Source organism: Pongo pygmaeus, chromosome 19 (genome assembly GCF_028885625.2).
Source record: "Pongo pygmaeus isolate AG05252 chromosome 19, NHGRI_mPonPyg2-v2.0_pri, whole genome shotgun sequence".
In the NCBI taxonomy this organism is placed as follows: Eukaryota; Metazoa; Chordata; class Mammalia; order Primates; family Hominidae; genus Pongo; species Pongo pygmaeus.
Window position 1 is genome coordinate 13321427 of NC_072392.2, and position 72089 is coordinate 13393515.

At 40.0% G+C, this 72089-nt stretch overlaps 1 long non-coding RNA gene across 1 annotated transcript; it reads right to left on the reverse strand.

Moving 5' to 3' along the window:
* Positions 1 to 16919: 16919 nt before the first annotated feature.
* Positions 16920 to 41114, reverse strand: LOC134738664 (uncharacterized). Its single transcript, XR_010124580.1, has 4 exons — positions 40912 to 41114; positions 29790 to 29930; positions 24899 to 25027; positions 16920 to 17021 (listed from the first exon to the last, which is right to left on the reverse strand). It is a non-coding gene; the product is annotated as an uncharacterized LOC134738664 (long non-coding RNA).
* Between the last annotated feature and the right edge of the window lie 30975 nt (positions 41115 to 72089).

Below are 72089 nucleotides of genomic sequence, written 5' to 3' on the forward strand. Positions count from 1 at the left end.
GCAAAAGAAATAGCGCTCAAATATAAAATTTTCCTTCTCAGCAAGGCAATGTACTTCTAAAGAAGGGTGCGCCCTTACAGATGGAGCAATGGTGAGCACACACTTGGACAAGGGAGGGGAAGGGGTTCTTATCCCTGACACACGTGGGCCCCTGCTGCTGTGTCATTCCCCTGTTGGCTAGGATTAGACCACACAGGCTAAACTAATTCCAATGGGCTAATTTAAAGAGAGCGACAGGGTGAGTGGTTTGGAGGGAAAAATGGTTATGGCAGAGCAGGAAATCAGAATGAGTCAGGGTGGAGAATGAGTCAGGGCAGAGCAGGTAATCGGAATGAGTCTGGATGGAGCAGGTAATTGAAAAAGGTTGCTTTACGAGGAAGTTAAGTTTAAAAGTAGAAGGCAAAGAATTGAACACACTGACATATTGATTCTTTGAAGAGAAATTTAGAACTTATAGCTAACATTATTGCTCTGCCATTCTAAATGATTTTATCGGTTTCATGTGCTTTCACTGAGCATCATTTAAGCAAGCAAGAAATACCTTTTCTAGATATTCCATTCAACTCCTAGGTCTGGATCTGGTGATGTAGAGAGTGACTATGAACTGCCTCCAGTCACTTTTTTTTTTTTTTTTTTTTGAGACGGAGTCTCGCTCTGTCACCCAGGCTGGAGTGCAGTGGCGCAATCTAGGCTCACTGGAAGTTCCGCCTCCTGGGTTCATGCCATTCTCCTGCCTCAGCCTCCCGAGTAGCTGGGACTACAGGCGCCCGCCACCATGCCAACCTAATTTTTTGTATTTTTAGTAGAGACAAGGTTTCACTGTGTTAGTCAGGATGGTCTCGATCTCCTGACCTCGTGATCTGCCCACCTCGGACTCCCAAAGTGCTGGGATTACAGGCGTGAGCCACCGTGCCCGGCTACCTCCAGTCATTGAACCATGGCACCAGCAGGGTTCCTTGGGCACATCTCCAATAGCAAGTGCTCAGTCTCACCATGAGAGGTCTGTCTTCTCTCTCTCTCTCTCTTTTTTTTTTTTTTACTTTTGAGACAGGGTTTCGCTTTGTTTCTGTTGCCCAGGCTGGAGTAAGAGGTACAACCATGGCTCACTGCAGCCTCAACCTCCTGGGCTCAAGCAGTCCTCCTGTCTCAGCCTTCTGAGTAGCTAGGACTATAGGAACACACCACCATGCCCAGCTAATTTTAATTATTTTTGTAGAGATGGGATCTCACTATGTTGCCCAGGCTGGTCTTGTACTCCCAGGTTCAAGTGATCCTTCCACTTGGGCCTTCCAAAGTGTTGGGATTGTAGGCACGAGTCTCTGCATCTGGCCTTGTGTTATTTTCCAACTTAGATGTCCCTACATCAGAGCTACCATATTCTCAGAGTCAGTCACTGTGTAGCACTGTTTGTTACATATGGTGCCTACTCAGCCATTACTGCATTTCACTGGATAGAATGTTTCCTAGATGTTTTTCTCAATTCATTGCATCAAAAGATTACCCACTACCTCCTTGTGGTCTGAGTCTTCTTCTTTCTTGAAGTAGTTCATCCTCAACCAGCTAAAGGTCAAAATATCTCCTCCAATTAGTGATCCCCTGACAGAGGGGCCTTTGATGCGCTTTTTATTTTTAGATGGAGTCTCACTTCTTCACCCAGGCTGGAGTGCAATGGCGTGACCTCGGCTCACAGCAACCTCCACCTCCCGGGTTCAAGCAATTCTCCTCCCTCAGCCTCCCAAGTAGCTGGGATTACAGGCATGTGCCAGCACGCCTGTCTCATTTTTGTATTTTCAGTAGAGATGAGGTTTCACCATCTTGGCCAGGCTGGTCTCAAACTCCTGATCTCAAGTGATCTGCCCGCCTTGGCCTCCCAAACTGCTGAGATCACAGGTGTGAGCCACTGCACCCAGCCTATGCACTTCTTTTCCTTTTAAAAATTATTTTTAAAAATTGAGATATAATTCATGGACCATAAAATTCACATTTTTTTTTTTTTTTTTTTGAGATGGAGTCTTGCTCTGTCACCCAGGCTGGAGTGCAATGGCACAATCTCAGCTTACTGCAACCTTCGCCTCCCGGGTTGAAGCAATTCTTCCACCTCAGCCTCCCGAGTAGCTGGGACTACAGGCATGCGCCACCATACCAGGCTAACTTTTTTGTATTTTTAGTAGACACGGGGTTTTACCACATTGGCCAGAGTGCTCTTGAACTCATGACCTCAAGTGATCCACCCGTCTCGGCCTCCCAAAGTGCATTCACGCTTTTAATGTTTGCAGGTTGGTGATCTTTAGTGTACTTACGATGTTGTGCAACTATCACACGCTTTAATTCCAGAACATTTCCATTACCTCAAAAAGAAGCCTCAAACCCTTTAGCAGTTGCACCCCATTTCCCTCTTTCTCAGCTCCAGAAACTGCCAATCTCCTTTCTGTCTCCATGGATTTACCTATTCTGAACATTTCACATAATTGAAATCATGCAACATGTAGGCTTCTGTCTTTGAATCACTTCTGATTTCAATTTAACAGTAATTTAATGACTGATCCAAATAACCCATTAATTCATCTGATAATCAACCTCAGAAAAAAAAGATGAAAATAGTTGATTTCAAAAAGGTTAAAGCCAGCCAAACAAAGACACCTATCGCCAACTTTTAAGTAGGGAACTAAGCCACAATAAAAATGTAGTCTAACCCTCCCTTCACTCGCTTAGTTTATTCTAATTTATTATTGCCTAGAAGGTTCAAGCGAAGGTGCCAACACATACAAGTCTATCATCATAATCCACACACTGCCCAGGGAACATTCCCCTCTGGAAACAAGAGCTCTGGGGTCTAGAGTCCTAGTACTTGGCCTCGAATCTTGCCTCCAGCGCTTCCTATCTGTTTGACTTGGGGCCAAATTAATTTACCTCTCTGTTGTTTCATCTGTAAATTAGTAGTTCCTACTCCATAGGGCTGTTGTGGAGACTAAGTGAGTTAATGGATATTGTGAATATTAAAGAGGGCTGACCTCACATGGCAAGTGCTCAAAAGCTATTCATGTGGTAAGAGGAATAGATTGCTGTGGAAACGCTGTATTTAGTATTTATGTCCCTTCTATTAATTATACTCATGTAGGTGATGGCAGAGATCATTTCTCACACTTCTCAGAACTACACTAGTCTTTAGCAAAGTCTATTGCCATATCCAGGAGCGAGATCCAAAATAGGTAGCAGCTTTACGGGACAGGTTGTGCGCGGTCAGCACTGGCAGATGCTGCTTTGCAGAAGTACCCTGGTGTGAACCTTTTAGCTGGATTGTGGGAAAGCCTGGGCAGGGGCAGCTGCTGACTGTGGGGATGGTTGTGGGGGACTCCCCAGGCACTCTAGGAAACAGCTTTACCCAACTGTAAGGAAGTGTTTTAATATTTTGTCCACCGGCAAACTGAATGTCAGCCTGACTTTACAACTACCGAATGAATCACGTTCTTTCTTATTATCCTAAACCTAAATGAAGCAGAAAATCAATATAATTATAAAATAGTTAATGTCATTTACACTCCACCCACTTCCAGGGGAGTTAGAGCAAATTTTCTTTTAGTGAAAAAAAAAAAGTGTAACGCAGAAATGTGTTTAGATTTTGTGTATCTCTTACACTTCCCGAAAGGATAGATGGACTAGAACCTGGGGAAATGGCCCTGAACTAACCAGTTCCCTCTATTCGCTCATCTGTGTGGTATGAGTATGTTAGACGAGGTAGGAGATGGTTTAGATTCTTTCATCTCTCAATTCTGTTATTTTTTCTTCTTTAGTTACATAGCTCCAGCCAGAGCTATGGCCCAGGGCTTCAGGGCGCAGTCCAAATCCAAGAAAGTAGGAATGCTACGACAAATCCATTGGGTAGAAAAATGCACCCAACACACAGAATGATTCATTTGCCCCTGAAAAGGGTTTTGCTGTTACAAATTTTTGTCCAGAACATTTGAGCCGGTGGTAGTTCAGTCGAGACACAAAGTGGTCAACATTCTTTGAACAAATCTGCTTTTAATGTGTAGAGTGTTCTTGTTTCCAGTTATTATTCTGAGTGATTAAACAAACTGCCAATCTTTCACTGCAGTGGTCATCATTTATTACTGAGATAGTTACTGGGGACTTAATAGCACTCCACTTGAGACAATATCTTGAGCCTTATGAATTCAAAAGAAAAGAGATGTATTTTTGGCACAAATTGATGGGATTTCAAGATTTCTGTAATAGATACATACAGAATCATATTGTTGAGTTGAAAGAAATGTGTTTCCAATAAGTAGTATTTACTAGGGTTTAACAACAATGTAATAGTTACCTGTCTATTACGTGGTAGTCAAAGCTAAAGAAATGTGTTTTTAATAATCAATTGGCATTTCAAATATATAAGATAACTGCCATGTGAAATCGGAACCTAGATACAATCCACACTTGAGACTTGTTTTTGAGAGTCTCATTCATGATTCTGAAGTATTAATGATTGGTTATTGTAAAAGGAATATTATTATCAAAGGGATAATAATTTGTATTCATTTCTCCTATACTTTTTCTGCTTTTCTTCTTTCATTCTCCCTTTTCCTTTTACTTCTCCTTAGCAGTTATTTTATTACACCTTCTATTTTAACTGGTTGGGATTGCATTCGGCCTGTAGAAAGAAAATGATCCTTCGTCCCAACCAGAAAGAATAAAAAGTAACTGAATGAATACCTTTGGCTCTTTTAATCCATGCCAGGAGGAAGAGGTGAGACAAATCGGAGAGCCTCAGTGATGGATACACATGCACTAGCAGATTCCCTTGGGATTAACCCTTCCTGTAACTTTGCAATAAGAATTTGTGCCACTCTGCCAGGTGCGGTGGCTCATGCCAGTAATCTCCGCATTTTGGGAGGCCGAGGCGGGTGGATCACCTGAGGTCAGGAGTTCGAGACCAGCATGACCAACATGATAAAATCCCGTCTCTACTAAAAATACAAAAATTAGCCGGGCCTGGTGGCGCATGCCTGTAATCCCAGCTACTTAGGAGGCTGAGGCAGCAGAATCACTTGAATCCAGGAGGCGGAGGTTGCAGTGAGCCGAGATCGTGCCATTGCGCTCCAGACTGGGCAGCAAGAGCAAAACTCCATCTCAAAAAACAACAACAAAAAAAGAATTTGTGCCACTCTCCCTCCCTGGGCCACCTTGAGGCCATCCCATTCTCCAACATTCCCGCAGATGTTGCCTCTTATATTCATACATTTGGCAAATATTTGCAAGATGCCTTGTCAATGCTAAATTGCTTTACCAGATGCTGGTGCTACAAAAACAGAAGGTAGAGTACCTGCTTTCAAAGAACTCTCAGTCCGAAAGGAAAGTGGGACTAGACAAGCCATAAGGAGAACGCAGCGTGGAAAGAAGTGGGCACCATCCATGGGAGCCCGAAGAAGGCAATGACCCACACAGCTCCAGCCAGCTTCATTCTATAGCACACACAGGTAGAGTGTGGGGTGAGGACCGTTCAAACAGTGATCATGGTGATGACGCAACTTACTCTCCTGTACTTTGTGGCTTAGAAAGCACCTCCTCCCCAATCCTTCCCTGGCAGGACCCTTTCCCTCTCGCTGTCATTCCTCTGCCTGGAATGCTCTTTCCCTGACGGTCTCCGTGGCCGTGCTCTGCTCATGCAGCAGATCTCAGCTCAGATCAAAAGAGTCTACCTGAGCCCCCTCCCAAAAAGGGTCTTCCCAGTGCCCAGACCCCCTCATTTTTTTCACATCAGACACCAAGAGCAAGCTGTAATGATCCCGTGAATGCAATGTTTTGTCAGCTGTCTCTCCCTAGAGTAAGGCAGGCTCCATAAGGGTAGGAGCTGCTTTCAACCCAGTTGACTGCTGCAGTCCTCACAGGCAGGTAAAAGCGTATCTGGTGGTGGCAGGAACTTCATCCTCATTTGTTGAATGAAAGAATTCATGAATTCATGAATCTGCCATGTCATGCCCAGAAGGCTGGATAATATATGCCACTTCATGTCCATCATACGATTGCTTTGCCACCTGCCCAGCCAGCACTGCCTCTACAGAAGAAACTTAGAGTGCTTCGTCTAGGAAGGATCCCTGGACTTTGTACTGAGCATCTTGGACTGGAACCCTGGCAATGAGTGCTGACAGCCAATGTCTCCAGGCAGATGTGGCCTGATGTGGCTTCTCGGCATGGAGCTAACTGCAGCCTCCCCAGCCCCTGCCCTGAGAGTGGAGGTGGATAACTGGAGGAAGAGCAGGGCAGGAGGTATGCTCCTGTGATGCCAAAGCCTCTTAGGAATGAGAGCTCATTCAGAGCATGTGCCTCAGCTCCCCGCCTCTGCCAAGTGTCAAACTTCATTAAAAGGCTTGGGGGAAGATCAGTTGCAGAGCGTGGCTCGTCTGGGCCAAGGCAGGAGTTCTTTCCCCAAGCTCAAGAGGGCTTTGCTTAGCAACTCTGCAGAGATTGGCAACTGTGGTTGAACTTGTCAGACTGTGAGCTTTCTCCAGGATTTATCCACCCCAACACGTGCACATTCTGAAAAGTAGAAATCTGTTGAGAGGTGATTCATTCCTCTGTGGGACCTTCTAATTCTACCTCCCAGCACTCCCAGCCTGTCTTTCCTCTCTTTTGGAATTCTGAGAGCCCCACGTTAGGAAGTGTTCTTTGCTGCTTAAGGTTATTGATTGTTGGAAGAAGTTTATTCCAATAATAAAAATGATACCTTGAATTATTAAAATCCTTTGAAAATGAGGAATAATGTTTCTAAAGGTACTTTTGAAATTATTGCTACACAAATGTTAGCTCACTTTGGGTTCTGAGCCTGATGAAAAATGTTAAGATAGTGTCATTCCAATATCCATGAAAAGAAATTGAGACTCAGAGAGGTTAAAAAGTTTGCCCAAAGTCACACAGCTGAAAAGCAATGGAAAAGGAACCACAAGACTTCTATTCCCTCTACCATTCCATCTCACTGTGATTCTCTTGGTAATTTCCCTCTAGATATGGTTTAGACAGACAGAAAGTGAAAAATGCTTCATAACTTGGGAAATACTCCTTTCTTATTTAAAAAATCTAATAGCATACATATCACAGATAAACTGTGAGATTAAATATATCAGCAAACATTCACATATAAGCATGTGTCGTATGTGTAAAAGCAGCTTACGCAATGAGGTATATGTGGTTTTCATAGGCATTTTTAATATTTCAGAATATGTCCCCAAGGATGAATATTCTGCAAATACACACTTAAGTTTCTCTCTTTACAAAGACCCCCAATTTTGTAACTTAATATTTACGAGAAAGTAATAGCTAGTTTTACACTGTTTATACTGTTTTACACAGTATTAAAATTATTACTTGATATTTTAAGCTTTTATGAATAGTGATCTTTTTTAGTAGTTTCAGTAATACACATAAAAACTACTTAATCTGAACTCTACTAATTTGAAATTTATAACCATTCAAACATAAACTCTTACCTTTGTTTGGCTGATGGGAAAAACAGGTAGGCAAATGTAAAATGTAAACTCTAAGTGTTTGATGCACTTTAAAAAATACATATTTCAATCTCTTTAGAACCAGCTGCTTATATTGTATACACATTTTATTTATTAATTAAGAAAAACCCCCAAGGGTTTCTGTGTGTCAATAATTATTGGTTTAACTATAAATTATGGTATAGTCTTGAGAGTAATGCTAATGATTTTTTTAAACTATATTTTTGAAATGTTACTGATCCAGGCTACTAGTTCAGATTAATAGCATTTAATAGCAGTGGAGTTTGAAGCCAGACAGATTTAATTTGAATTCCAGTGCTGCCACTTTTTAACTGATTGTCCTTGAACAAATGACTTAATCCTGACGAATTTCGTCATCGTCTAAACTGGAACATTTCTGAGGGAGAGTAAAGGAGGTGCCAATTACTCTGGAACAAGCCCAATCAGAGGCTGGCCCGGGCAAGCCAGACACATGGTTACTCTATCAAAATGTGACTCTCCCAGTCTTTGGCTTATCTAGGTTGTTGGTAGATGGTGGATGGTGTTTTGTTTCAATTATTCTGTCACTGCTTTCAACTATAAGGAATCAAATCTCCTTATCCAAGCCCTATGATGTCATCTTGAGTCTGTCACATTGAGTCTTAGGAATTTTTTTTTTTTTTTTTTAGAGACGGAGTCTTGCTCTGTCACCCAGGCTGGAGTGCAGTGGCGTGATCTCGGCTCACTGCAACCTCCGCCTCCTGGGTTCAAGCGATGCTCCTGCCTCAGCCTCCCGAATAGCTGGGATAACAGACCCCGCCATCATGCTCAGCTAAGTGTTGTATTTTTAGTAGAGATGGAGTTTCACCATGTTGGCCAGGCTGGTCTCTATCTCCTGACCTTGTGATCCGCCCGTCTCAGCCTCCCAAAGTGCTGGGATTACAGGCATGAGCCACCGTGCCCGGCCAGGAATATTCTTTTTTTTTTTTTTTTGAGACGGAGTCTCGCTCTGTGGCCCAGGCTGGAGTGCAGCGGCGCTATCTCGGCTCACTGCAAGCTCTGCCTCCCTGGTTCACGCCATTCTCCTGCCTCAGCCTCCCAAGTAGCTGGGACTACAGGCGCCCGCCACCACGCCCAGCTAATTTTTTTGTATTTTTAGTAGAGACAGGGTTTCACCGTGTTAGCCAGGGTGTTCTCTATCTCCTGACCTCGTGATCTGCCCGCCTCGGCCTCCCAAAGTGCTGGGATTACAGGCGTGAGCCACTGCGCCCACCGGCCAGGAATACTCTTATTGAGGTTATTATTAAGTCACACTTTTAGGTGTAGAAAAGTCCTGTAGTCGAGTTGAAAACTTTATATGTTAATTCAAAACTTTCCTTCTCCCCCATATGAGACTCCGCCTGTGGTCCTGGCATAGGGGGAAGTGTATTCTCTTTTTTCATTTCTCTTTGCCCTTTTGATCCTCCTTCCTCTTCTCAATGTACTATTTCCAGCTCCCCTAGGGTGAAGGGAGTTGATAAGGAGATTGTGGGAAAGGGCCTGTGCCACCTGCTGCAGGCTTCCTCAGGCAGTGCACCTACTGTGCGCCATACACGGTATCAAAAATCTGTGCCAGCGGAGGCTTTCATTTGCATCCCTTTGGCTAACGGAGATGCTGAGTATTTTTTCACTTGTATTCTCCTCTGTAGATTACCTATTTATGTTTTTGGTTGACTTACCTTTCTTGAATTTTTGTAATCATGTTTTCTTTCACTCTCTTAACATAAAAAGGAAATAAACAGCTATCTCTATGCCTAGAAATGGTAACTATTAACCTTTTAAAACATTTTCTCTACCTTTTTAAAAACAATTTTATTTTTTAGAGCAGTTTTAGGTTCACAGCAAAATTGAACAGAAGGTACAGAGATTTCCCCAGTACCTCCTGCCCCCACATGCGCAGCCTCCCCTACTATCAACATCCTCCACCAGGGTGGTACATTTGTTACAGTCAATGGACTGCCATTGACACATCATTTTTACCCAGAGTCCATAGTTTACCTTAGGGCTGGCTCTTGGTGTACATTTTGTGGATTTGGACAAATGTATAATGGCAACTATCTACCATTATAGTATCATACATATTAGTCTCATTGCCCTAAAAATCCTCCGTACTCTACTTATTCATCCCTCAATATAAATGAAGTAATTGACAGTGAGCCCATAGAGTTTTGCATCTGTCTGTTTTTAATAGAAAAAATAAAACACAGCAGATAAAATTGAGGCATACTTTAAAACCATAAAACCATAGGAACCATGAACTCTAAGTAGTATATTATTAATGTCCATGTTTTAAATTTATGTAAATGGTAAAATACTCTACCCATATTCTGTCATTTACATCCTTAATCAACAATGTGCTTTTTAGCCGGGAGTAGTGGCTCAAGCCTGTAATCCCAGCACTTTGGGAGGTTGAGGCAGGCGGATCACCTGAAGTCAAGAGTTTGAGACCAGGCTGGGCAACAGGGTGAAACCCTGTCTCTACTAAAAATACAAAAGTTAGCCGGGCGTGGTGGCACATGCCTGTAATCAGTCCCAGCTACTCGGGAGGCTGAGGTACAAGAATTGTTTGAACTCGAGAGGCAAAGGTTGCAGTGAGATGAGATCGCACCACTGTACTCCAGTCTGGGTGATAAAGTGAGACTTCCTTTCAAAAAACAAAAACACAATGTGCTTTTTAGATCTTTCCATTTTGTACATAAATATATATTATCTCCACTATAAATATATATTTATAAATAAATAATTATTCTTTCCACTATAAGACTATATTTATATATAAATGCATAAGTAAGAATATATTTTCTATATAATTATATATAAGAATATATTTATAACTATATTATATATTTATAATATGTAAGAATATATTAATATATCAATAAGTTGATAGAAAGTAAATATTTATATTGTATTTATGTAAGTATATAAGTACATTTATAAATATATAAGTATATTTAAATATATATTATATATAACAAATATCTAAGAGGATATATTCTTTTAAAAAGTTTCTTTTAATTGCAGTATAGTGTTCCAGATGTGTATATGATTATTTAAAACCTTATAGCTGCCCTATAAGATTCTATCACATTTCTAAGGTTTTACTATTACAAGCAATGCTTCAGTAAACAATCCTTGCACTTGTTTTCCTGTGTTTGTGTGCAAATATTTACTGAGGATAGTTACTTAAAGTGGACTCTCTGACTGATAAGATATGTGCATTTTAATTTTATGTGCTTCTGACAAAATTTCCCCACTCCTGCTAGCAAGGTATGGTACACCCCGTGACTCCATATTCTTATTCGTGAGTGACAATAGTACCAAACATTTTCATTTTTATGAATCTGATGAATGAGATTGTTAAACTAAATCTGGCCTGCGGATGCCTCTGGACCTGGAGTCCTTACGTAATAAACTGCAAACTAACTTGTTAAACAAGCTGAAAGCCTAGCCTACGAGTAGTCTCAGCCAATTACAGCAGCTGAGTTTTCCCAATCACAGACTACAAACTGATCAGACCGTGTTCAAGTGAGGCAAACCCGGAGCTGTTACCAATCAAGCTTTCTTTACCTCACTGGTGTTTCCTTTCTGTAAATTTACCTCCATGGGTGCATCCACACATAATAAGCATAAAATCACTACAAAAATCATAAATGAAAAGGCTGATACATAATTGCACAAAAAATTAGCACTTAATGCCTTCACACGTTTCGGAAGTGCTTCCTGTGGTTCTGGTTCTGAGGATGTCCAGTTAGAGAATTGCTCTTTGCTCAATGAAACTGTGTTAAATTTAACTTGTGCAAAGTTTTTATTCTAACAAAATATAAAGTTGTGTTTTATTTTGTAATTGATTTATTATGCCTCACTGTCCTTTATTTCATTAATATTGAGTATAACCAATGTTTAGCAGGCTTAATATTCATTTCTGTTTCTTCATTTTTTGCCCACTTTTCCTTGAGGATAATAGTTTTTACTGAGGTTTTAATAGATCTATATTTACTCAGCATATTAGCCTTCATTTTGTTCCATTGTATATTTTACTTTTCAGTATTCTTATGTGTTTTGGACACTTAGAAATGCTAAATTTTTGTGTAGTTACATACCTGCCTCTTTCTTTATGATTTCTATAGTGCTTTTATACTAATTATGATTGGATACATGAATGAATCTGTTTTCAGATAAGGACGGAATTCTGTTTAAAAAATCCACACTGATGAGGGCGGTGGCTCATGCCTGTAATTCCAGCACTTTGAGAGGCCTAGACAAGTGGACCTCCTGAGCCCAGGAGTTTGAGACCAGCCTGGGCAACATAATGAGACCCCATCTCTACAAAAAGTACTAATAGGTGGGCATGGTGGTGTGCACCTGTAATTCTAGCTGCTCAGGAGACTGAGGTAGGAGGATCACTTGAGCCTAAGATATCAAAGCTGCAGTGAACCATGACTGTGCCATTGCACTCCAGCCTGGGTGACAGAGTGAGACCGTGTCTCAGGAAAAACAAATCCACACTATATAAATCATATTCTTAAACAGAATAGGAAGTAAAATTATATGAAAAAGTTAATGGAAATAAGTAAAAATATTACCTGAATTTTTAACAACATATGTAATTTGAGTTAAAGCCCCATATAATGAGCATAGCTACTTACCTAGTTTATCCTTTTCAGGTACCAGGATAGTCCCAGTTCAGTGAACCCTAAAACAATGCTTATTGCAATGATTATTTCTGGACATCATGTCACAAACAATAAAATTTTTTTAAGAACTGTTTTGTGACATCGTACATTTGAGTAACATATTCCTTTTAGTGTATAGATAACCAGCAACATAAGATTATTCCAGGAATAATTAGACTCAACTACAACATAGAAACAAAATTATCATGTGGCCAAACATAAACCTAATCAGCTTCTTTTAATAAGTGACATTTGAAGTTAGCACAGTGAACCTTCCTGATATTACACAGAGCCGTTACGTGACTGACATTTCCTGTGTGTAAATTCTACTCCATCTGTAATTGTCGGAATTGATTATTTAAGACTCGGCCGGATGCTATACTTTTCTGGACCTGGCATGTGTCTGAGTCACTGCCTCCCAGGATACTATCCTTCATTTGGTGTGCACTAGTGTTCTGTGCCCTTCCAGGACAGGACACTTGGAAAGAAACCCAAGATTCATAGAACAGATTTGTATGGCGTAGTACCGGCATGGAGAAAACACAAATTGCCTACTGGACCATAATAGATAAAAGTTAGAAGTAAACTATTGGTTTCCAGTGACTGGCATAAAAAAATAGGGCAACAGAAATTCTCATCCACAGTTACTAAATATTAAAATAGCTCCAAACCCAAGTCACTAAAGCTACCCACATGAAAGACACTTTGTGATTCCATGGTTGAAAACAAGCTCTAAACCCAATGGGAACCTTTACAGCAAAGCTGGCCTGTCTGTCATTAATCAGCTAAGGGATATGGGTTTAAATGTTTTCTGCTATATCTTTATATGGGACAGTCTTATTATTTTATTTCAACTGATTCTTTGAGTAAAGATTATTTTCTCAATTTTCCCTGTGGCTGTTGGAATAACGTCATCACTTTTGCTTCATGGAGAATTCTTTTTTGTATCTGGTGGCAGAAGCTCTCCTATTTCCAGATGTAGAGAGGACAGAGCACTTTTGAAACACATACAGTGTCATGTGCTTAGCGTGGGCTGTATTTTTAATGCAATTTGATATTTAATCCTCACAACAGCTCTGCAAGCTTGAGGTCGTGGTCCACAATTTTCACCGATTGGGCAACTGAGATGCAGAAAGGCCACAGTTACTCAGTTTGTATGGGAGCAGTCCAAGGTTCAAACTCATGTCTGCTGGACAGTAAACTACTTTTCTTTTTACTGTTACACTCTTATTGTACCTGTTTGGTACTCTCATTAAAAAATATATATAGCTGAGTGATCTCGGCCAAGCCACATTATCTTTCTGGCATGCTTTATAGTGCATAAAATAAGAGGAGTGAATGAAATAAGTATAAGCGTTTAACCTCATTTTTCTTTCAAATATTTGTTCAGTATATGTGCTGGACTGAGGATCAAAATACTAAATAATAAATTGGCGTTTTGCTGGTAACAAAATTTATAAAAACATCCAAGAGTTAACTTAATAAGAAGTGCTAATGAAAGCACTATCAAATTGACATAACTAACATTCATAAAATATACCATCCCGAAATAGCAGAATACACATTTCTCTCTAGCTCACATGGAACAATCACTAAAATAGATTGAATTCCGGGACATAAAACACACTTTTATAAACTTAAAATATAGAAATCATACAACATATGTTCTTACACCACAATGGACTTGAACTAGAAATTATTAACAGAAAAAAAGGAACATTCTCAGATTTTTGGAGATTAGACAACATGCTTCTAAGTAATATGTGGATCAAAAAAGAAGTCTCAATATACACTTAGAAAATATTTTGAACTAGGGCCAGGTGCGGTGGCTCACGCCTGTAATCCCAGCACTTTGGGAGGTTGAGACCAGGATCACCTGAGGTCAGGAGTTCGAGACTAGCTTGACCAACATGGCGAAACCCCGTCTCTACTAAAAATACAAAAATTACCTGGGCGTGGTGGCACCTGCCTGTAATCCCAGCTACTCAGGAGGCTGAGGCAGTAGAATTGCTTGAACCCGGGAGGCGGAGGTTGAAGTGAGCCGAGATCAGGCCATTGCACTCCAGCCTGGGAGACAGGGCGAGACTCTGTCTCAAAAAAAAAAAAAAAAGAAACTATTTTGAACTAAATAAAAATGGAAATACAACTTATCAAAACTTGTGGCATGCTGTAAAAACGGTGCTTAGAGGGAAATGTATAGTATTAAATGCATATGTCAGAAAAAGAAGATCCAAATCCAATCTTATACCTTATGAATCTAGAGAAAGAAGAGTAATTTAAGCCTAAAATGAACAGAAAGAAAGAAAAAATATTTAAGTGAGGGTAGGGGGTGGTGAGAGAGTTGAGAAATTACCCATGGGTACAATGTTCACCCTTTGGATAATGGGTACCCTAGAAGCCCAGTCTTCACTGGCACGCAATATACCCACGTAACAAACATGCACATGTACCCCCTGAATCTAAAATAAAATAAAATTTAAAATTTAGATAAAAAAACAACAAAATTTAAAACAAAAGCTCAATAGAGAAAACCAGTGAAACCAAAAGCTAGTTCTTTGAAAAGATTCATAAAATTCATAGACTTCTAGCCAGGTGTATCAAGATTAAATGAGGCAACTAAAGCGGGGACATCATTACGGATCCCATCGACAAAAGGGATTACAATATTCTACCAGATTTAAGGAATGGCTTGACCTTTTAAGAGAAGAAAGAGCTAGTGCTGCTAACAAGATGATCATTTTATTAACAGATGGATGATGTTGGATGGGAGGATGAAATCATTTTTAGAAGAATGTGTCACATCTCAGGAAGAGCCAGTAGATACTGTGGGACCATCAGCAAATGGACACATGAGAAATGAAGGAGCTGGACATACCAAGGTCAGAATTGGTGGAAACAATCCAACCACAGGGCTATGCCACTCCCCTAAAAGAGAAATCGTCAGTAGTACAAATGTCAATTCCAAAATGAAAGTAGCTAGTGCTTTGCAGCGGCTTGGAAGTAGGTTTTCCTGAGCACCTTCCAGTCCCCTCAAATAAACAAGGAATGTGTGTAAAAATAATGAACTTGCTATTCATGTGCAGTTCTAAGGAAGGCTCCTAGACAAATCCTTCGGTGGGGAAAAGCAAGAGAGATCAGATTGTTACTATGTCTGTGTAGAAAGAAGTAGACATAAGAGACTCCATTTTGTTCTGTACTAAGAAAAATTCTTCTGCCTCGAGATGCTGTTAATCTGTGACCTTACCCCCAACCCCGTGCTCTCTGAAACATGTGCTGTGTCAAACTCAGGGTCGAATGGATTAAGGGTTGTGCAAGATGTGCTTTGTTAAACAAATGCTTGAAGGCAGTATGCTCCTTAAGAGTCATCACCACTCCCTAATCTCAAGTACCCAGGGACACAAAAACTGCGGAAGGCCGCAGGGACCTCTGCCTAGGAAAGCCAGGTATTGTCCAAGGTTTCTCCCCATGTGATAGTCTGAAATATGGCCTCGTGGGAAGGGAAAGACCTGACCGTCCCCCAGCCCGACACCCGTAAAGGGTCTGTGCTGAGAAGGATTAGTATAAGAGGAAGGCATGCCTCTTGCAGTTGAGACAAGAGGAAGGCATCTGTCTCCTGCCCGTCCCTGGGCAATGGAATGTCTCGGTATAAAACCCGATTGTACGTTCCATCTACTGAGATAGGGAAAAACCGCCTTAGGGCTGGAGGTGAGACATGCGGGCAGCAATACTGCTTAGCAAAGCATTGAGATGTTTATGTGTACGCATATCTAAAGCACAGCACTTGATTCTTTACCTTGTCTATGATGCAAAGACCTTTGTTCACGTGTTTGTCTGCTGACCCTCTCCCCACTATTGTCTTGTGACCATGACACATCCCCCTCTCTGAGAAACACCGACAAATAATCAATAAATACTAAGGGAACTCAGAAGCCAGGGGGATCCTCCATATGCTGAACGCTGGTCCCCTGGGTCCCCTTATTTCTTTCTCTATACTTTGTGTCTTTTTCTTTTCCAAGTCTCTCGTTCCATCTAATGAGAAACACCCACAGGTTTGGAGGGGCGACCCACCCCTTCATCCTTCCCTCCAAATAAAAGGCTGACCCTAGGACCCTCCTACGTAGAAATTCTGAAGTGGTCATTGCAGCCAGTGAAATCAGGAATAACAAGGAACTTATTTAAGTATCCAAAGGAGTTCCCTATGAGGATGGGTCACAGCTGCAGGAGTATCTCAAAAATCACAGCCACCCACATAGACGACACAGCACCTCATCATGGTTCCGGCTGAGCAGATGAATAATCACCTCCCCGGGGATGAGGCATACAGACCAGGTCCCCAGCAGGAGTTCTCAGTGTCAGGGAGCTTGCTAGGGCTCTGTCACACTCATGGCAAGGCTGCTTGGGGGAACAGGGAGAACAGAAAAGGAAGACAGAAAATCTCAGTGGCATGGACAGGGCGAACGAGGATACCAATCCAATTCCTGCCACAAACAAAAAGTGTGTTTCAGATCCCACTTCAAGTGATTTAATTATTATTATATTGTTCATTTTAAAGCTAAGAAAACAGGTCAGAGCAATCACTTAGTATAGCTAATAAAGTCATGTAACAATTAAGTGACAGAGCTGATTAAGATTCTCTGAACTGAATTAAGATTTTCTGTCTCTATCACCATATGGACTTCCTACTATTAATTCACGGTGTCTAATCAACATTGTCAGCTGTTGCCTTCCCCAGCACCAAGTTTCTGCAGCCGTCAAGCTGAAATTCACACTATTTTCTAGTCATTCATGAGCAGGTGCATATTAACTTCTCTGGAGTTGTTTATTCCTAAAATGAGAGTAAAATTAATAATATCAACATTAGCAGTTGGGAATATGATGCAATATTAATTAAGCTAATTGTAAGTGAATCTAAAATCTAAAAGGTTTTATAATCTAAAACTTTAAAATCTAAAAGGTTTATACATATATTTGGGTAAAATTTCTGTAAAGATGCATAACTTGGGGGCATAAGAGATATATGTAATCATGAGAGCTGTAAATACAAATGAACTCTTTATAGGAGTAAGTTTAGATTTTATAGAAAATAAAGAAGCTAGGAAGCCATTTACTGTTAGGGGGTGGAAAAACATAGGTTCTCTATTGTCATGAAATCCAGGGGCAACAAGTTCTCAAAAAAGCATGGAAACTCAGTATTGTTAAAAGCCCAGTACATTCAATGAAAGCAAAGAAACTGGAAGTGGCTAGAAGGAAACCTTTGACGATCTTGATGAGAGAATGATCAAGGAAGTTATTGGAATGAACCCCAGACTGCAGGGAATCAAAATTGGCTTGAGGTAAGTGTAGCAGATGGCATAAATGACACACAACTTGGGGCAGGGACCACACACTATTTGCTTAAGTATCTGGGCAATGAAAGGAAGAAACAGCAGTAGTAAAGGGAAGTAATAGTTTTCTTAATAGCTGATGAGACCTGTGCAGTAAAAGAGTAGAGATGTAAAAAACAGATGGACTTAGTGTTGGAAGCAAAAATCCCAGAAGCTGAGAACGAATGGGATCATGAGCATGACTAGAGGTGTGAGACGTCACCTAGAGACAGAGCTACGTTTTGATGAAGAATGAGATGGATAAAGTTACAGAGATGGTTTCTCTTACTAGAAAAAACTTCAAGTTAGATTTCCTGTTGGGCAAATATTTCAGGAGTAAGCTCTATACCAGGGATCTCAAACTCAAATACCTTCTGGAACCAGGAAGGTGATAGCATGAGTGAGCTGATGTGACAGGCAATTACTTAAGAACCTTAACTTTCCTCCAAGTGATGTGCTCTCTCCCATTTTTCTTAAAGCATGCAAGCAACCTTCTTAGCTTATCTTTTACTTTCTGAATTTTGATAGAGACATGGTCAGGGAGGAGGGTTTTCCTTTATTGAGAAAACCAACGTTCCATGTGTGCTTATAAATACAACTGCCACTTGGTCTCAGAGTCAAAGACACAATACTGAGTCCAAATGGAGTTAGAATGTGTATCCTAAAGAGAAAGGCCACTAACCAGTTCCTACTCAATTTAATCATGTGAGTGTGTAGGCCAGGAACTGTCAGATATTTTAAGAGAAGCCAGAACTCTACATGTTTATGTGAAATATTCTCATTTTCAATGTTAGCTCAATTGAAAAGCAAAACAAAGCTAGGTAGGCCATCTGGGCAGCAGACCTGCCCATGCATCAATCTCCATCCTCTGTTGCACACATTCAATTAAACCTGTCACAGACCAGGAAAACTACTTTTGATACCTGAAAGTCAAAGTTACTTGTGGTTTTCTTTGGTTGCACTGATTAAAGGAAAGAGGGAAAAAAAATCCTTTAATGCCAAGTGAGCAATTTGGGATTAGCGGTTTACCTGGACAATTGCTAATTGGGAAAACAGAGCAAGAGGCTTAAGCTAAACAGGTTCTGTAACAGTTGAGCAGTTGTTTGTTTGACTTGGATAATAGGAGGCATTCTTATGGTCGAGGTAGGTTTTGCTTTACCTGCTATGGCAGAACTACATGATGTGGTCATCTAACAATGGGGTCTTGGTAAAATAAATTATGGTGAAATGCTGTGCAGACATTAAAAAATAACGATTTAGAGAAAGGTTTATTTATCTTGGGAATTTCTCATTCTATATTGGTTATTGTTCCAGACAATGTTATCAAAATTTTAAGTTTTAAAACAGATTAAACTATTATATGTAGCAGGATGCCATGGTTTCGTACATTATTATAATTATTTTAAAAAATTTTCTAAAATAAGAACTTCTTTTTCCTAGTAGTCTCTTGTTTAGGCTCCAGGATAACGGGAACTGATGCTACAGAAAGATGTGACTCAGGATTGCGAAACTTTAGGAAACTTGGGGGTTATTTTACGATATCATTCATGCCAAGGGAGCCAAGAAATATCCACATCTATGCTCGTTTCAGAGACTATTTCACAAAGATGCTCCCAAATTCCACATTATAATACCTTTTCAATTTCCTCCCTTCAATTCTGTCTCCCTCCCTTTTTGGTGGAGACTGGTGTTTGTCTTCAAATATCCATTGCTTCCATGATAGAATTTTAACTGGGCACTGGGATGCTCAAAAAAAGGCAAAATTTTATCTTCCTTGGCAACTAGAAGTAACATGTGACTTTTTTTTTATTCGCCAGTGTGATAAAAGAAGAAAGCAACTTTCGGAAACTGTCCTATAGGGCTGTTGTCCCATGACCTGTGCCCTCTTCCTCTTTATAGTCTCTTTCTGCCTCTTCCTGCCTATGTCTGGAGGCTGCCATCTTGAATTCCATAGACTACAGCTATGCTCTAGGGATTTCATCTGGAAGAAGAAATCTGAGAATATTTTGAAGCAGAGCTTCCAACCTCTCTGAGCTATATCCTCAGAGCCTAATTTCTTCCTAAGAAATATACCTCCCTTACTTACTCTAGAAATAGATATATCTGATGTGTGTGCTGGGATGAGGCCCCTTATGAACTACAGTCCTGCCTTTACTATTTTAGACAACCGATGACTAGATTCCTTGATGCTGCCATTTAAATTTCTGAAATACTAAGTTGATATATTGGGTAAGTAAGAACATCTACTCTCTAATTTTTTTTGTCAGAACTTTGCTTATGGTTTTAAGAACCAAAATTAATAATGCAACTAAAAATCTGTCAAGAGTCCTCCTATAACCCTATTTACCTTTATTAGTTTTTTTTTGCTTTTCTTCTGACTTTATTCCACAAAGTAAACATTAAGATTTTCATATTAAGTGTCCTCAAAAACTATGTGAAATTTTTAATGGCATTTCATTAAAGTTATGCTAAAATGAAGAGAATCTATCACTTTTCTATAGTAAACCTTTTCTCCCAATAAAATATTTTCATGTATTTATTCAAATTTTTCCTGTGCATAGCTATGGCTGTCTATTTTCAGTTTGTCCAGGTTTTTCTTGTTATAAAAATGGATATGATGGCTTTTAAGCTCTTTCCCTGTCAGGGCTAAAACTAGAATATCTAAGTCATTTTGAATCACTTCTTTGTATCTCATGACCACTCCAATTTATGGTCTTATTAGTGTTTTTCCATAGCTTTCAGGAGCTTCCTAATTGGCCATTCTGCCACAAGGCTGTTACATTTCCTGACATACAAAACCACACTTCCATTATGCCATTCCTCTGCTCATCAGCTATCAATGACCAGTAGTTGCCTACTTACAAAAATAAAACTTTTTTATTCCGATATTTAAGGCAGCTTATAGTTGCTTTGGTTTGAATGTGTCCTCCAAATTTTATGTATTAGAAACTGCATCCCCAAATTCATATGTAGATTGGAGGTAGGGCCAATGGAAAGTAATTAGAACTAGACAAGATCATCAGGGTGGGACTCCCATGATGGGACTGATGGCTTTATAAGAAGAAGAGAGACCTGAGCTGACAAGCATGCTCTTGTCTTCTTGCCGTGTGATGCCTTCTGCCATGTTTTGACACAGCAAGAAGGTCCTCACAAGATGCTGGTCTTCCAAGCAAGACACTTGGACTTCTAAGCTTCCAGAACTGTAAGAAATGCATTTCTTTTCCTTATAAATTACCCAGTGTGTGTTATTCTGTTATAGCAATGTAAAACGGACTAAGACAGCGTCTTTCCTCATGTTTTGCCTTTGGCTACTTTCCAAGGAGAAGCTCATGATCCAGGTCAGGAATGCTGTGTCATTGCCCCTCCAATGTTAGCTATGTTCATGTTGACTGGAATACTCAATACATTTTGTCCAAAAATTCCTACTTTTGTTTTAAGTATTGTCCAGTTCCATATCCATGAGGCCTGTACCTACTATTCTGTGTGCCGTATGTTTTTACATTGATAAAAATGATAATATTCCTGGAAGAAACCCCGGAATTCTTTGGATTCCTGAGACAGGTGAAGGGGCTTTCTGAAGGACACATAGCTAGTTGAAGTCAGAACTAGGCTTACAACTCACTTCCCTTTTTCTTTCATCAATTTTGAGTCTCCTAAAGTAGTGATTTGCAAACTTGTTGGCATGCAATGAGTTTTAAAAAAGAGAAAAAAAATATTCCTGGAGCCCATCTCCTGAGATTCTGACTTAGTAAAGGAGAGTTGGTGCTCAAGATTCTAAATTTTGAGCAAAGAACTCTGATGCTGGTAATTGAAGAATTCACTCACTGTCAAACACTGTCATAGAGGACATTTACAGAACATAGAATGGTGGTTGGCCTTCAAGGAATATCTGGCCAACTGGACTGGTAAAAGCATAGTAAAGAAAGTGACTTCCACTTGACTCTATTAAGTTTGTCCAGAAATGGCTGGAAATGGTGGCTCACACCTGCAATTCCAGCACTTTGAAAGGCTGAGGCGGGTGGATCACGAGGTCAGGAGTTCGAGACCAGCCTGGCCAAGATGGTGAACCCTGTCTCTACAAAAAATACAAAAATTAGCTAGGTGTGGTGGCAGGTGCCTGTAATCCCAACTACTTGGGAGTCTGAGGCAGGAAAATCGCTTGAACCTGGGAGGCAAAGGTTGCAGTGAGCCGAGATCACACCACTGCACTGTAGCCTGGGTGACAGAACAAGACTCTGTCTCAAAAAAAAAGTTTGTCCAGGAAATAAAAACGCCTTCTCTTGAACTTTTGGGCTTCCAACTACAAATAAAAATCTTGTTGGCTTATTTAAACATGTATGCCATTAGTTATCAGTGAAATTGGGGAATGGCTTAACACAATTCAATTTTGACACTTTAAATACATGTCTTCACTATTAAACATAAGAAAAACTAACCTCTACCCTCACCCTTCATTTAAGTAAAGGTGAAATATATAATCATTAAGAAATTTGAGGAAATACTGAAAAAATATTAAATAAGAGCTACTATTACAATCACGGTGGAGAACATTGTGGAGATTCCTTAAAGAACTAAAAATAGATCTACGATTTGATCCAGCAATCGCACTACTGGGTATCTACCCAGAGAAAAAGAAGTCATTATACGAAAAAGATACTTGCACATGCATGTTTATAGCAGCACAATTCGCAGTTGAAAAAATATGGAACCAGACCAAATGGCCTTCAATCAATGAGTGGATAAAGAAAATGTTATATATATATATATATATATATATAAAATATAGTGATATATCTACTGTGATATATATAATGATATATATAATGTAATATATATATATATTCCATGGTGTGTGGGTATATATATATATATATACACATATATACGTGTGTATATATATATTACATATATGTATATATACTCACATCATGGAATACTACCCAGCCATAAAAAGGAATGAAATAATGACATTCATAGCAAGGTGGATGGAATTGGAGACCATTATTCTAAATGAAGGAACTCTGAAATGGAAAACCAAGCATCATATGTTCTCACTCTTAAGTGGGAGCTAAGCTATGAGGACACAAAAGTACAAAAATGATACAATGGACTTTGGGGACTCAGAAGAAAGGGTGGGAGGGAGGTAAGGGAAAAAGACTACACATTGGGTACAGTGTACACTGCTTGGGTAAATGATCAGTAAAGAACTTATTCATGTAACCAAACACCACCTGTTCCCCAAAACCTATTGAAATTATATATATATATATATATATATAAATTACCTACTATTTATTAAACATGGTCTGTGAACATGCATGTTGGCACCTTACATGGATTATTCCATTTAATTCTTACAACTACTCTAAGCTGAAGGAAGTGAGGCTTAGAGAGGTTAAGTCACGCCCAAAACACACAGCAGGTAAACAATAGCGCCAGGATTTAAACACTGCAGGTCAAATTCTGAAGCCTGTGGCCTTAAACGCCAGACTCCCTCTTACAGAAATCCTATCATTTCTAGCCCTCTTGATCATAGGAAAACCTTCTTAGCATTTCTTGTACTTCCTCCTAGCCCTTCTTAAGAAATATGAATATGATTCTGAAAAGTCTGGGCTTTGGAGACAAAGTAAGCTTGATTCAGTTTCTGACTTTGACATTAACCTTGTGAGTAAATTTGATTTAATATTTCTGAGCCTTAGTTCTACCAGCTGTAAAATAGTGAGAATAATATTTACCTTGTGACTGAAAGCAATTTAATGAGATAATGGTCATGAATGACTTAGCACTGTGCTTAGCTGATTATAAGGACTCAATAAATGCTATTGTAATTAGGTATATAATTCAAATTTTATATATTAAAAAATTGGAGTTACAGAGAAAGTACAGGTTTATATACTATGTGTTCTGCTACATTTATGATCTAGTTAAGCCAAGTGTCCAAATGCTGGCACTGTATACACTCTTGTCTAAGAAAATATATCCCACCCACCGTCCCTGGTATTGGATAGCGGTGATTTATCATACGTAAATCTTTCCTCTTCCACTCCTCATTCTCAGATCTCATTCTCCTCCCACCCTTTCTTCTGAGTCCCCAAAGTCCATTGTATCATTCTTGTACTTTTGTGTCCTCACAGCTTAGTTCCCACTTATGAGTGAGAACATACGGTGTTTGGTTTTCCATTCCAGAGTTACTTCATTTAGAATTGGAAGGTACCTGACACAAGGGTAGACAATTCAGCCGCAGGCTGGTGACCAACGTCCTGGTACAAATAGTTGTACTGCGCTTTTAAAAAGACCGCTGAGAAATGCTATGAAATGAAACCAGTTGACAATAGGGCCTACGGTAAAAGAATGCAGATATAATGAGGCCAGCCATGGAGAGCTGCTGGAAGAAGGAAAGGAGGGAGCTCATTGTGAAAGACCATCAGAAGGTGCAGAGGGTGAGACAGGTAGACAGAGGGGAGAGGGAAAGAGAGAGAGAACAAACACAGGATTCCAAAGCTGCTTCTGCTTCCAGCTCTGATTTCATTCATTTCCAGAAAGTTAGCCCACGGGGATTTTACTTGGAATTTTCAACATAATTCTTAAGTTAATTTGGAACCAAAGTACACATAAAAATAATTTTAAAAAAATGAATATTGAAGAGGGTCTTTCCCTGTCAGTTAAAAAATATGTCATAATTAAAATAGCAAGATACAGTGTGGTGCAGACAGGCTGCTGTGTGGAACTGCAAATGAAGTCCAGAAACATATTATCAGTATAAAAATATTCCGTAATGAAGACAACATTTTAATTCATTGGGGGAACAATGGATTTGCCAGTAAATGATAATGAAGTCATTGGCTCACCAATTTGAAAAATAGCAAGCTGGATTTCTTCCTCATACTCTTTACCAGCATAAATTTCATAAGAATTAATGATTTACATTCAGAGAAAAAATAAAAGTTTTATAAGAAAAGGCAGGTGATTACATAATTTTTGGATGGGTGAAGAGTTTTCTAAGGACAATATCAATGGCATCAAACATAAAGGAAAATATCGTGGATTTGACTACATGGAAATTAAAACCATTCGCATATAGAAAAGGATTAACTACTAAGAGGCTAATTATAAATTTAAAAAATGTTTTGTACAACTAACAAAGGGTAAGTCCTTTTCATATAGAAAAGACCCTTATAGGCCAGGCATGACGGCTCGCATGATGGCCTGTAATCCCAACACTTTGGGAGGCTGAGGCAGGTGGATCTTGAGGTCAAGAGATCAATAACATCCTGGCCAACATGGTGAAACGTAGTCTCTACTAAAAATACAAAAATTAGCTGGGCATGGTCGCACGCACCTGTAATCCCAGCTACTCAGGAGGCTGAGGCAGGAGAATTGCTTGAATCCAGGAGGCGGAGGCTGCAGTTAGCCGAGATTGTGCCACTGCACTCCAGCCTGGCGACAGGGTGACAGGGTGAGACTCCATCTCAAAAAAAAAAAAAAAGAAAGAAAGACCCTTATAAATAATTAAGAAAATAATAAATCCCCGTTAGAAAAGTGGGAAGTGGAGACCATATATGGAATAGGGTCCATTTTCTGTTATATATATTTTTTGTAATAACATATTTACTTATAGGTATATATGTTTATATATGCTTTTTGTAAAAATATATATTTCTATAAAAAAGAATAAATTTTATAGTTACATAAAAATAACTAAAGTGATTTACTCCAAATTATAAAAAGTATAACAGGATGATGGGTGATTTTTATTTGCTTGCTTTTTATCTTTCTGTAATTTCCAAGTTTTGAGTGATAAATAGATTTTACTTCTGGAATGAGAAAAAAGTTTTCAAAAATAGAAGAAATACAAACAATTGGTGAATCACAGTCTAAGTTTGTTGTCTCTATCTTGTTTTCTCTTGATGCTTTGATTTGAGGTGACCACAGAAGCTTTCGGGACCCTCGCTGAAGGTCCTCAGTGTAGCATTCCCTGGAGCCCCTGGATGTCCTGGGCTTGGCCAAGAGCTTGGAATGTATTACACAGAGGAAGCCATTGTCAGAGCTGGGCTTGCTGGCTCAGCCTGTCTCCTAAAGGCGGGTTCCTGGGACCAAACCAGAGCACAATGAAGAAAGAAGGGAAAATAGCCATTGGCTTCTATCACAATAAAGAGAGAGCATGGCTCTAAGAACTTTCCAAGGCGTTTCCAACTTGACATTTCCTTCCTTGACCTTTTAGCTTCTTACTTTCCTTCACATACAGTGGCCCAGAGTTAAATTTAGCATTATCTTTAGAAAAAGGCAATTTCCCCAAGAACTCAAACTACAGACTTCTGAATTCAAGAATACAGATTCAGGAATAGTGTTGCATTTGGCTTATTTAACACAGAGTTACATATCCTTGGAATAGCTCCTGCCTAACTCAAGAGAGTCAGCAGGTGTCTTCCCAGGATTGAGTGAGACTTGGATATTTTGTGGTCTGTTTCCTGTACAAACGTATGATGTGCTGGAGTGATAATGCAGACATTATTACAGCATTTTGCAATGTCTCTCATTGCTATCCCTTAATCTGCATCCAAACAAACATAAGGAAAAAGATGTTGCTCTTGACTTTAACACTGATGGCAATCTTGGTACTTGGGGTGATGTAGATGCTGATAGAAGTCAGCAAGGAGGGTCAGATCTTTATGGCTTTGAACCCGTCTATTGCTCCAGCATTATCTCTCAACAAGCCCCAGTCACGTCTTGACCCTATGTTTTGATTTTGCAGAATTTCTTGGGTTGTCTCAGTGGCCCATGTTCTTTGAAAGCCTCTGGTCCTCTTGGAACACTGGCCCCACCTCACCCTCTCCACCAGCAAGGCATGCCTGACCTCTTAGCCTTGCTCAGAGGCTCTTGCGAGCATCCATTGCTTTCCTGGAGCCAAGACTTTATATGTTAATTTTGTTTACTCTTCTGGTTCCCCTACTCCCTGTGTGCTAAGTAACTGCCAAGTGGTACCACAGCAGACTGCCTAGTGCCTGGATTCTAGCATCCAAACATCCGTGTTCAAATCCCTGTCCTGGACTTACATTGTTGTCTGTGTGCATTAAGTGGTTGACTCAGCCTTTTACCTTCTCTTCTTTTACTTGTAAAATGTGGATGAGGATAATGAAACCTATCTTATAAATTTGGAGTGGGGAAAGCACATGAGCAACTTAGTCTAGTGTGTGGTTCCCTAGGAAATAGTCAATAAGCTTTAGCCAGTGCAATTAGCCAGTATCATTCTTGTCAGTTTATAGCATAGCCTCTACCACATACAAGGTGCTACTCATATTCCTGTTTGGTTTCTCTTCTCTTCACTGTCTGGCCACACTGATCTGTATGTTCCTAAAACAATTAAACTGTTTTCTGCCTCAGGACCTTTGCACTCGCTGTTCCCCATGTCTGGAGCACATTTCCCTGGCCCTTTCCAGGTGTGGCTGACTTCTCTTCTTCCTATTTCAGCTAAATTGCTACCTCCGCCAAGAGCATTTTGGGGTAACACTATTTAAAGTAGATAACCCCCATACCCTCTGTTTTATCTGCTATAACAACACTAGATTTATTTCTCCAATAGTTACTTCATTGATTTACTTCTAGAATGCCTGTTTCTTGCACTCACCTGTGTAACCTTCTGAGGGCAGAGGCTTATCAACCTCATCTCTCAATATCTCCAGCATCTATCTAGTGTCTAGCACACTACGTAGGTATTTGTTGGATGGATAAATGAATGAATTAATACAAGGACTGAAGGAATGCATGACTTGCAGAAAATTCAGCTAATGCAATAGTTGGCAAACACCGAAAGGCCTAGCAGAAAATCCAAGCTCTCCTGCAGAGTCAGCTGCAAATATAGAAGTCTGTCTTCATTTTCCCTTATCAAGACTGACAAGACGACACAAAGTTCTTTGAGCTCTTTGGAGGGGAATAGCAATGCATAAACACAAAAGATAATCTTGTTTCTTTTTATGAATTCAAAATAATTTTTGAAAAGGAACAGGCCCTCTCAAAGCATTATGCCCACACAATCTTTGCTTTAAGTAGCAAAAAACTCCCAAATAGTTTTATGATCTCTAATGTAAGGCAGATGTAGAGGGTAAGAATTTGATGGTCAATTAATTTAGAAAGTATCCAGGGCCTAGCAGAGGTTCAACTTATTGACTTTGAAATTTGACTCATGATTCCAATGTTGCCCCCAACTTTTTTCCCCATCTCTAGATATAAAAAGAAAGAAAAGCTTGTAATATTGCTTATGGAATGTTCTAGAGGGGTTGTTAAGCTGTTCTTCATAAAAACTCTTGGACCAAGTTTTCCTGGCCCTTTCCAACTGGGACCGTTCCTGAGCATTGAAGTGAAGTAATATTAAACTGGCAGGCTGCTGAGAGCCGATTATTGTGGGGAGTTGAAAGGAAAGAGCTGGCATCTTTGTGCTTCATTAATCTTCGAAGGAAAGAAAGCTCTGGCCACTGGACCAAATGCCCACATGTCAGAGCTTGATTTCCTGTTCTTCTGGGTTTCAGTCTGAATGCAAAGCAAATGTTGCAGGGAGCTCCAAGCAGCTAGGAGGTATGTTCTTTTCCCACGTGACCAGGCCTTAAATTCATGAATTAATATCCAAGTCTGAGAAAGCTGATAGTTATCCAGGCTAGAGGCAATATGGTGCTGGGAACTGTAGGCACAGCTAGTAATTAATTAATCAATGAAATGGCTATTAAGCTTCCTTGATACTACTGGACAAAAGAAAATCCTCCTCTTGTTTTCCAAAATTCTTCACACATGCCTCCATGTATACCATGCTACTACACGGTAATTTGCACATTTATTGCATTTGAATATAAAGTTTTCCTCAAGAGAGAACAAACTATGAAACTGTATATTTTAGTAACGGCTTTATTGAGGTATAATTCACATATCATACAATTCATCCATTAAAGTGTACAATTTAATGGTTTTTGGTATATCCACAGTTGTGCAACCATCAACACAATTAATTTTACAACATTTTCATCACCCAAAAAAGAAATTCTACACCTTTTAGCTATTGTCTCACCATAACCCATATCAGCCCTCCAGAAGCTCCTGGCAATCGCTGGTATACTTTCTGTTCCTATAGTTTTCTAAGTCTGGATATTTCATATAAATAGAATCATACAACATGTGGTCTTCTGTGACTGGCTGTAATAGCATTTTTTGTGACTTATTTATCTTTGTGACAGGCACAAAAAAGATGCTAATAAAAAATGTTATTTGAATAAATAATTAGCTTCTACTATCAATTAATCACTGTGCAATAACTGTACAGAAGGAATATATGACATAAATCTTGACCACAAGTTATGTTTAATCCAGATGATGAGGAAAGATTGATCCAAAATACTAAAATTAACTAAATCATATGCCCTAAAATGCTCAAATAAGTGGCACATAGGCTGGAAAAATAAGATGGTATATTGAAAGGTGCTTTTCTAGAGCAAATTTTGGGGCAAAATTTTTTAAGTAATATAGATGTAGTTTAAGCTTGGTGAAAACAGATAAACCAGCCAGGTATGGTGGCTCACGCCTGTAACCCCAGCACTTTGGGAGGCCGAGGTAGGTGGATCACCTGAGGTCAGGAGTTCGAGACCAGCCTCGCCAACATGGTGAAACCCCGTCTCTACTAAAAGCACAAAAATTAGCCGGGCGTGATTGTGGGCACCTGTAATCTCAGCTACTCAGGAGGCTGAGGCAGAAGAATTGCTTGAACCCAGGAGGTGGAGGTTGCAATGAGCAGAAATCACACCATTGCACTCCAGCCTGGGCGACAGAGCGAGACTCCATCTCAAAAAAATATAAAACAAAAACAAAACAAAACAAAACAAAAAGGACAAACCTTTGGATTCCAGGTTAAATTCTCATCAAAATATTACTCTTGGCTCCTTCATCCACATCTGTATTTAAACGTACATTTATATCATCTATTTCTACTTCTATTTCTATACCCTCATTTTCATCTATAATTTTCTATAAAATATTCACTGTGTTTTTGGAAAAGCATCACAAAGTTTATTTTCTTTTAGTCATTGCCATGATTTCTTCTCCTGAAACAGAAATAAGGAAACCCGAAGTTTGATTGATGACTACTAGACAACCTCAAATAAAATAACCCTTCAATGGCTCCCATTCTCTATTTCTTCTTCTGATCCTTGGTTGGGTGTTGTCTAAATCTAGTCTTCGATTTGCTGACTTACCATGCAGTGCTCTACCTTTCTTGGAAGCAGGATTCCCATTCCGACGAGTCTTTCCCACATGGATATTCCACTCTGCTTCAGACTCCCTGTCTTTCAAGTAGAGATGATTTTCATTTTTTTTCTCATACCATCTTCTTCAGCCTGTTTCAACGAAACCATGTGTGCTTGAAACCTGAGAATCATACTTGGCCCTTCCTAGTTCTTCCCACTCTATATCCAATTAATCATCAAAGACTATTAATGCCTGCTGTAGATTATATTTGACCAGTTATTTATTTTTACTTGTGTCTAGCTCCCTAGTTATAAAATGCAAATAACTATTGCCAACCTCACAAAGGAAACTGTGAAGAATAAAAGGCACAGGCAGTCAGCTCTTCACTTTAGAGTAGAGAGTTCATGTTCCTAAATAAGAGTCCTGATTCTGGAGTCTGCCTGAGGGTGGCTCTCTGGCTTTGGAGCAGTCACTTCTCTGTGTCTGATATAAAATAGGAGCATTTTATATCAGTAATTGCATGGGGTGGTGGTGATCATCAAGAAGGTGATCTATGGAAAGTGTGTGGAAGAATTCCTGGAAGTATGCAGAAAACGCACCCTCTCAGCAGATACGCAGGTTTTGTGTGCCTCACTTTGTCAAAGATGGAACCCTCATGGACTGTCCTAAGCACAGGTCTGAGGTGTATGACCTCCACCTGCATTCACAAGGTCATGACTTTACACAAATGTTTGGCTGTGGCTCCTTTTATGCTCTGGCCAGTAAGAGAGAGGTAGAGTTTAGGGCCTATGAATTTGCCTGAGATTATTGGAGTTGTACGTTAATAAAGAGACACATATTTAGAACCATTTAACCCCACTTCCTGCTTTAGATTTTTGTTTAAAGGAAAACATTTGGAATTTGCTGTGAGATACTGAACGCTGGCTGATGTTGAACAAGCTTCTACTAGCCACTTTAAATGGACAAATCCATGTTACATGAAGTCAATTTTTAGCACAAAGCCTAATCTCCAGCTTCCGCAGGAACACTGAGACTTACCCAAACACTAAACCAACTCATTGCATTATAGTTATGTCTCACACTGACTCTCTCACTCTTTCTCTGTCTTTCTTTTCATTCTTCAGCCTAAAAGATAAGTATCCATGCTAATTATCCAACCTATTTACTATTGTACTTCTGAGTGATTTTTGACCCTTTCCAAAAAACGTGTGTCACAGCCTTGGGGCCATGCCCACGAATAATCCAGAGAGGATATGAGCAGGGGAAGCATAGTTTTTATAAGTGCACAGCTTCCCAAGTGTCCTGTGTTCAACATTTCTGAACTCATTTATGTTTATATTATCTGAGATGTTTGATATAAGAAATCGGACTCATTACCTACACACATTAGGAGGAAAAAAACCCCAAAATTTCATTATCTTTGAATAAAATCAACCTATCTCTATCCTAGACAGCCATCTCCAAAACGCTTTTTTTTTTTTTTTTTTTTTTTTTTGGCTGATGATTATATGCATGTTCACAAGGAAAATCTAAAAAAGCCCATTCAGCAGGAATGCCTATGTGGCTTGAGAAGGAAGAAGAATTCTTTAAAAAGCTCCCTAAAACAGCCAGTTCTCTATTGGACTCCCGAATCCTTTCTCCACTGTGAGTATCAGTTACAAATGCATCAGGAAGCCTAATGGTTTTACCATCTTCTCCTAACACAAACATCCAACAATATCACAGGAAGAGCTGTAGAGGCACACTGCAATCCGCAGGCCTTCCACTGTCCCGTGGCAAAGAGCCACCATTCTCCGAAGCAGCAGCACCTTCTCTGTCCCAAGATTTGGGCAGCAAACAGCCCTTAAGGCTATGGATATGAGACTTGCCCATTCTCAGTTCCAAATGGCAAGGAGATGGCAATCATTAAAAAGATTATATTATAATAGCATATTTTTAAAACTCAGCCTGGTTTCCCATTTTAACCCTCATAAAAGAGTAATGTAAACCAGTCCTACCGCATTGGAACAACTTTTAGATAATGCCAGACACTCCCCAATAACAGCCCAAGAAAAAGGAAAAGTGTTGATTTCAGAAAACTATCCTTTTACACATGTTTCTTCTTCTTTTAGTATTTTGATGGGCATTTAGTAATTGCCGTGTACCACAAGACAGTGAGCAAGACAGCCGTAGTATCTGCTGTCTAAGAGCTTACAGTCTAGTGGGGTGAACAGAAGAAAAACTATTAAGAGAGGGTAAGTGAGGGCTATAAGAGCATGTGGAGAGGCATTTAATCCAACTGTGGGAAGGTCAAGGATTGCTTTCTAGAGGAAGTGTAACCTAAATAGATATGCCAAGGATGTAGGGAGAGTGCTAGAGAAGAAAGAATATTCCAGACACAGAGAAAGCTTGTACAAAAATCTGAATGTGAGAGAGAGCAAACGCATCGGAAAAACTGGATTGCAGAAAGAGGAAAGAGGGAACTGTCTTCTTCGGATAATATTAAGGCATCTTGAGCAATCTGGGGTCAGTGTGTGTCTAGGTTGGCAGGGGCTAAATAGAGGAGTGAACTTACCGGATTTGCCTTTTAGACAAAGCACTATGCGGAATGGATGAGAGGTTGTAGGACTGCAAGCGGGGATGCCGATGGCTGGCTGCTATCAAAATCTAGACAAGGGGGTGGTAATCTGAACTAAGGTAGCACTAGTGGTGATGAGTAGACAAAGACAGAGTTCAAGGTGTCCAATAACACAGATGCTAACAACCTTCCAGTTGCAAGAAGATCCTTCTATGGAGGTAGCCTCCCTGCTATTGATGGGGCTGCTGAGATCTATTAATAGGAGACATATTTGACTAGGGATGCATTCCTGTGGATGGTGAAGCCAAATATCAGTTGATTGGGTTTGCTTTGTCACTTCCAAATGGGAGCACGTCCAAGTTAGGATGACTTGGATTTGGGAGATACTACAGGCATTGAGCTTTTATCTTTAGGCCAATATGACAATTTTTTGACTACTATAGCTTTAAAACAAGTCTTAAAGTTAGGAAGAATTAGGTCTTCAAGTCTGTTTTTCAAAGTTGTTTTGATTATTCTAGAGTCTTTGTGTTTCCTGTGGATTTTAGGATGCATTTGTCAATGAAAAAAAATACTGCTAGGAGCTAAAATATAATTGCATGCTAGCAATCATGCCAAGATTAAGAAAATTTGCCTTTCATGTACCATTCTGAGGAAGTTATTTGAGGATTCACACCAGCAAAAATAGAGAAAGATCAGAGAGGAAATTGTGGAATGCAGGAAACAACACTAGATTCCCCTGGCATCCACAAAGCCTGGAAAGCATCTGGTCTAGATTGTAGCAAGAGGTCAGAAGGGTGGATGGACGTCCCCAAAAAAGATAGTGAATTCTTTGCCTTAGTAGATGACATAAGGAAAAGATTGGAATATTTTGAAGATATAATAAGGGCATATTATGTTTTCAGAAATAAGAAAAAAGGAAAGTGTTTAGAAACTCCTGGCAAAGCAAGGGGAAGCTATACAGGAAATCTGTGGTTAGAGCATTAAACGATCATTTAAAATGAAATTTTTAGAAAAACATTTGTTAGAGTATAAGTAAAAGAAATCTACTTCACCTTGATTCAGAAAATATTCTACTTTGTGTAGTGCAGAGATTATCATATTGAAGCAGTAAAGGAAATGTAATGCCTGTACAAGACTGGGCTAAGCAGTAAGAATAACTAACAGAATAGGAATCTTTGCTGTGTGCCATGGGTTAATTATAGAATCCTCACAACAACCCCAAGAGATTGATATTATTTACCCTTTTTAGAAGTAAAGAACTGATGTAAAAAGAAGTTAACTGAGTTATCCAAGATCATAAAGCTAGTAAATGACAGAGCAAATTTCTTAAACATTGTGCTGTTTTTGTAAATATAGGTATATTTATATGTGAAATATTTTCTGTACAGATAAATAATATTTCTGGTTTATGAAGTTTACAATCGACTTATGGATATGTCATTCTAGAACACAATGCTAATTCTATCAATCTTTGCAATGTACAGATACTGACATTGTTAGTGGAAGTTGATAACTGGGATAAGGAAAGGTGGAAGATAGGGTAAGAAGAGTCATATTCCCATCTTACGTGGGGAATGTGTCTAAATTTAATAATGTCTAAATCTGACAAACAAGACATAGAAGTATAAGCATATTTTAAATTATAAATACAATCAATGAGAAAGCAAATTATATAACTACCAAAAGTAGAAAGCAAGGAATAGGGAAAGATGGGGATTTTGTAAGTAACTAAGTCTTCAGTTCATAACGGCAAAGTAATGATAGTGTCTAAAATGGATGTCAAGTAATTTTTGTGTAAGTATATTCTATATCTCAGTGGCTCTTAACTCCCACAATGCATCAGAATTACCTAGTGGGCATTAAAAATAATACCACTGCTTGAGTCCCACCTCCAGGGATTTGGATCAATGAATATCAGGGAAAGGCAAGTATGGAGAACTTTCAAAAACTTCCAGGTAATTTTTAATGTGAAGCCATAAATGAGAACCTCTGATTTAAAAATAGGAAGATCTGGCGGGGCATGGTGGCTCACACCTGTAATCCCAGCACTTTGGGAGGCTGAGGCAGGCGGATCACAAGGTCAGGAGATAGAGACCATCCTGGCTAACATGGTGAAACACCGTCTCTACTAAAAATACAAAAATTTAGCCCGACGTGGTGGCGGGTGCCTGTAGTCCCAGCTACTCAGGAGGCTGAGACAGGACAATGGGGTGAACCCGGGAGGCGGAGCTTGCAGTGAGCTGAGATCGTGCCACTGCACTACAGCTTGGGCGACAGAGCAAGACTCCATCTCAAAAAAAAAGGAAGATCCACCAGAAATATCAAAAACAAAAACCATTAAAACTGGTCACATCTAAAAAGTAGGATGTGGGCTGGAAGAAATTGGACTGGAAGGCTATGCTTTTTTTAGCATAAAACCATTTGTATAATTTGATTTTTTATTATATGCATTACTATACTTTATAAATATCAAAGAAATACATATACATAATTTTGTAAAACAATATTTAGATATAGATAGTAGATCACAAAAGAACTATACAAATAATATCATCCCAATCTTGTGGGAAATATATTTCCCACAAACACACATCAAAATGTTACCAGTGGTCATCTTGAAGTTGCACTGTTTAGGTTTATATTTTTGTTTGTTTTTTGTTTTCTGAATTTCTCATGAAAGTGTTTGTTCTCAGCCTGTGGTAGAACCCTATTTCTCTTATAGTTTTAAATGAGAAACACAACATTTTGTACATATCTCAGAGAATGTGCCATAGGGCATATATTTCTCAGCTTGAGAAATAATTTCTAATGATACTAAAGTCATATTCTATGAAAACATCTTCCAATTGTGAATTATCAGTGCAAAACAGTTTTCATAGTGATGGCACAATATAATATTAAAATGGAACTCCCAAGATTAGATTCCCAAAGCTGAGAAAAATACAATAAATCTCAAGTATCCTCACTCCTAAACTAAGGTGCAACAGACACCAAAAGATTGCAAATTAGGTTCTGCCAGCATTAGCCCATAACCCACCTTGAAGGTATGAAAGAGCTAATGTGGAAGAAAGACGTAGAGAAAACTGCTTTGAAGAGAATTGTAGAAGAATTGTAGAAGTTATCTATCTTCCTTCTTCCCCAAGATGGAGAGGAGAAGGTGTCTTCCTTATACCTTAAGGCAAATAAAAGCACTTGAAGATTTTGGATCTATGTTCTTTGATGTTGGAGGCACAGTCTAGTGTGTGATGCATTCCTGAGAAAATGAGACTGACAGAAAAGAAGAAAGGTGAACAGTTGAAAGTGGGTTTCATATCCCTTGGTGGCAGAAGGAAAAAAATATAGGTTTTCCTTGGGACTAGATATGGATCCAATAGAATGAAGCCACCCTACAATTGTTTTTCAAAAGGTTCCCATCCAAGAGGATGTCTGCAGTGGAGAAGGGATTTCAATAAAGAGTTAGATTCCACAAAGCCCAAGCATAACTGTATCTGAGTTAAAACCACAGTTGGAAGACCCCAGAGGAAGCCCTATGAGAGACCCACAAATAATGCCATATCAGAAGAATCAGTCATGAAATCTGCCACAGTAAGAGAGTTCCAAGATACATTCATTATAACTTTGCCATCAAAGTAAGTTTTTTTCCCTGCCCTTTCTCCTTCCCCTCTTTTCTTAGGTCCAATGCTAAAAGACAAGAGCTGCTGCTAAGGAATTGGGAATTGTAGAGCCTGGGACACAGTAGAGAAGCCGACTCCCCTGACCCTCTGTTCTGGGCTTCCTGATCTGAAGCAAGCTGTCTCGATTTATTTTGTACTGCTGTAACAGAATACCACAGACTAGATACTTTATAGAGAACAGAAACTTATTTCTCACAGTTCTGGAGGCTGGGAAGTCCAAGATCAAGGCACTAGCTTCTGGTGAGGGCTGATCTCTGTTTCCAACATCATGCTTTGAATGCTGAGTCCTCCAAAGGGAAGAGTGCTGTGTCCTCACAGGCAGAAAATAGCAGGGCAAAAAAAGGACAAACTCCCTTCCTCCATCAAGCCCTTTCATAGAGGCATTAAACCATTCAAGAAGGCAGAGCCCTCATGACCTAAACACCTCCCAAAAGGCCCCAATTCCCCACTCTGTTGAAATGGGGACTAAGTTTTTACCACATAAATTTGGAGGACACATTTAGACCTTAGCACAAGACAAGCTGAAGAAGGAGAAAAGGTTTAAACTTGAATGGAATTTGGAATATTTAAATTACTCTGAACTGGAGTTAAATGTTGACTAAGACAGGACTGAGATTTTTATTTTATGACAGCAACAGAAAAGGCTATGGAACCCATGTGAGATTAGAGCTAGGAGCAGATAAAGAACTTTTTTACAGAACAAATTTAATGGCAAGTGGTAAAAAAGAATAAGGTTGATTTCAGCCTACATCCCATTGAGTTCCCCCATTCAATTAACAAAATAATTGTTTTGAGTTGTTGTTAATTTAATGTTTTTAAAAAAGATTTATTTGAGGATAGTTTTTGTATGTAGACCAGTCCATTCAGAAATATTTCTGGTTTCTAAAATTAATATTAGTTACAGTTACAAAGTTGGAACCCTAGTTTTTCCTTATGCTTTTAAATTCTGCTTGTAAATTATATTATTCTCTTTATTCTCTTAACAATTTTTAACATTCACTTTTAAAGATCTTTTGATAGTACTTTTCCCAATTATAAACTTAATAATGTAATTCTTTTGGCTATTTTAGATTACATATTTAAATTTGATATATTTGATTTTCTTCTTAAGTGCTTTAATTGTCTAACTTAACAAACAAACCTTTCCTTATAAATCTAACAAACAAACTTATAGTGAATTTTGAGTGCTCATAAATGTTCCAATAAAGTTTGTCAACCTAGAAATATTTCAAATTAAAATCACAAGTTTAAATTAAATATTCAATTACCCAATTAAATTTGCAGTAATTGGGTGGCCACTTTAGTAAGCCAAGTGTTCTTAAACATAACAAGTTCATAAGCACCAACTATTAAGACTATGGTGTTCTTTTTCTTCTACATATCTTTCCTTTTTTTTCTTCTTTTATTTTGAGACAGAGTTTCGCTCTGTCACCCAGGCTGGAGTGCAGTGGCACGATAGCTCACTGCAACCTCCGCCTCCTAGGTTCAAGCAATTCTCCTGCCTCAGCCTCCTAAGTAGCTGGGATTACAGGCACCTGCCACCACACCTGGCTAAATATTTGTATTTTTAGTAGAGACGGGGTTTCACCACGTTGGCTAGGCTGATTTCAAACTCCTGACCTCAAGTGATCCATCTGCCTCAGCCTCCCAAAGTGCTAGGCCTGAGCCACTGTGCCCGAACTCTTCTACATTTCAATGCTGAATTCTAACTCTTCTCAGAGTTATGAGATACTTACCACTAAGGAGGATATTTATCCTTTTGAGTAACTGATGTGAATTTAATCAAAACTCCTAATGGACGTAAGATATACAGAGAGTTGCTTGCATTCAGGACAATTCTTTGTGCCAATTAAGGATACTATTATATTATCCCATGTATGATGTGAGGTTGCTTTCTCAGCACACTTGGGGTCGCAAAAAGAAAAATTTCAGACAGGATGCTAACAGAATTCTTGTCAGCAACTTTGATGTGATGTATTAAACCCTATTGATAATTGTTATGTCAATGGGTCTATAACTCAAAGGAGGTTTTCACATGCTCCAAGACCTCTAAATTCATGTCTCATACATTACCTAATTCCTTTTTCTACTCATAGACATCTGTAACTTGAACTTAGATTGATTACCTCATTAGATTTCTGTTTCCTTGGATCTTAAATTATGCAGGTATATTTTCTACCTACTTCTAAACACGTTTGAACTTGATGGAAGGTTGCATTATCTCATCATCCTAGACCACCCAACTCTTATACATATTAAAGTAATAACCAATTGCATTTTCAATATCTCACATAGCTACCAGCTCCTTCTATTAACAATTTGTACAATAAGAACTCAAATAAAAACATAAACAGGAATGCAGACATTAGTCTAAGGGACCCTGCTGTGATTAGTTTCACATCTTTTCATAGGAATTAAGCTGCAAAGATGTTGTTTATTTTCTGCTTTATAGGTGAATACATTTGTATGTAAAAGTTAGATAACATATCCCAAAACATGTAGATCATAAGTAGCGAATTAAGACCTAAACCCAGTTCTGATTACAAGTGTACTATATATTCTATTGTACCTCTCCTTAAAAGTTCAGCAAAGGAGAGAGAAAGAATAAACACTTGAGAGAAAGTTTTCCAGTATCTTTTGAACTGCATTTTAAAAATAGAAAAACAGCTTCATAAAGGGGTCTGCGTTATCCTTGTTTAGTCTCTCTGGCCAACTTTGATTCTTCAGGAACATGCCATGGTGTTGAAAATGTCTCTGTTACAAGTGTCCTTGATGATCTATTTGGAATGGATTTATGAAGAGTTGGTGACTCCATAGGCAGGAGCACTGGCATTTTTCTTTGCTATATTTATTTATTTATTTATTTTTTTGAGACGGAGTCTCGCTCTGTCACCCAGGCTGGAGTGCAGTGGCGTGATCTCGGCTCACTGCAAGCTCCATCTCCTGGGTTCCTGCCATTCTTCTGCCTCAGCCTCCCAAGTAGCTGGGACTACAGACGCCCGCCACCACGCCCAGCTAATTTTTTGTATTTTTAGTAGAGATGGAGTTTCACTGTGTTAGCCAGGATGGTCTTGATCTCCTGACCTCGTGATCCACCCAACTTGGCCTCCCAAAGTGCTGGGATTAAAGGTGTAAGCCACCGTGCCTGGCCTTTCTTTGCTATATTTCAAACTCAAGAGCCCAGGAGTTTGAGATTCCAGTGAGCTCAGATTGTGCGACTGCACCTCAAGCTGGGTGAAAGAGTGAGTCCCTGTCAGACTCTGTAGAAACTTCTCAGAGCACATTCACAGAAGCTTTTGGTAGAAATCCATCCTATGCCACAAGTTGGTGTTGACTGCCGCTGTCCCCAAAGGTATGGAATAAAAACCTGAAAAGCAAAGTGTCATTTTATAGATGTGATTTTTAAGTTTCTCTTACCCTTCTTTTTTAAAGCAGTGGAACTATTTCTTCACATTAAATCTTGTTTAGAAAGCCAATATTGGGAGGCCGAGGCAGGAGGATTGCTTGAGGTCAGAAGTTGGAGACCAGCCTGGGATATAGTGTGAGACCTCATCTCTACAAAATTAAAAAATCTAGCTGAGTCAGGCATGGTGACGCACATGTGTTGTTCCAGCTACTTGGGAGGCTAAGGAGGGAGGATCTCTTGAGCCCAAGAGTTTGAGATTCCAGTGAACTCAGATTGTGCCACTGCACCCCAAGCTGGGTGACAGAGTGAGGCCCTGTCAGAAAGAGAAGGAAGGAAGGAAGGAAGGAAGGAAGGAAAGGAGGGAGGGAGAGAGGGAGGGAGGGAGGAAGGAAGAAGGGAAGCAAGGAAGGAAGGAAGGAGGGAGGGAGGAGGGGAAGGAGGAAAGAAAAGAGAGACACAAAGAAAGCCAATCTTTAAAAAGCTAAAAACAAAGTGACTCTAGTTTAAATACAAGTTAGAGATCTGATTCCTTTCCCCTCTTTCACTCTTATGCATTTCCTCAACACCCACAATTATCAGTAAAGTAAGGTTTAAATTACACTTTCAGAGAAAGAGCATGATGTTCTAAGCATACCACTTCTCCAGAGAACACCTAAGGTGATCACTTCTTAGCAGCCTTCTGTCTGCCCTAAGGAGAGGAAGCTTGAGCATGGTATCTATAGAGGTAAATGTCATTCTGACTCCTTCTCCATCATCTAATATTAGAAACAAAAGCATCATTGTTCCAGCCATACAGAAGGCTTATGTGATGTTTGCCAGATGCAGCACATCTCTACCACTTTGTGTAAGGCAAATATGTATTTGTCAAAGAATAATTGCTAAGTGTGACTGGTAGAGTCAAGTCCCTGCAGGAGAAATTTTCCCTCCCTTCTGTTTCACTTCTAATCCCAGATGTGATTTTTGCAAGTTAAGGGGGTTTATCAGAATAAAGATTTCCCTTGAAAAGAGGTTAGTCTAGTTACTCCCTAATTCTGCTTTTCTCACCAAATCTTAACTGGCTGTTAGGCAGCAGGCAGAAAAATAATGAAAAAGGAAGAAAATGTGTCCAGGCCAACCTTGCCAGTTAACCATGGCCTTGTGGAGACCCAGACTCCACAATGCTTGAATGCTCAATGCACATGTAATTTATAGTACAGTTATTGATTGCTTCTGCTACCTCAGAATTATGGAAACATTCTTGGAAGTCATCAAGCAAAAAGGTAGAGACTATTATTATAGCACTTACACTATCCAATAGTTTGTGGTTTTCCTTTCACATAAACTTGGGAGTTAAAACCCAAGGCTAAGTGGGAATTACAGCCATAAAAAACATGGGCATCTATTTTATTCCCTCAAACCATATTGAAGAACTTTGACTATATTATCCACCCTAAAGTCTACCCCCCAAAAAATTTCAACCCCAAATCCCCTTAAAGATTAACAAGCTGACAAACCTTGCTAATGTCAGAGAGAAGAAAACAGCTCCCTGCTAACTGCCGGAATGGACTCCAGACTTCCTCTTTCTTCAGCTGAGGACACTATGTAACTGTTCAGAAATGTGAAGGTTTCTTAAAGCATGATGACTATTACAGGACTGAGACAGAGGCTCCTCCTGGAGCCAGGTAGCCACACTCAGCCAATGAATCAGACCCCAGTCTGGCCCGATGTTCAACAAGGAGATGATTTATAATGGGATACAGGGACAGCCGGCGGATGCACCTCAGAAGTTGGATAATCCAGACCAGCTGAGCGTAGATTGTGACATTTCTCTCTCTGTCCACGTCATTTTCTTTCTGCAGCATGTGAGGAGAGCAGGTCTTTGAGAGGGCAGCTTACAGACATGCAGCACATAAAGATTCAGACTTATCAAGAACTGGTTCAACTATACATCCTTCTGAAACCAATGTCAGGCTGGAGGAAATATCCCAGCAGAAATTAGACTCCATGGAATTCTGGAAATTGTAAAAATGTCACAATATATAGAAAGACTATTTTTTCCTTTCTGTATTTTTGGGGGGTGGATGGCTGAGTTTATAGAAAATCAATCTTTATTTCAAAAGGTTCTTAGTTTTGTAATGTATAACATACTCTGAGCCATAATCATTACATTATTTTGGGTCTGTAGATATGTAATATTATATTTTAATTACCTACCTTGGATAAACACTGTATTTACTAACATAGCAATACACTAGGTATAAAATATTATTACTTCAATAAACGTGTTTAAATAATATACAAATGTAATTCTGAAATACATGAAGCCTATGGACTGAAATATAATATAAAGGACAATGTTCACAAAATAGTAAAACATACATATCATATTTTTAAAAATATCTCTAGACCTTTCTCTATAGAAAAAAAAATAACATTTTATTGTGATCTTATTTCCAGTACCTTAACTGAATCTAAACCCAGGAAGCTGAGTAAACATGAGCCAACAAGTTACAGCAAGGAATCTCCACCATATTTTCTTCTTCCCTATTCTTTTCTACCCTCCTCTTTCCCCTTCCTAAAAAGAAAGAAAAATAACTTTTTCCTCCTATACTCACACATTTCTGACACCACATGTGTGGGATTATTTTTCCCCCCCCACACCCATCAATTATCCAGTTCTCAACATTTACTGACTGGGCGTCTTCTAATTTGATTCAGTTCTGACACTTTCTACCTGAGGTTAGCATCAGATTCCACAAGTTAGGGGCTCAGGCAGTCCCACAACACTACGCCCACTGCCTTCAGACACCAGTCACAAGTCCAGGTTGCCACCTGTGGTTCTGAACCACTAGTTATAAATCAGAGGTTCCCCTGAGCCCCTGTTCAGGTTTGGTGATTTGCTAGAGCGGTTCATGGAGCTCAGGAAAACAGTTTACTACTAGGTTGCAGATTTATAACAAAAGGATACAACTCAGGAACAGCAGGCGGAAAAGAGGGTGAAGGCGACGGAGCTTCCACACCTTCTCCAGGGATGCCACTCTCCCAGCTCCTCCACGTGGCCACCAACTCAGAAGCTCTCCAAAGCCCTTGTTACTGGTTTCTTGTGGAGGCATGATGACATAGGCAGGGCCAATTGTTAACTCAGTTTTCAGCCTGTCTCCCCTTCTTGGATGATGAAGAATGCATCTGAAAATTCCAAGTTTCTAATCAAAGTTTGGTCTTTCTGGTGACCTGACCCCATCTTGAGGCCACTGAGGAACCCAGCAAGCATCACCTCATTAGAACAAAAGATACTGCTGTCACTCAAGGAACTGCAAGGGATTTAGGAGTTATGTGTCAGAAACCATGATCAAAGACCAAGTATTAGAACAAAAGATGCTCCTACCATCGCTTAGGAAATTACAAGGCTCTGGGGAGCTCTGTGCCAGCAACTAGGGACAAAAGCCAATACATATTTCTCATTAAATCACAATATCACACTCTTGTTTCCTGCCAGCTCTCTAGCAGAACACATACTGCCCTAAAGTAACTTATAATTTCCATCCCATTGCTACTCTATACTTTTGGAAAATGCTGTCTAAATAGCTTCGTCTTGGTTTTTTCTTTTTTGATAAGTTATCAAGGCTAAATTAATATCTAAATTAATTTTTTTTTTTTGAGATGGAGTTTCACTCTTGTTGCCCAGGCTGGAGTGCAATGGCACGATCTTGGCTCACTGTAACCTCTGCCTCCCAGGTTGAAGCGATTCTCCTGCCTCAGCCTCCCGAGTAGCTGGGATTAAAGGCCCCTGCCACCAGGCCCAGCTAATTTTTTTGTATTTTTAGTAGAGACGGGGTTTCACTATGTTGGCCAGGTTGGTCTCGAACTCCTGATCTCATGATCCTCCTGCCTCGGCCTCTCAAAGTGATGGGATTACAGGCATGAGCCACCACACCCGGCTTCTAATTTAAATTTTTATAATTAACATTATGTTTTAAAGTTCACAGGGAGAATAGAAAAGCTTATTATACAAAGAAAACTATCTAGTAAATTATTTTCAAAGGAAATAAGAACCAGGGAGGGTTGAGACTGCTGTCCTTCAAGATTAATTGCTAAAAGATATTGGAGAAATCCATACAGACTTTCGAGAGGAAAATTTGGGAACCCTCAGATTCCTGGACAAAATGTTATACATGTGTGAAGATAATGGAAAGAATTTCCAGATATGCAAATTTCATAAAGTATACAATCCACATACTTATCTTGAAAAATGTCTTCCAAAGATGAACTCGAATGTCATAAGACACTAACATTTTTTAAAAACTCAGACTCAGTAAAGAGGAAGTAGAATAAAAAGGTTAGAATAGAAATTTGACATTGCTTAAATACATAATTTGGTTTCACAAACTTAAAGTCACAAAGAACTATAAAAATACCACAGTTCATTTAGAAAGAAAAGATAATGCTTTCAAATGAGAATTATAGTAATAAGCAGCTTCTGAAATCTCATACATAAAATGGGAAGTGAAAAAAGAAGTGAAATTTTCTAGTTTTCTTTCCTGAGTTGCAGAGACTATTTTCTACTTGAGATTGACCGTTAAAGAGCTAAAGGATGCATGAAAAAATTAAACTGTAATTAAATTAAAAATAGGGTTTATATCTTAAAATTCCATAGAGAAAATAAATAAATATACGTAGTCTATATAACAAAAGATAAGAAAAGAAAAACAATGTACAAGCATATATTAAAAAAAAGTAAAGCAAGATGGCATGTGGAGAGCAAATGTAAATTAGAAACTGGTTAAACATAAAAAGACAAAGACCATCAACTTGTATTACAAAACAGAAGGCAACTATATTCTGCATCCAAGAGCACACTGAAAACAGAGGAATCTAGAAAACTTCACGTTCAAAGGGTGTGAAAACATGTCAATGAACACAAGTTAAAAGAAACCAAGAATCGGCTGGGCAGGGTGGCTCACACCTGTAATCCCAGCACTTTGGGAGGCCTAGGTGGGTGGATCACCCGAGGTCAGGAGTTTGAGACCAGCCTGGCCAACATGGTGAAACCCCGTCCCTACTAAAAATACAAAAATTAACTGGGCGTAGTGGCAGGCATCTGTAATCCCTGCTACTCAGGAGGCTGAGGCAGGGGAATTACTTGAATCCGGGAGGCAGAGGTTGCAGTGAGTTGAGATTGCTCCATTGCACTCCAGCCTGGGCGACAGGGTGAGACTGTCTCAAAAACAAAACAAAACAAAACAAAACAAAAACAAGAATGGTTTCAGTTGCAATTCTCACAGTTCCCAATGAAATGTCCAAATCAATATATTAGAGAAAATTCTGTATGACAACCAGAACTTAGAGGAAGATGCCACATATCTAATATTAGGTAAATGTGGCGATATGTGGTGAATGCAAAGGTAGACAGAGGGAGAATTCCCCACAAGGGAGACTGAACAGACAAGAAGAAGACACTGACTTCCTGCCAAAGCATGAGTAACTGTCCATGAAAAATAACATAATCAAAAATAACTATTTTGGCCAGGCATGGTGGCTCATGCCTGTAATCCCAGAACTTTGGGAGGCTGAGGTGGGAGGATCACCTGAGGTTAGGAGTTTGAGACCAGCCTGGCGAATATGGTGAAACCCTGTCTCTACTAAAAATACAAAAATTAGCCGGGCATGGTGATGGGCACCTGTAATCCCAGCTACTCGGGAGGCTGAGGCAGGAGAATCACTTGAACCTAGGAGGCAGAGGTTGCAGTGAGCCAAGATCATGCCACTGCACTCCAGCCTGGGCGACAGAGCGAGACTCCCTTTCAAAAAAATGGTATTTTATACTTCATGTTTTATTAAGATCAGAAGGCAATGGGACATCTTGAAGTGCTTTTAAAAAGAATTCTATGTGCATAAACCATGTATCTCAAAAAGAATAGTGAAATAAAGATATTTCAGATAAATAAAAAACAGGAAATTTGTTACAAAAGACCTGAACTACGATATATAATAAAATACACTCTTTGGACTGAAGGGAAATGGTACCAGATGCTAAATTGCATATACAGGAAGGCAAAAAAAGCACCATAAATAGTAAGCAAGTAGGGAAATGAAAGGTGACTGACTATGGTATGTAGAAGTAAAGTATTTGGCACTGGCACAAAAGAGGCAAGAAATGGAATTACACTCTGGTAAGGTTCTCCTTACATAGTACGTGAAATGGTATATTAAGTATAAGTAAACTGTGATAGATTAAGAAAGCATATTGTAATCTCCCAAAGCCCAGTAAAGATAAAATAATAAAGATAAAGACAGAAATCAGTAAAATGAAAAATAATGTAGAAAATCAACTTGTTAATACCTGGTTTTTTGAAAGGATTAAATAAAATTGACGCAGTCCCTAGGAAGACTAATCAAGAAAAAGAAGACACAACACAAATAACCAATTTCAGAAATAATAGAGCTGATACAGATCCTATAGACATTAAAAAAGAGACGAGAGGGATATTATGAGCAACTTTACACTAACAAATATGATAACATACATAAAAAAGACAAATTCCTTTAAAAATGCAATTTATCAAAACTGACTCAGGAAGTAACAGAAAATCATAATAGCTTAACTCTATTAAAGGTATTTAATTCATAATCAAATACTTTTCCCCAAAAAAACTCCAATTGTATGAAACTTTTAAGGAAAAAATAACACCAATCTTATATAAACTCTCTAAAAAGTATTGGAGGAAGAAATGCTTTCCAGTTTATTTGATGAGTCCAGCATGATGCATATCCCAAACTAAGTAGACATTATATTGACCCATATGACTTAATAAACGTAGAAACAATCAGCAAATAAAACACAGCAATATATAAAAAGGATCATAATATCACGTGGGTTTGCTCTAGGAATGCATGGCCAGTTTAACATCTGAACCTGTTTGGAATTTTGTGGTTCTTGTGTGAAATTTTGTTAATTTCTTGTTTTATTGTATTGTAACCGCATAAGGTAGCCTGTATATACTTTTCCTTGTAGAAATCACTGACAATTTTTTGTATTGTAGATTATAATCAATTTTCAAAATTATCCCTGGGGCTTTGTAAAGAATATCTATTCCCTGTTGGTTAAAAAGCTTGACATATCTAGTAAATCAACCTTATTTCTTTTATTATCCAATTAAGCATGTTATGTCTACTTGACCAAATGTGGTGTGTTAAAACCATCAACATTCATATTTCTGTTAATGCCATCGTCTACACTTAACAAGAGTTTTTACTTTATAAATTGTGAGGACATTTAATTTGACAGATAAAGTTACATGCCAATTATAACTTTATTTCAATTGATGATTATTATCAAACTGAAACAATTTATTTCCTTTTTAATGCATTTTCTCTGCATTTCATGTTTTATGTTATATAATGGCAATGTTGTCACTTTGTTATCCTTTTTACTCAAAATTATGTAATACGCTATAACTTATTTTTTCCCCCCCAGAGTCTCCCTCTGTCTCCAGGCTGGAGTGCAGTGGTGCGATCTCGGCTCACTGCAACCTCCGCCTCCTGGATTCAAGCTATTCTCCTGCCTCAGCCTCCTGAGTAGCTGGGACTACAGGCGCGTGCCACCACGCCCAGCTAATTTTTGTATTTTTATTATTTTATTTATTTATTTATTTATTTATTTTGAGACGGAGTTTCATTCCTCTTGCCCAGGCTGGAGTACAATGGAGAGATCTCAGCTCACGGCAACCTCCACCTCCTTGGTTCAAGTGATTCTCCTCTCTCAGCCTCCTGAGTAGCTGGGAGTACAGGCATGCACCACCATGCCTGGCTAATTTTTTTTTTTTTTGTATGTTTAGTAGAGACGGAGTTTCTCCATGTTGGTCAGGCTGGTCTCGAACTCCCAACTTCAGGTGATCCACCCGCCTCGGCCTCACAAAGTGCTGGGATTACAGGTGTGAGCCACCGTGCCTGGCCTATCACCCATTTATATACATATAGTGATACATTGGGGTGGAATTCTTATATTCATCACATAGCTGAAATTCTTAAAATTAACTTGTGTGCTTGCAATTAAATTTTTTTATTTTGAAATAATTTTAAATTAACAGTAGAATACAAAGAAATTACAGAGAGTTCCTATACACTCTTTAAACAACTCCTAATATTAACATCTTATAGAACCACAGTTGCTACACAGATTTCACTAGTTTTTTTCACTAATGTCATTTTCCTTTTCTGGATCCAATCCAGGGCACTATATTGTACTGTTAATCATGTCTTTTTGCTCTCCTCTAATCTGTGACAGTTTCTTCATCTTTCCTTGTTTTTCATGACTTTGGCACTTTTGAACGGTATTGTTAGGGTCTTTTGTAAACATATTCCTCCATTTAAATTTGCTTCATGCTTTCTCATGATTAGACTGTGGTTATAGATTTTTGTGGGAAAATATTACAGAGGATGTACCTGCTCCTCACATCTTATGAGGAAATACATAGTATCAACATGACTTATCACCACTGATATTAATGTTGATCATTTGCTTCAGGTGGCGTCTGCCAAGTTTCTTCACTACAAAATCATTGTTTTTCCTCTCCATGTACTACTTGTTGGAAGCAGTCGCTAAGTGTTGCTCAAATTCAAGGGGAGGGGAATTAAGTCCTACCTCCTGGAGGGAGGAGTACCAAGGAATTTGCAGACATATGTTAAAACCACACAGGAATTAATAAATATGATGGGGAGAACTTTGAGCTTATGAAAACATCCTGTTTAAAATATCCTTGAAGTTTCACCCACTAATTTTAGCGTTCATTGATGGATCTTGCCAGCAGTCATTATTACTTTGGTATTCTAATAGTGATATTTTAATTCCCTTATTCCTTCTCCACTTAGTAATTGGAATTTTTCTGCAAGGAATATTTGTCCCTCCTTCAGTTATTCATTCATTAAATCATTTGTTTATACCAGTATGAACTTGTGGGTGTTTGTTTTATTCTTTGGGTTATAATTCAACACTAAATATTATTACTTATTCTGTTGCTCAACTTAGTTGAGCTTGGACATTGGGAGCTCTTTTGGGTTACCTCTTGCAGCCTTTTGACATGTCTTCATCCTTTTTTCTTCTTCTCCTTCTTCTTCTTTTTTAATATGCTTTTCTTTCTGACACTAGAAGATCCCCCAGGCTCATCTTGCATTTTCTCTGCCCTGGCCTTAACCTTATAATTTATTAGCTATTTCTTTAGAGAGCCCTGTTTCCTCTTATTGGAGAACAGCATTTAAAAACTAAGATCAAGGTGCTAGATGTGCTCATTGCCACTGGGGTGTTACTCTTAGGGAGCGCTCAGTATGCAATATGTGTATGTGTGTTAACCTCATGTATACTATACAAACATTTCTATATTTCAGTATCTACCTGCTTATCCTTATATCAAATATCCATAAATTTGTACTGGAAGCTCTGACTTTCATCCAGCACCAAAAGGAAACTTCTAGCCTTCCCTCCTTCCTTATTTCTAACTTCTTTCTCTGATAGCGAGAAGCTGATTCCCCTTAACTACGTTGCTCATTTATTTCTTTGGCTATAGCACACTTGTAGTTTCAGAATTTCTCACTCTTACCCATGTGCAAAATGACTTTATTAATATTTGTGTATCTTTCATTTTCCTTAAAGCAACCCATCAAAACTCTCTTCTCCAATTCCCTTAACCCATCACCTTTTCCTCCCCACTCTGCTTGTGTTTTTGCGAAGGAATGAAACACTAAAACTCTGTGGCCTTTTGTCACTCTTTTCTGGAGTTTTAAGAGCAGAGAAGAATTCTGATACTAGCCTGATTTTTACTTCCTTGAGTTTGGATTATTTTCCTACCTGGACATATTTATAGCAAATTCCTTAAACTCTAAAATATAATCAAGATAAGTTTGGACTTTAGTCTTGTTTCCTAGAATTAACATGATGTCTTTCTTGGATTTGGGGAAAATTTTACTTTTTCATTTGAGGTGAACATGAAAACTCTCTACGTGTGAAATGCCTGCATGCCCGGGCAGGTTCTGGGATGAGGAAGGTGGTTTCCTCTTAAGAGGTGAATACAGGCCGGGCGCAGTGGTTCACGCCTGTAAACCCAGAACTTTGGGAGCCTGAGGAGGGCGGATCACCTGAGGTCAGGGGTTCGAGACTAGCCTGACCAACGTGGCGAAACGCTGTCTCTACTAAAAATACAAAAATTAGATCGTGGTGGTGGGCGCCTGTAATCTCAACTACTCAGGAGGCTGAGGCAGGAGAATTTTTTGAGTCTGGGAGGCAGAGGTTGCAGTGAGCTGAGATCGCACTATTGCACTCCAGCCTGGCGACAGAGCGAAACTCCATCTCAAAAAAAAAAAAAAAAAAAAAAAAAGAGAAAGAAAGAAAAGAAATGAATACAAAGACTGGGAGAGAAGCATATTTTGCATATTTTGTCCTTAGCCCCAGGAAGTTTTCAAGTGGGTCCTTAACAGCAGCCATTCCTTCTGAAAACCCTGATGAAGGCAAAGGAGCCACGGCTGACATCATCAAGGCTGAATTTACCCAAATGAGCTGATAACCATGGCTAAAATTAGCGTGGCTGTGAATGAGACGCCACTTATGAAAGACAAAATCAGTAAGTGGCCCTCGAGCTAAGACTTCGTGGTAAACTGACTGGTATTTTGGTCTCATGATAACAGCTGATTCAACATCAGTATAAAACTCAGGTTGAGAATTGGTGAAGAGGCATGTATTTCCACTCTCACCAGACATTGTGGAGACAGGGAGATGCTGGGGATTGGCCAGAATGGCCATGTGTGTAAGTGAGAGCTTGTGAGTAGATGCTCGGGCACTGCCGAGCCCCTGAGTGTCTGAATCCCCAGAACACACTCCTGAGGCCATCTCCCCATGTCCACTCCCAGGGTGCTGATCCAGTCCCCAAAGGTCAGGAAGCCACCTGCACTCCCAGCTTGGAAAGGAGAGTGATGCTGGCAGAAGACAACGAAGATTGGGAAGTGTTGGCTGGTTTCTATTCAGTTACATGTCGCAAGATCACTCTGGAAGGGAGGCGAGTACGTGAGTAAGAGTGAGTAGGAGTCTCTGTTATGTAAACGGTGTAATATTTGCTCCACAACCTCAGAAGAGATAGATCATTCTCGACTTCTCCAGTGTGGGAAGATCAGAGTATCAGAATCTCAGATTACTCAAAACACATCTGGAGGGTTTTACTGCGTGGGTCTATGACCCTGGTAGATGCCTTGTCTGGATTTGGGTCCTGGGTCTTCCTCTATGTGGTCTGGGCAGATTGGTCAGTTTCTTCAACCATAGAATAGGAACAGTCATCTTTGTCCTGCCCACACAGGGATGTCCTGAGGCTCACACAATAGACAGAATGTGAGCATGTGTGAGGAAAGCTGGCACTGCAGATACAGCTGTCCACCATTGAGAGACAAGGTGAGGCAACATCCAGGAAACAGCTCTGGATTCTGACACCAGCATGATTATCCCTGCTTTGGCCCTCAGCAGGTGTGAACTGGGAAAGTTGCTTAATCGCTGTGCCTCAGTTTCCTGGGAAAGGGACTCTATCCATCCCTAAAATTTTATTGAGAACCTGGTACACGGAAGCCTCATTTCTCTGTGCCTGGCGTGTGGCAAGTGTAATTAAACAGGCCCTATTAACCTGGAGCTGTTAACCAGCCCTAGAAGGTTCCTGCATCTATTGAACAACCTGAACTTCCAGAAATTCCTAGATCTTTCCAAATTAATTGGAAGAAAGACACAGAACTGCCTTCTGGCCTCCTGTGAAATATATGTCTCCACAGAGTCCTCCTTATTTTCCATTTCTTAAGGCATTCCATGGTTTGCTTATCATGGATAGTGGGTTTTAAAACTAAAAGGGATATTTTGGCTCCTCCAACCCAAGTCCATCCCTTTGTAGAGAAGGAAATTGAGTCAGAATGTTCAGACAACTTGACTACAGACATATAGCTAAGTTTCATGAGGGAGCCAGGCTTTCTCACCCTGAGGCTAGTGTTCTTTCCATTAAAGCTTAACATGTTTCAATGATATTCACAGGACTAAAGTGCCTTTAACATCTAGCAAAGACTGGACTGAACCCCCTTTCTCACGACTTGTGGAAAGTCCCTACGGTTTCTGAGGATTTCCCAAGAGCTTGGATTCTTATTTCTTCATGAATTGGCATCCTCTATGAATGCGCTTCCCATCTTGCATTGTGCTGACCTTATTCCATGCTGGGCTGACCTTTTGGGCTTCATTTCAGTTTCAAATTCAGTTTCTTTTCAGTCTCCAATTCAGTTGCACGCTCTCCTGTCTGACTTCTCTCTTTGCTCCAGGCCTTCCTCCTTCCTTTCCCATCCTCCTTTCATGATGCTTTGTGTTTTACCAGATACCAACCCTGGTCTTTCAATCCCTCAGATTACTCTCAGACTAAGTTGTTGTGTGGCAGCCCTTTAAAAAAGGATTCGGTTTAACAGGCATTAGTTAAGAAAAGCAAAAACAAACAAAATAATTCTTACTTTCTCATATGAAGCAATTCAACTGCTAAACACAGTTCTGGGCCACCTCCCTTTGGCACTCTAGCTTAGAATTCACCACTTAATTAGATTAAGCTTGCAGACCAAGAACTCTTTTTTGCTGTGTGATGCAACATGTCTACCACAGCCCCTGAATCATGATTTAGTTGTTTAGCAATTCTACCTGCAAGACATTTTCTTAATAGTCCTGATAGAAAGCCACCTGAGAAGACTGATTATCCTAACTTGAGACAAATGTTCATTCCTGGACTAAAATTTATGGCCAGATGTGGGGTTTACTCTGTCCAGGCCAGTGCAGCAGGCCCAGGCCTGCAATGGTGGCACTGTGGTTTGCAATCATCCATCCAAGCCATGAGAAAGTGCTCCCTACTGGGAAGAGGACTTCTGGCATCAGAAGTGGGAAAGGAGTGCTGGACCAGTAAGAGTGATATCCATCTTGGGCACGAACAATAAGGCAAGGAGTCGCTCTGACTAAGCCATTTTTCCACATCGCCACTGTGTTAATTTCCCCGAGTACTGCAGTTCTGAATTTCTCCCATATTCAGAAACTTACAAGACTTCCCTTTGCTCAGTGATAAATCTGGTTCATTGAGTTCAGGAGAATTATTCAAGATCATCTACAACTTGCCTCCAGCTTACTTTTAATTTTAGATCCTGTGTCTACTTCTACCCTCTTTTTTTTCTTTTTTTGAGACGGAGTCTTACTCTGTCGCTCAGGCCGGAGTGTAGTGGCACGATCTTGGCTCACTGCAGCCTCTGCCTCCTGGGTTCCAGCGATTCTCCTGCCTCAGCCTCCCGAGTAGACTAGCTGGGATTACAGACCTGCGCCACCAAGCCCAGTTAATTTTTTTTTTTTTTGAGACAGAGTCTTGCTCTGTCGCCCAGGCTGAAGTGCAGTGGTGTGATCTCGGCTCACTGCAAGCTTCGCCTCCCGGGTTCACGCCATTCTCCTGCCTCAGCCTCCAGAGTAGCTGGGACTACAGGCGCCCGCCACTGCGCCGGGCTAATTTTTTGTATTTTTTTAGTAGAGACAGGGTTTCACCATGTTAGCCAGGATGGTCTCGATCTCCTGACCTCGTGATCTGCCTGCCTCAGCCTCCCAAAGTGCTGGGATTACAGGCATGAGCCACCGCCAGTTAATTTTTGTATTTGTAGTAGAGACAGGGTTTCACTATGTTGGCCAGGCTGGTCTCAAACTTCTGACCTCAGATGATCCACCTGCCTTGGCCTCCCAAAGTGCTGGGATTACAGGCGTGAGCCACCCCACCTGGCCTTTCTACCCTCTTTATAAAGCTTTTCCTTTGGACAGATTGGTCTGGTTGCTGTTCTACAAACATACTTTATGTAGTTCTGCACCTGGGTCATTACAGAAGCTATTGCACCTTTGTAAGGGCTGCCTTCCTTCACCCATCAAATCCTTACCATCCCAAGAAGCACTTTCAAAACCCCTTCTTTGTGAGGCCTTTCATGATCATTTACTTTTCATCATCCAGTAATAGGAAATGGAAGATGGGATGTCTATGGACAGAACTTCCTCCTCTCAATATAACTGCTTAAGAAGCATCATGTTTACATCTAAAGTTACTCACACTGTTACTCTTCAGCAAAACAAGAGTGTTGGACTAGATGATTTGCAAGGTCCCAACTAACTCCAAGGGACTCCAAGGGACTGGCTAGGAGAGTTGCTTTCAGGAAGATATAAATAAACACCTGCCTCTGACAGTGTTCACTGCCCCCTCAAACAATAAATGGAAGACACAGTTTGAATACCAGCTTTTCTGCTTATATGGGGAGAATAGAAATAAAGTTCACTTTGATACATATCTGTTTTTCTCCGTCAAATTCATCAAATTTCAGAATTGCACTTGTTCATCCACTGACTTTCCTAAGGGTGAGATAGTAACAAATTCTGCCAAGAAAACAAGAAGCGAAGTATAATGAATAACAGAAGCAGCTTAAAAATTTGCATCCAAGGTGATCTTTAAATTATGGTTTATTAAGCATAACATATGAATAAATTTCCAGGAAATAGGCTACACATAAAGGTATAATGAATATAATAATCTTCATTTCCAGCATTTCATTTTGCAGCTCCATTTACTTGAAATGATCTAAGGCAAAAAATATTGAACAACATATTTCCTTTTCATGAATATACTTATACGCTATGAAAGAATATGGGATCATTTCAGTTTGATGGTGGGAAAAAAGTAAGGAAACATGTAGTGTAGATTTCAGGCTCAATTCTGAGTACTGTGTTCTGTTCAGCAGTCAAATGAATTTCATATTATCTTGTCCCAAGGTATCTTGTCACAAGGTATCACTCCCACTGAAGTATTGGGAAGTGTCACTCCACTGTCAACATGTCTGACAATCATATTAGTAAACACTGGTGGCTCGGTAGGTCATGCACTGCTCTGGAATACTGTGAGAGTGAATTAACATATACAGTATCACTTTGTCAAATCTGCTTGTTAATGTACATTTACAGATGTACCGTAGTTGATGGGGTTGAAATGCTTCCCTGGGCAGGTGCACAATGGCCCCACACCAAAATAAGTAGCACAAACAGTAAACAAGTCTTGAGGTTGGAGTGGAAGTTACCTCCTTTATTTGATGAATTTCAGTATCTGCAGACTGCCGACAAGGTCTGTACACTCAGATTTTTCTAACAAATGGTTCTTCCAAAAGAGCTTAAGAACATCAGACAGATACCATTTTTCTTTCAATATAGTATAGAATGTATATGAACTAGGAATCAGTACTTCCAGTGTATGCTACTTGTATGGCCTTTCACTAGCAAGGTTACTTAGGTGCTCAACCTCAGCTTTCTTATCTGTAAAAGGGGGATTCATCCATCTACCCATTTATCCATTCATGGATATTTTGCCTCCTGAGACTCACATGTTCCAGAGATGAAGAACTCTATGATCTTTATTTACTTTTTATCCTTTACTCTGTTCTTTCTCCCATTTAGCCTGACCAGCTTCCCATTTCTATCTATGTGCTAGGTCCTAAGTTCTCATGTGCTGTTGGTTACCTAGTAGGTTACCATCTCATATTTTTCCTTGCTGTCACCGTATTACCATCCCCCCTGCATTCCTGCCATTTAAAGTCACAGACAGCAGCATTACACTGTCTATTATCATAAAAGCCAGCCCTCCCATGCCCTATAATTTTTCCAGATCATTCAGTGGGGCCTCCTTACTTATGGAGCATGTCTCCTGCTTTACTCAGACCGGTTGTCGTTCAAATCCACATTGGAAAAACATGTAAGCCCTACTGAAGAGGATGCAAGCATTGGCAACATAGGGAGAGAGATACCTCTGTGGAATCCAGGAGCATGCAAGCCTGGGGCTGAAAGAGCGCCCAGGAAAGAGACTGAACCATGGACAATGGCTGTTGTAAGAAATATCCGACCAGGGGAATGAGCAGAAAGAGAATGCCAGGTCATGGAAGCTAACATGAGAGTAAGAGACATGCTGCTGATTGGATAAGTCAAAATACTCAGAGCTAATGAAAACGGTAATGGTGCTGCATTTATTGATATCTTACTGTGCCCCAGACCCTGTGCTAATTGCTTCTCATGCATTGTCTCATTTAATCCTCAAAATGACTCCAGGATGATTATTACCCCCATTTTAGAGATGAGGAAACTATGGCTCATGGTTAAGTAATCTGACCACAGACGCACACACACTGCCAGTAAGTGGCAGACCCAGATTCAGATTCAAGCCAGACCTCAGGCCCTTAGCCAACACTTTTAGTCTCTCCTCAGCCAAAAATCAAGAAAGAAAGACCAGAGTTAGGAGTGGCTGGAAAAACAGTATTTCTGCCCCATTCATGTTAGAAACTTATACTCTGCAGTTTTGCAGGTTTACTTTATCTATCCAAAGAAATAATTTCTGCTTATCCCTTTTTTTCTTCCTCAGGCATAAGGTTAGAGGTATCAAGATGCTTTGCATTATGAATAAGCAACACCCACACACAAGAATTGTAAGCAATAAAGGCTGTCTTCTCTCACATAGCATGAAGTTTGGGGATAGGACAGTCTTGGAAATTTTATTATTTATTATTTATTTATTTATTTTTTGAGACAGAGTTTTGCTCTTGTCATTCAGGCTGGAGTGCAATGGCACGATCTCGGCTCACTGCAACCTATGCCTCCCAGGTTCAAGTGATTCTCCTGCCTCAGCCTCCCGAATAGCTGGGATTACAGGTGTCCACCATCATATCTGGCTAATTTTTGTATTTTTAGTAGAGGTGGGATTTTGCAATGTTGGCTAGGCTGGTCTCAAACTCCTGACCTCAGGTGATCTGTCCAACTCAGCCTCCCAAAGTGCTGGGATTACAGGCGTGAGCCACCATGCGTTTGTGGCCGGTCTGGGGAATTTTAATCCAGTGACACGACTGTGCTCTATGTGCCTTTTACATTTTCACTCTGCCGTCTTAGCCTTTTGGAGCTGTTGCCCCTCATGGTGACAAGATGGCTGCGGCACCTCCAGACACCAAGCACAGACTACAGATGTTCAGTAAATAAATGGAGTATTTCTCCCATGCCTCTCTATTTGGTAGAAGAAAAGACCTTTACCAGAGCTTCTTTGAAAATCTCCCCTTGGGCTTTATGCCCATGGCCAAGCCTAATCACTGGCACAGAGGAGCGAATTGCTATAGGTAGCTTAGATCAATCGTGATTCACTCTCTACCCACATGGGATGGAAAAATCTACAGGTAGCTTAGATCAATCGTGATTCACTCTCTACCCACATGGAATGGAAAAATCCAAAAGAAAACTAAAGAGGAACATGATGAGAGCACATGGGGAAGTGAGGATGGGGGTGAGCAGGAAAGGAGGCTACTGAGTAAGCAAAAGATAGCGACTGCCATGCAGAGTAAGGGAAAAGGGGATGGCCTTGACCCCTTCCTCTTTTTCTCCCATAAAGCTAATTATGCAAATTGAGGATACAGACACACACACCAGAAGCAAAGAACCTCAAATAATCACAATGGGAACTAAATTCACAACACAAATGACTACCAAGTTTACTTAAGTGTTCAACCTCTGTTTTCTTGTCTGTAAAATGGGGATTCATCCATCTACCCATTCATTCATTCACGGACATTCCTTCATGGACTTCTACCAAATAGAGATGCATGGGAGAAATACTCCATTTATTTACTAAATATCTGTAGTCTGTGCTTGATGCCTGGAGGTACTGCAGTCATGCGTGACCGTCTATTTCTTCAGTGGGTATATATGGTTATGAGTAGCCTCTGTGGACCCATTAAGAACAACGTGATGTTCAAACCCTTCAAGGTTGCTGTCTTATTCCCATGGAAGAGTTTCCTTATGTGTATCTTTTCACTAAACTGCTGCAAGAGGACACAAAAAGTAACAAGAAAACAGTAGTGGCCGGGCGTGGTGGCTCATGCCTGTAATCCCAGCACTTTGGGAGGCTGAAGAGGGTGGATCACGAAGTCAGGAGATCGAGACCATCCTGGCTAACATGGTGAAACGCCGTCTCTACTAAAAATACAAAAAAATTAGCCGGGCGTGGCGGCGGTCACCTGTAGTCCCAGCTACTCAGGAGGTGGAGGCAGGAGAATGGCGTGAACCCGGGAGGCGAAGCTTGCAGTGAGCCGAGATAGCGCCACTGCACTCCAGCCTGGGAGACAGAGCGAGACTCTGTATAAAAAAAAAATAAATAAATAATATAAAAAATAAAAAAGATCATCCTATCAGAATCACACCCACTTCCACCCACATTTTCATCTTGATGAGGAGACCAAGCAACTCAAGTCTGTCTTGTTTCTCATTTGCAGCATACTACAGGTTAGCTGCTATAAGTCATGGATGTCCCTTGCCTAATAGCACTTGTATCTCTACATAGGAGATGCTGGGAAAGTTAATATCAAGGTGGTTTTTATGCATCTGAGATATATTTTGTGTACCAGAATGGTTCCAAAGAGAACCTTTTAGTTTTAGTGTGAACTACATGATGATATACAATCAACTGGGCCTCTGTCTGGTGACAGTCTTCAAAACCAAAACTAAATTTCGCCATGGAAATATGTTTTGGAATAGAGGCCCCACAGTGATATTTCTACTCCTAAGAGGAAATTGTTCAGATCAGCAGAATATTAAGTTCATGTTAAATATATAAATTCCTCTACTGTCTTTCTCTGTACTTAATTCTGACCACACGCTTCTCACTCGGGAAGACCAACGTAATAACCAGCTCTCTAATGGGGATCACTCAAGGCCACACTTACCTTCTGCTCTTGAATCCTAGCTATCAGATCTTGATCCTTCAGGAAGCCCTTTTAGGGCTTCTCGCCTCAGATGTAATGCTTTTCACACAACATTTTTTTTCCATCTGTACTGATACATACTAGAGGACAATCCAATGAAATAAAAATGTATTTATGTAGAAGTATGATGCATACAATAGTCTATGGTGGAATTTGAGCCAATTTTTTTGAGCTGAGCAGAATTCAGAAAAGGAGAAAAGATACAGAGAAACCGTAAAGACTGGAAGAGTATGAGCAAAGGAGGTTGCACATGTCACTAGAATGGATTGGAGGCCAGAAAGAATATCTGTATAGACAACTTTCATTCAGAAGCCCTGCCTCTGTGAGCTTGAAATTCTGGATTCCAAGGTAATTTCCTGGGCTTTTGTTTCCTTTTTCCAGAGGTCCAGATTCCAGATGAGGGAAGAGTCGCCTCAAGTTCAAAGTACCCTGTTCTTAATGTTTCACATCTCTCAGCGAGATGTCAGATGAGTATACACATTCAATATGGCAGACATAGTTGGGAAGTATAGCACAGTCAACAAATTTGCCTGCGGCACATAGCCTGTGAACTGATTTGGACACAAATCCTTTGCCTCTGAATTTTTTTTTTTTTTTTTTTTTTTTTTTTGAGACACAGTCTCCGTCACCAGGCTGGAGTGCAGCGGCGTGATCTCGGCTCACTGCAAACTCCGCTTCCCTGGTTGAAGCAATTCTCCTGCCTCAGCCTCCTGAGTAGCTGGGATTACAGGCACGTGCCACCATGCCCAGCTAATTTTTTGTATTTTTAGTAGAGACAGGGTTTCACCATGTTGGTCAGGCTGGTCTCGATCTCGTGATCTCGTGATCTGCCCGCCTTGGCCTCTCAAAGTGCTGGGATTACAGGCATGAGCCACCGCGCCCCGCCCTGAATTTTTTTTTTTAACTCTTCCTATGATACAAAGTTGTTTCCCATATTCCAGGACCAAAAGAATTTGAAAGGAGAAGAAATGAAGAACCAATGTCTCTTCTAATAAAAAGTCCAAAATGCTCCCCTCTTCCCTCACTTCCTCAAACCCTGACGAAATATAATAAGAACCAACAGAAACCAAGCTATCAACAACACGAGTTATCAAACTGTTTATAAAAAGCCTGTGTTTACATTTGTTGCCATTTCGAGGCTTTCATACCCATAGTTCTGTAATGTAAATGTTACTTTATCTTACAGAACCCTTGATTCCTGGCTGAAAGCTGCTCTGTGAACATAAAGAGTCTCCTTTTTTGACCACCTTCCTTCTGGTACCCCAGACAGTAAATGGTTCTTGTGACTTAGAAGCTGTTCCTCTTTTCCCGGACACTCAAATGTGCCTTTCCATGGGAGCAGAGACACTGAAATTGATGAAATTGACACTGAAATCTATGCAGATTCTGTTGTTTTTCTCTAGCTGAAAATGAATGAGTAATGAGTGAGTGAGCATTCACCTGCTGAGTATCTGTGATGTCTCAGGCACTTTGATAGGTGCTTTTTCCTGGCCTCTTTTTTGGACCTCACAGTGACCAATGTGCTTCTGAGCAAATCCCAGAGAAATTAAATGATTTGCTCCAGTTCACTTAGAAAGCAGCAAAACTATGTGACTCAAACCAGGCTTGTCAGCTTCTCCCCTCTGATCTAATGCTTTTCACACAACATTTTTTTTATCTGTACTGATACATACTAGAGGATAATCCAATGAAATAAAAATGTATTTATGTAGAAGTACGATGCATACAATAGCCTATGGTGGAATTTGAGCCAATTTTTTTGAGCCGAGCAGAATTCAGAAAAGGAGAAAAGAAACAGAGAAACCATAAAGACTGGAAGAGTATGAGCAAAGGAGGTTGCACATGTCACTAGAATGGGTTGGAGGCCAGCAAGAACATCTGTATACAGCTTTCATTTAGAAGCTCTGCCTCTGTGAGCTTGAAATTCTGGACTCCAAGGTAATTTCCTGGGCTTTGGTTTCCTTTTTCCAGAGCTCCAAAGAGCACAGCACATTGTTCTCCCAAGTTACCCATTCACTCGACAAATAGTGATTGAGCTGCTTCTTTATGCCTAGCCTTGTATTAGACACCTGGGATCCAACAGAGAACAAGACAGGCATGGCGCTTGCCCGTGAAAATTCTAGAGAGAGAGTAAGCAAGTAAGCAATGACTAAATAAGATAATTGATTGTGCTGTGAAAGCAATGAATAGGGTAATGAGATAGAGAGTAACTGGGAGAAGGCGGGAAGACCTCTCTGAATAGGTGACATTTGAGCTAAGACCTGAGGGACTAAAGGGAGCCAGTCGTGCAAACACAGAGATGGCATCCTCAGCATTAGGAATGACTAACTCACTGGGAAGGGACATAATGGAAGGTGGTGTGCTTGGCATCCAGTGAGCAGGCAAGATGTGGTGTGGGATGACAGGAAGGCAGGAGCCAGAAGTGGAAGGTCACTTTAGGTCATGTGAAGGAGTCTGGATTTTATTTTAAGTCTAATTGGAAGCAGGAAAGTGACATGATCTGATTTACATTTTTAGCAAGATCCCTCTGGCCGTTAGAAAATGGGCTGGGAGGCAGGGTGAGACTTAGCAATCACATTGAGGGAGCAGATGTGGTCACTCGTAGAGAAAGGAAATCCTCTAGAATAACCTGAGCAATGTAACAATCACACTTTTGATAACACCTTTTTCCCGTTGTCAAGAGAGCAGCTGATTCATGAATATCTTTTGTTGTCTTATAATAGCAATAGCAATTTCTCTTTACAAAACATATTTATTCTGCTTTTCAACCTGCTTTCTAAAAACTTAACATATTATGAGCATATCTTGAATTTATTAATTATTTTACTACTTATTTTTTGATGGTTGCATATTATTTCAGCATATTGATATGTTTTTGTGTTATAAACTTTCACTATTATAAACAGTGCTGCAATGCTCAATCTTAAAGATAAAACGTAGTGAATATCTTTGACATTTTCCTAAGAAAAAATTCCCGGTGATAGAATTGCTGTTTTAAAGAAAAACTTTCTGGAACCTTTCTTTTGATGCACATCGCTAAATTCTGCTCCAAGAGTTCTTATTTATTCACACTTTTATCAACTTTTTCCAGCACAGAAAATTATCAAAATTTTTAAAGTAAAATGCTGGTCACTTGATAGCTATGAAACAGTACTCTAATTTTTTTGTAAGTATAACATTGCTCAAAAAATAAATTCTATTAATTAAAAAAATCCTTGTGCCACTTAATTTATATTTTCTGGTCTAGATGTTTACTTTTTCCTTATTTGCTCAGGCATATTTTGCATTAAAAAAAGAGAGGCAAAAAACTAAATTCAGATCAAATCAGAATTTCTTTTGAGTTTCAAAACTTTGTGAAACTGGAACCAAACCTCAACCTTGACCTAAATTTGAATACGGGACCCAAGGCAGCGTCCTGTGAATGGGTCTGTTTATCCTCTGAAGCTTCCATAGACATGTGCTTGTTTTAGGGGAAAATTTAGGAGAAAAAGAAAAGGAAACACAGACAGGAAAAACAAAACACGAGCTTTCAGATTTTACTTATCCTCTTCAATCTTTCCTATCAAACTTATGTTTCTATTTTCCTTATAGACAATTTTTTTAAAAAAAAGCTGGGCCAATTCAATATCTGCTGACCACTTACACCATCCCAGGCCCATTGCTGTGCCCAGGGAACCCAAAGGTCATTCAAAAACTATCTCTGCCTTCAGGATTTCAGAATGTCATGTGGGAGATAAGCTAACAAAGTTGAAATGAGTGTGATGAGGGCAATGTTAGAAAGTTGCAGGAGGCACACAGGAATCATCAGGAGGGCAGGAGGAACTGTGAAAACCAGCCCTCCCCAGCAGAGACCACGCCAGGAGTTAGCTGTGGTGGGGTGAAGACAAATGCCCTGAGCTGGTATTGGAGGGAAGGGTGTGAAACAGCCTAGGAGTAGAAGTGGAGAAAGCAGGGAAAGAGGCCAGGATGGAGAAGTGAAAAAGACAACACCAGGAAGTTAGCAAACCGTGGCCCTCAGACAGTCCTCTGCCTGCTTTTTACAGCCTTCCAACTAAGAATGATTTTTACAATTTTAAGTGTAAAATGCAAAAACAAAAGACTATTAGCTTTTCTGTGAGCACAGTTACTCAATTTGGCTCTTTTTTGCACACAAAATCTAAAATGTTTTTTATTTGGCCCTCTGTAGAAAAAGTTTGCCAATCCTTAGTGAAGAATTTTGTGTTCTATGCTCAGACTATTGAATTCTATCCTGTGGGTGACAAATGCCATTAAGCAGAGGATAAACATGTTCTGTTTTCATTAAAAACAAAACCAAACCTCTTTGGGGACAAAACATAGAAGTAAACTCAAAGGGAGAGGCAGGCTAGAAAAACTAGTTAAAAGCCTACTTCTATAGTCTAGGAAAGGAGCAATGAGCAAAGAAGGGTAATTATTTTCATTAGATGCTTAAAAATACATACACCATTTTTCCAATACATAAGTGAAAAAATCTTGGATTTGAAGAATAACTTCCCCTAATCAAGGCAGCCCTTCTTGGGGGAGGAGAAGAGAATTCTTAAAAATGACCATTGACCCTTGACTCTACCCACAGAGCCTAAACACTATTGCCACTACACTGCAGTCACTGGACATGGTCATTCTTGAAAATGAAGATGTCCAGAAATTAAAACTGTAGATTGTGTCAATGTCTATACAGAGCTGACGAGGAAAAACTCAACAGGATACAATTAATAGAAATGGAACAAATATTTAAATTCTTGTTCAAGCCATAATTGGACACTGTTCCCTCCTCAAAGAAGTCCCTCTAGGGTCCCTCAAATTGTAGCACACAGAAAACAACCTACACTTCCAGGGCATGGATTTGACCCTATCCCTGCTTTCCTCATTAATTCAGACTAAAGAAGAATAGGATAGTGTTTTAAGAAACTAAATGACAGGGTTGTGGACACTGGGGCTAAACCACAATGAAAACAGCTATTTTCTCTCAAGCTTCCTGGAAAGCAAGAGAAGTATGTGGTCTGCATCCTTTTAAAATGGCACAGTCTAGACCCTGTCCTTAACTGCATTAACTGCATTCCTATGAGATGGAAAGACTTTAAGCCAGCAGGATGCAAATTTCTGGGTGCTTCCTTTGCTTTCTTTTCAGTCTTTCTGATTGGCAAAACTGGTCTCCAAAGCAGAACTAGACTGATGCTGGTGAGGATGTCCTGCCTTTGCTCCAAGCTCATGAGGAGTCTAGATCCAGGCTAGAGTTCAGTGTCATTAGCACTGGCTGGTTCAAGCCATGGTTCATGGGGCTTCTGGAATTCCAGCAAAACCAGGTCAGTTGGCAAGAGTCTATCCCTGTTCCTCATGCGTTCAGGTTGATCAGCAGCGACTGAGAAGCCTCTCTTGCCTTTGGAAGGCTCATAGGAAGTGGAAGATTGAGGCCCTCCTCACACAATCTCACATCTAATGAGGCTTAGTTCTGCTCTGGTCCTCGTCCAGGTCTCCTCGTCCTCTGTGGCTGCTGGCAGGTGTTAGGCAGCTTTCTGGTGGCCATTTCTTTTGATAACCATCTTCCTGTGTCCCATTGATGTCCAGTCACTCTCGTGATTCTCTATCCACCCTCCTGACTTCTTGCAGAGCCTCATGGAGAAGTTTCTCACTGAGCCCTCTAAGGGATACATCTGTTTGCATCTCCCTTCACAGGCCCTCAGTGGCCTGATAAAGAAAATATGGGAAAAACACGGGGGCAACGATCAACTCTGATTTTCTTGTGTGTTGAGACCTTGTCCCTTCTGTGGCTTGGGGTGTGTCCTTACAATCTCTAGGTGTGTTTTTCTATGATAATGTAGGTAGGCAACACTTCCCTATATGTCCATGCCAGCCTGCAACCTCTAATCCTTCCCCCTGTGTCTCCCAATATACAGGACAGAATTACAAATTGTATTAATAAATAACCTTAAGTATCTTATGGTTCATTAGGGAAATTGGAAAGATTATTCCCGCTTGTTACAGATTTAATTACGGCTGTGTGGTGTGACAATTGGCATTGGAGAAGGTAAATCAGAAACCATAGAATGACCTCATATTACCCATCTATCTAATAATGTTGACCTCACTGAAATAGCCTGTAATGAAGACAAATGTGCTGTTTGTAAACTTTAAAGTGAAAATGTAAAGAAAATTGATCAAACACTACATATTAGGGTAAGAAAATCATCAAAAATTTGAACTCCCTGTAACTGGAATTAAAGAATTGAAGTTAACCATTATTCTTCAAAAACTTTAGTTAATAAAGCACTATAATAGAAAAATGCAATATTAACCAGTAATTGTTCTGGATTTCTCAAGAAAATTGATGAAAGCACAAAGAGAGAGAGGTGTGGCAGAGACATAGGAGTGGATGTGTTCAGAGCTGAAACAAATCACCCCCAAATTTAGTAGTTCAAAACAACAACCACAGTTTATTTGTTCATGATTCTGCAGTTTGGACAAGAGGGACCATGGCGTGAGCTGGGGTCTCCACAAGGCTCTATACCACTGGGAGTTGGAACACCAGAGTTGTCTTTGCTCCCACGTCTGGAGTCTGAGCTGGGCTTGCTGGGCTTGTCTCTCCAGTGGGACAGTTAAACTACTTGAACCAGAGCTCAGGGCTCCTGGAGAGGGAAGGGTTCTTAAGGAACAGAGAGCTCCATTATATTCTATTGATCAAAACAAAGTACAAAGTACAAGGTTAGATTCAAGGAGTCAACTCCACCTCTTACTGGGAGGAGTGACTTGTGGATACAGAGATAAGAGGATGTACTGGAGACAACCTACCACTGATGCTTTTGTGTTAGAGTACTGACGAAGACCCTCTCCTCAACCAAACTCCAGTCATCCTCCTCTGAGCAGTCTTCTCAACTAGGCCTCAACCTTGGCCTGTAAGACCTGCAACTTTCAGCATAAACAATTCTGTCTACCCCTCACTCATCCCCACTAAGAGGCCTGAACAAATACTAGCACAGTTTTTGTCAGCTCGAGCCCATGACCCTAGGGTGATGACCCCAACCTCCATAAATGCCTGCTTAGAAAGCTCAGCACTGCCAAAAGAATTTACTCTCTGTTTCACCCAAAACCTGATTTCAGGTCTCTGACTTCCCTTTCCTTAGAGCATTGACTTTAGAAAACTTGTAATTGTAAATTCTTTCTTTGTGTCTCTAAGTTGCATCTTCTATAACCCAGAAATGTCTTTCTTAAGAACCTAGGAGCCATTCTTTTGAAATTTAATCATCAGGAAGGATAAGATTCCTGTCTCCCAGTCTTTGTGGATGGGTAGGAGCCTATTATAAGCACCAGTTAGCAGACACAGATGGCCAAATCTCATGGTCCAATTGCTTTCCTCTCCTAACTTTTTGTAATTTTCCACTTTCTGACTTTGCTCAAGCTCCCATTGGCTCCTCCTCCCTACTCCCTCAGTCTCAGTTTAAAGTGCCTTTCACCTCTACACAGATCAGAATTGAGCTCCATCTCTCCTCCCTACTGCAGTAGTCTAAATAAAATATGTCTTATGACTTTCAACAAGTGTCCAGTTAATACTTTTTTTGACACTAGTCTTGATGAAAGATGATTTTCTCTTGTAATTACATTGAGGATACAGAGAAGTAAACAGAGCTGAGATGTATTCAGAGGCTGATCAAAATTTTTAGAGGCGAAGGGAAAGAGAATGCATCAGAAGTCAAAGATCAGGTTCAAGATTCAGGCTTGAGCAACTGCAGAGATAGGAGTACCGTTCATTGAGACTGGCAACATGAGGAGAAGGGCAGATTTGGGGTTAGTTCAGACATGCTGACTTGGAAAAGGCTTCCAAATGGAGAGATCCATTATAGGCCATTGGGTATATGGATTTGAAGTTTTGAAAAGAGATGAGTTGCAGGAGAACATCTTGAACCCTTAAACATTCCAGGAACTAATTAAAGCCATGAGTGTAATTGAGAAAAACTAGAGGGAGTGTTCGGAAGAAAAACAAATAAAGTCTTCAACATTTGGGGGTGAGAAAATTAAATATTGACTGCAAAGAAAACTGAGAAGGAGCAGCCAGAGAGCAGGCGAGATGGAATTGATCCACAGATTGGCTAGACACAGTATTGCTAAGCTTGTATCATGGCATGGGAACGCAAACCATTCCTGAAAGTGAAGGGTGTTCTTTCTGAGAGCTTCCAGTGACTCTGTGAACTAAGGAAATTTAGACTGTTGAGAATGAGAGCAGAGGAAATTGGATAGAGGAAAGTAGAAAAGGTTTGAAATATCTGTTATAGGAAATGAGAGCAAAACCGAACCAAGTTCAAGGTTGTATTATCAAGACTCTACATCAGATGGTGTAAAGATGGAAATGAACACAGAATTGGCTGTCCAATATCCAGGATGGACAAGACTAAGTGTTGCAAAGAAAGAGAACAACTATAGCACTGAAACATGGAGTCTCTCCATATATCTTCCCCCAAATACACCGATATATACACAAATATATTCTTTATTCTTAGAGAGAGATTATCTGTCTAGAGGTTGGGAAATGTGGGAAATGAGAAATCCTGTTTTTTGTTTTTTCCGTTACTATATTAACATTCTCCAAATCACATGATTTTCCCTACAGTGAAGAGCAGCTCAAGAAGTTTGTTCACGTTTTTATATTCATCTGTATGATGCCCACATAATCAATCCTAAGCAGGAGATTTTTCTGTCCCCATAAGCTGCCCTGCTCTTCCGCAGCTGCTGGCAGGGCTTGGGTACGTGCCCAGTGTTCAACTCCTGTAACCTGCTCTTACAGAGTGCAAAATAGATGCCTTAAATCAACAGCAAATATTGTGAAATGCCTATTACATGCCAACGCTCTGCTTCCTTAGTCCTAGTAGCTGAATGTTTCAGTTCTTAACATTAAGGGTATTAAAAAATGAACCTAAAAGAACTGTTTATATGGGATTTACTTGAGCTGCTAATTCATTCCAGACACAAGGCTAGAAAAATTTGTGTTTGAAGGCCACATTTGACCCTTAACCTGAATTTATCTGTCCTTGGAGAAAGGATCAAAAACTAGAATACTGAGATAGTCCCAGGAATCTGAAAACACCATGTCACATTGAAAGCTGACTTAGCCACAACATCTGAAGAGGGTGTAGGAGAGAAAAGTTTTTGTGTGGAAATCATCTCCCTTGTGCCTTTGCCCCTTCTCTCTGTCTTTCTTATTGACTGACAATAAATATGGACCAAATGTACACTGTTTTAGTATTTAGTGACTAGAATTACATGCTCCTTTTTAAGAGTTAAAAGGTGGCCTTTGAAAATTATTCCTCAATGTCCCTTAAATTTTTTTTCTATAGCTTTTTTTTTTCATATGGCTCATAATCTGTGGAAGAAATGCCCCATTTCTGTACCAGACAAGAAAGTTCAGATGAAACTTGTTAAATGATCCAATTTTTAAAGGAAAAGTTGGCATGAGCTGGTGTGTCCAGATTTTCTTCTTTTTTTCTCTTTTTTTTTTTTCTAATTAGCCTCATGGCCTCTTTGAAAACACACAGGGCACAAACATGATTTCAAATGATGTCAGCTGGTAGACAAATTTGCTTTCCTTTGTGTGTTAAGATATTTGTGTACTTAACCTAAATCGTAAATAAATATAAGTTTGTCCATTAAATGTAAAAAATATTGAGGGCAGGCTGGGCGCGGTGGCTCACGCCTGTAATCCCAGCACTTTGGGAGGCCGAGGCGGGCAGATCATGAGGTCAACAGATCGAGACCATCCTGCCGAACATGATGAAACCCCATCTCTACTAAAAATACAAAAATTAGCCAGGCGTGGTGGTGGGCACATGTAGTCCCAGCTACTCGGGAGGCTGAGGCAGGAGAATGGCGTGAACCTGGGAGGTGGAGCTTGCAGTGAGCCAAGATCGCACCACTGCACTCCAGCCTGGGTGACAGAGAGAGACTCCTTTGCAAGAAAAAAAAAAAAAAAGTATATATATATATTCATTGGTGCTGCAATGAATACATGTGTGCATGTATATTTATAATAGAATGATTTATATTCCTTTGGGTGTATACCCAGTAATTGGATTGCTGGGTCAAATGGTATTTCTGGTTCTAGATTCTTGAGGAATCACCACATTGTTTTCCACAATGGTTGAACTAATTTACATTCCCACCAACAGTGTAAAAGCGTTTTACATATATATATATATATGAGTATGTATAGAGAGAGAGAGAGAGGGCAAAGATTGTGACTCTTAAGTTAGATTTTCATGGAACACCTAGTATGAGTCCTTGATCTTAAAGAGCTTCATAGGATAAATAAGTATTATGATCTCTTGTTGTTTAAACAGATATATTTTATTTAGACCACTTAAGAGTGCCACCAGCTCCACAGATATGGTAACTTTCTGGCTAGAAAGTAGCAAGTTTTATTTTCCTAGAATAAGGCTAAAGAAATAGCTTTGGCTGGTTGCGGTGGCTCAAGCCTGTAATCCCAGCACTTTGGGAGGCTGAGACGGGTGGATCACGAAGTGAAGAGATCGAAACCATCATCCTGGCCAACATGGTGAAACCCCGTCTCTACTAAAAATACAAAAATTAGCCAGGCGTGGTGGCGGGCTCCTGTAGTCCCAGCTACTCGGGAGGCTGAGGCAGGAGAATCACTTGAACCCGGGAGGCAGAGGTTGCAGTGAGCCGAGATTGCACCACTATGTTCCAGCTTGGCGACAGAGTGAGACTCCGTCTAAAAAAGGAAATAGCTTTAATTCTTTTTGGCTTAGTTTTCTGCTGGAATTGTGGCTAGAAATATAACACTATTAAGAACTGATGCTTGTTCAGTGATGGTTATGGACCAGACACTTCTATTAGTTCTCGGCATGAGTAGTCTCACTTAATTCTCCCAACAATGCTATGCACCTATGAGAAAGGTGCATAATAATGTCCCCGTTTTTCACATAAAGGGACAGAGGCACAAAGGTGTTAACCCTGTGACACTGTGGAGCTGAGTCTGTCCTGTTAATCGGCTTCTGGTGCTGCCTCTGCCTACTGATGAGTATGGCACAGTCATCACCGGTAAGGAAGGCCCTATGTACATATTTATAATAAAATGTGGAAATGTGACATAGAGATATGTGCTCTGTGTTATGGCAACTCAGAAGAGGATATGCCTGATGCAGATGGGGGAGAGGGTGGTCTGAGAAAGTTTCCTGGATGACAAAGTTGCTGAGTTGAGCCTTAAAAGACTCAAAAAGCCTTGCATGACCAGAAGTCATGAAACACACAGAGGTAGGGAAGGGCATCCGAGGCAGAGAGAAACACAAACCAAGTAGCCAAGGGAAAACTATGCATAGTGGTGCATGCAGGGATCAACACATTTCATCACATTTAAGATGCACTGATTGTAAAATCTCATATGTACCTTGAAGAAGGAGAAATGTCACCAAATTACCCTATGATTCATCATCAATTGAAGTATGCATCTTCACTTCAGAGAAACCAAAATGTGAAAAAATGTGCACCCTAGACTAATGAAATATGGTACAAATAGTTTGGAATAACTAGCAATTTTTTTTTTTTTTTTTTTTTTTGAGACGGTGTTTTGCTCTTGTTGCCCAGGCTGGAGTGTAATGGTGTGAACTTGGCTCACTGCAACCTCTGCCTACAGGATTCAGGCAATTCTCCTGCTTCCCAAGTAGCTGTGATTACAGGCACCCATCACCACGCCTGGCTACATTTTTGTATTTTTAGTAAAGACAGGGTTTCACCATGTTGGCCAGGCTGGTCTCGAACTCTTGACCTCAGGTGATCCACTCACCTTGGTCTCCCAAAGTGTTGGGATTACAGGCATGAGCCACCTCGCCCGGCCAGGAATAACTGGCAAATTAAGTGAAAGGAAAAACAGTGGAGGTTGTTGCAAAACTCAGCTCTGTGGCAGTGGGGGAGCAGAAATGAGACCAGATTTCAGTTGTTTTTGGGCTCAGATTAACAGGATTTGGTGGCCATTTGGTGTCTTGAACTTCTAAATAGTAAAAAGCGAAAGACCTATATGATCTCAAGAGAAATCAGAGTATTGAACTTCTAAATAGTTGCTATTTATGGTAAGTAATATTGGGTTATCTTTTCTTTCTTTTTTTTTTAATTTAATTGTATTTTAAGTTCTGGGATACATGTGCAAAACATGCAGGTTTATTATATAGGTAAATGTGTGCCATGTTGGGTTGCTGCACCTATCAACCCATCACCTAGGTATCGAGCCCCACATGCATTAGCTATTTATCTTGATGCTCTCCCTCCCCCTACCCCACCCCCCTGACAGGCCCGGTGTGTGTTGTTTACCTCACTGTGTCCATGTGTTCTCATTGTTCAGCTCCCACTTATGAGTGAGAACATGTGGTGTTTGTACACCAGTGAGAATGGCAATTATTAAAAAGTCAAGAAGCAGCCCAGGCTTGGTGGCTCAGGCCTGTAATCCCAGCACTTTGGGAGGCTGTGGCTGGTAGATCACCTGAGGTCAGGAGTTGCAGACCAGCTTGGCCAACATGGCAAAACCTCATCTCTACTGGAAATGCAAAAATTAGCCAGGCATGGTAGTGTGCGCCTGTAGTCCCAGCAACTTGGGAGGCTGAGGCAGGAGAATCACTTGAACCCGGGAGGCGGAGGTTGCCGTGAGCCGAGGTCATGCCACTGCACTCCAGCCTGGGCGACAGAGTGAGACTCAGTCTGAAAAAAAAAAAAAAGTCGAGAAACAACAGATGCTGGCAAGGCTATGGAGAAATAGGAACGCTTTTACACTGTTGGTGGGAATGTAAATTAGTTCAACTAATTGTGGAAGACAACGTGGTGATTCCTCAAGAATCTAGAACCAGAAATACCATTTGACACAGCAATCCAATTACTGGGTATACACCCAAAGGAATATAAATCATTCTATTATAAAGATACATGCACACATGTATTCATTGCAGCACCAACCCAAATACCCATCAATGATAGACTGGATAAAGAAAATGTGGTACATATACACCATGGAATACTATGCAGCCATAAAAAGGAACGAGATCATGTCCTTTGCAGGGACATGGATGAAGCTGGGTTTTCTATTTATATGCTCATGATATAAAGTTGCTTTTAAAATACCTAGTTAGATAGAGAAGGAGATAATCAATTTAATGGAAAAAATTAAGTTTATTATAACGTGGCATGTGGTCATAATAAATTTTGTGAAGGTAGATCTGATAAAATTAATGAAGAATAACTGGGTTTTGGCCTGGAGGTATAGATATTGGAGTCTTCATCATGGAAATGATAGATGGAAATATAGGGAATGATGATTTCACCCAGAGAAAGTATGCAGACCTTAGCTACAAACTGATACTGACAATAAGAATCTTCAAAATGAAAAGGCAAAACATTTACATTTATCCCAAGGTGGGAGAATCACCGTTAGCACAGAGTCTAAGCAAAAGATATCTTAGATAAATACATCTTGCGTTTCCCGAATTGACATTGTGAGCTCATAACCTAAGTTTTGCCAAATGAAGTGTGTCTGGCAGTGCAGCACTCAGACTCTTAATGAGCGGTGGGCATTTCAGGAGGTGGTAGAAAGACGGAGACTGACTCATTAATCAGTGAAAGAATCAAAGAGCTATCTTTAGAATGAATGGACAGTTCTGAAATTCAGCTGATTTCCAAGGTCAGTGGGTCATATCCACAAATATTTACTGAGCACCCACTCGGTGTCAGGTGGACTCAGGTATCAAGAAAAGACTCTTGGTGAGATTCCTGCCCCTCCCCCATTCAAACCCAAGCAGCCCAATCCAGGGCCCTTACATGTGGACTTCATCCCATCTGATAACAGCAGCAA